General features: G+C 51.0%; 1 protein-coding gene and 1 long non-coding RNA gene across 2 annotated transcripts; both read right to left on the minus strand.

Moving 5' to 3' along the window:
• Nucleotides 1-4,447: 4,447 nt before the first annotated feature.
• LOC119108713 (uncharacterized) lies at nt 4,448-20,648 on the minus strand. The gene is made up of 3 exons (XR_005095340.1): nt 20,512-20,648; nt 8,693-8,815; nt 4,448-4,475 (listed from the first exon to the last, which is right to left on the minus strand). It is a non-coding gene; the product is annotated as an uncharacterized LOC119108713 (long non-coding RNA).
• Nucleotides 20,649-20,799: 151 nt separating this feature from the next.
• Nucleotides 20,800-59,545, minus strand: LOC119107466 (protein sidekick-2). Its single transcript, XM_037230910.1, has 10 exons — nt 59,523-59,545; nt 58,808-58,911; nt 47,896-48,077; nt 45,141-45,255; nt 31,115-31,312; nt 26,203-26,477; nt 23,521-23,659; nt 23,055-23,125; nt 21,082-21,271; nt 20,800-20,888 (listed from the first exon to the last, which is right to left on the minus strand). Exons 1-10 carry the CDS (start codon nt 59,543-59,545, stop codon nt 20,800-20,802), a joined length of 1,386 nt encoding a protein of 461 aa, XP_037086805.1.
• Between the last annotated feature and the right edge of the window lie 10,660 nt (nt 59,546-70,205).

The raw sequence follows: 70,205 nt of genomic DNA on the forward strand, positions 1-70,205 counted from the left end.
GTCATGGTGACATGTCAAGGTTCAAATATACGATTTCACGGTCACGGTAACAGTTCCCGACGCTACCCGCGAAATCCAAGGCACCACATTTTTTTCAGAAAATGAGATTAAAGGTTAAAGTAGGTCAATATATGCACCCAGATGACCTTGAATTTTAAATCGAGCCGTGTTTCGGTCAGATACATGTATTCAGGTTTTCGATTCATCTTACATTTTATTTTACCCCGCAAACAGTTCGCTAGGGCAAGTTGAAAATAGATTTCGTGACGTCATTTCGCATTTCAATTTTCCCTAGTTCCTTATTGGTACGTCATACCCCTCTAAAACTTGCAGAATCGTGCTTTCGGGTTAAGCTAAAGAGGCGTTATTCGTTAATTTTGAAGGGGGGGGGGCATGCTATCCCCCGGTCGAATTGTCGTGGAACAACCCCACTGTTGGACGCTTTGCTGAAGTCGAGCGTCACTAGCGGCGCAACCTCACCTCCGATATTTTTCAAATCCAGTCGACAACGAGGAGCATATCGTACTCCGTCAAATGACACGGTCGACAGGCATATCAGAAAGGAAAAACCATGTCATTTTAGATGAGATAAAGCACACGTTGAACCGACATAAGTTTTTCAGCGACTTTTGAGAACACCAGCAAGTTCAAAATAGGCCGTCCCAGCATCCGACCATAGACCATTCGAGCGAACATCCGAGCGATCACCCAATTTGTGAACTGGCGCTACACGAGATATTTTCCAGGCCGTGGGAAAGACGAAGGTGATGATGGAGTGGCTGATGAGATGAAGAAAATTGGGACAGATGATAGGAAAGCACTCAAGTACAGCATGCAGACGCCGACCACACCAACCGCTCACGGGGAGCTGATCCGTCCGACAGCATTGATTGGGTGCATTTGGCCTAACGGAAGATATCAGGTTCAGCTTGATGTGCTCCTCGTTGTAAACATCTCCATTTATATTGATCACGCGTCTAGGAAAACGGGCTCGCCTGGTCCTCATGGGAAGTTGGCCGGGCGGATCATCGCTTTGCGGGATATTAGCCTTCTGGTTGGAGACACAATAGCCTGGCATGTTACCATTTCTCCGGCACGAACGACACATTTCTGTTTCCCGCATATGTACGGCAACTGTGAAAACCATGCCGACATGCAAACTAATTCATGCACGGATCTTAGAAAGAGCGAGTTTCCTTTTGCTACCCATGCGGGAGGTTTTCTTTAACTTCTATGGCTCAGTAGCCAATGCTTCGCTTGCTTTTTTCGTTTTTTTTTTCTCTGAGGAATATTCCAATCATGTGGAATGGATGAATTTCTGGGATCTGAACTCACAAAAAGCAGCATCTGTTGCGTGACCTCTGACCCTTCTATCGTGGAATTCCAGGCCAACGGCAAAATTATGTGGGGCAAGTTTAAGATATTGAAATGCTCAATGCAATGCTAACCTTTCGTCCTAGCCTCTGACGTCATCTGACATTTAGAGCGGTCGCTGCCACTGACCGTAGGCTATCCCAGTCAGAGACAAATAGCAAACGCTTAAATCGACTCCAGCCCATCCCGACATGGGTGGATGAACTCAAATGCAGGCGCTGTAACTAACTGAGCTACCGGGACAGGCCCCGACAATATGTTTTTGTGCGCCGGAATCTACTTGATAACACACTTGGCCTACGGAAGCGTAGCCAAAGCCAAAACACCTTAAACAACTGGTTGAGAAACCCTCACTATTTCGTTGCACCTTTTACCGAGACGTTCCTCCTTGACTGGCTCACTTTTGAACATGCTGTTCTTGTTCGCCATTGGAACCAGATAAGTCACATCGCTGCTCGGAATGGTTTCATTGTATGTGGCAGTTCTTACCGACCTCAAACTTTAAAAAGAGGCCATGAAGGCAGATTTGACCTTTCAGGTTTTCTTTTCACATCTGCAATCAGTTCACAACCTTGGTACCAGTCGAGCATGTCTATTTTGGAAGACGGCTTTGCAGTTATAGTTAACACCAATTTTGCACCATCATGGTAGTTAATGCATTCTCCAAAAGATCCTTAAATAAATACGGCGTTTCAGATTTCGACGAATCGATCGTACGATCGACGATAGGAACGATCCCTTAGGCTGTTTGACAACATGAGGTGACCACTCACGACCTACCGCTAGAAACAATACTTTCTCTAGCTTCCTATCTAGCGGCAGCAAACCAACCTTTCTCGCTAACGAATTCCTGGATATAACAATAGATACCGCGTCCCCTGTTCCTCAGGAGGCGTCAACGTTATTTAGCCGTGCTCGTGGTGGACTGCTAATGGTCAAGCTCTCCATAAACCCCAGACTCTGACAGCTTCAGCTTCCGCCCAGCTGAATATGGCACACCGCCGCCCAGCCACCCCGCCGCGGAGCCGCCCCATGCATTCCGACCTGCCATGTTGCAATTTCCAGACACATTCATCATGCATCGGCACGACATTGGCCATGCTCCCGGACTCGCGGGTGGCGACCGGCAGCTCGGATGGGCGGCGCGGAGCTCTCCCGGAGTTCTCGGGAGCCGCCGCGGGGCTCTCCCAGAGTTCTCGGGGGCCGCCGCGGGGCTCTCCCGGAGTTCTCGGGGGCCGCCGCGGAGCTCCCGCAGAGTTCCCAGATAGCCGCCGCAGAGCTCTCCCAGAGTTCTCGGGAGCCACCGCGGAGCTCTCACGGAGTTCTCGGGGGCCACCGCGGAACTCCCCCGAGTTCTCAGGGAGCCACCGCGGAGCTCTCACGGAGTTCTCGGGGGCCGCCGCCGCCGTTTGATCTGTGAGCCGGCCGAAGCACGGCAGCGGTACGTTATGGGGCTGCGTCGAGCCTGGATGGCGAACGGGTAATACTATCAGTCTCAGTCAAGAGATCCTGGCCAATGCGCGGGAGAACTTCCATGGATTTGAATAAATCGATTGCAGTACCGCCGAGACACGGCATAACTTGGGTCTGGCATCATCTCCGACCGTTCAGTGAAAGTCCCGCTGGATGGCTGTGATCAGTTCCTGGTGGAATGTAAGCGTCCGCAATCATTGCCGGATTCGCGGGTTTGAATCTATAAATTCTTCCGAGTTCTCTCCCAAGATACTGATCACAATTTGGCAGGAGGCGGGAAATGGTCATGTAAACGGTTATATCGGAGCGGTGCATTGACAAGAGCCGTAGTGGCATGGCTTGCCTTTTTATGTTGTCGCCATAACACTACGGTGTCATACCCAGGACCGTCCTGTTACTTTAGCAGCGATCCTCTCGACGCGCGCGCTGGGCGGCGCCCCAAGGTGACCTACCCGAGGCGGCCTGAGCCCCCCCCCCCCCCCCCCCCAGTGCTCCACTGAGCCTCCCCAATGCATATGGAAAGAAGAAATATTGGGCCAAGTAAATACAGAACATTTGTCTTAACTATTGGTGCTTTAAGTAGAAGGTGCCTAAAAAACGTATCTACTAGTATCAGTTAACTTTTTACCAAATTGTATTATTTTTAGGGCAACCCATTCTTTTGTCACGCTAACTCTTTCATCTGTTAAACTAGTCAGCAAATGTTTTGCAAGACTTTTCAATGACAACACCCAAATTGGAATTAAGAACGATAGACTGCAATATGCTGCAACGTTTAAAAGTACAGGGTGGCCTGGTTAAAAGTCAAATGCGTTTTCCCAACAGTGGCCAGTGTATCTGTACAGTGTAGAGTGTATTTGTCGTATAATCGTGGCTGTGGTTGAACAACACGATCAGCGACAGCGGTAGCGACCAACGATTCCTCATTAAGATTAAGTAGGATAATTTTTCTTTTAATCATAACTCATTCTAAGCTATTCAGAAAAGGCAGCTCACAAAAACTTCAAATGGAAAGTGATTTCTTCGCATAATTTTTTTTGAATCTACCAAATAACAATATTTTAAAAACTTAAGCGTCGAAAACGCAAATTCGAGTGGCCAAAATCCGGGATGAAACCAGGTCTTGAGATAGGTTTGATCAACCTTTTCAGCTTAGCACCCAACCGATTTTAAAAAGTGGTACACCTGCGCCCCACTCCATCCGACGCCGTCCCTGTGACCCTGTGGTGCCATGACTCAGTCTCATCTGCAGCGCCATGACTCTGACTCACCTTAGGGGTCAAAGCTGCACTCATCTGCACTGCCATGACTCCGTGTCACATGCAGTGCGATGAATCCATCTCCGTCGTATCCCTTGCCATGCTGTGATTGCGTCTTACCTGCAGTGTTCGACTCCACCTCACTAGCAGTTTATGACTTCGTCTCGCCTACAGTGTCATGACCCCCGTTCACCTACAGCGAGATCGCCGCGCTCACCTGGTTACGACAAGCAAAGTGGTGTGCTTGTCGGCGGGTGCGCGCCGCTGTCGCCGAAGGTACTCCCTGGTGCTGGTCAGCGGGTCAGAGGCGTCCAGCCTGACGCACCGCACCGCTCGGCGGCCGCGGGCGCAGCGGCGGCAGCACGGCATCTGGCGAGACACGGCGCTGTCAGAGGACGTACTGGGGCAGCTGTTCTGGACTTACCAGCACCATGGCTCGGGTCGTAAGGGGACATCAGATCAGGACATGATGAAAGAATAGCACAGATCTAAACCGACACAGCGACACAGGACATACCTAGGCTACAACACGAGACGTATCGAGTCAATCGAGGAAACGACACAAGACATACATATTTAGATAATGACACGAGGCGTATCGAGATAACGATACAAGACCTACGGAGAAGCCAACACTGGGCATGGCCAGATACACAAGCACATGGAGAAATAGATGCGGTTATTCCTAGATAGCGACGCAGGGCAGATCGAGACAGCATTGCAAGGCATGCCGAGACGATGTCACATGGCACACCGAGACAGCGGCAGTGGGTACGCTGAGATAGCGCCACAGGGTACGCCAAGACAGCGTTACAGGGCATGTCGGAACAGCACCACAGAGTACGCCGAGACAGCGCCACCTGATACGCCGAGACAGCGGCAGCTGGTACTTCTAGACGACGCAAACCAATCAAGACAGCGGCACAAGGCCCATGAAGGAAACAACCCTTGGTACGCCAAGACAGCGCCACATGATACGCCGAGACAGCGGCAGCTAGTACTTCTAGACGACGCAAACCAATCAAGACAGCGGCACAAGGCCCATGAAGGAAACGACCCTTGGTACGCCGAGACAGATACACATGATACGCCGAGACAGCGGCAGCTGGTACTTCTAGACGACGCAAACCAATCAAGACAGCGGCACAAGGCCCATGAAGGAAACAACCCTTGGTACGCCGAGACAGATACACATGGCATTCAAAGCAGGCGACAAAGAGCCCTTTGAGGGAACGGCACGAGGCATACACGCCTAGTTTTGACATATCATGCCTAGCAAAAAGTCAAGGATCGTTCTGCAACGGTGTCATAATTATGGTACGCCACCGCGCACTGGTGCAGGGAAGCGATAAAAGATATCTCCATGCCGAGCTATGCGTAACGAGGAAATGCGTTCACGCTTGTAATCCACACCTTGCGAGCCCCCAGACGTCAACATGTACGTCGCCCGGGGCCGCCTCCCTCATTCGTTTGGTTACGTCTGCCACGCTGCGGGGAGGCCCCTGGGGCGTGTCGCGCAATTAGCGCGCTCACAACTCCCACCTCGCCTGCGGCGGCCGGCGCCCGGGATCACACGGCGCCGGATCGGAGGCGTCGCCGGAGGCAGGAGGTCTGTGCCCCGGGGCCGGCCGGCGGCGGCGGGCCGCCAGCTCGCGCGCCGGCCGGCCGCCGCCCGCACAGGAAGTGCAGAGCGACACAGGGATCGCTCACCGACCATCGGGAAATGACTTGATTTTCTGCGCGATCGACGATCTGGGCGCTTTGATGTGGCGGGTGCGTTCTTCCGCGGTCTGAGCGGTGACAGCAGTGGGCTGATGCTGACGCTGCTGGTGTCACGGTGTCAGGGGGGATGACGTTTTGATTGATGATTGCATGTGTAGTTCAAAGTATGGAAATGTCAGCACCATGTGAAATGCCAATCAGAGATGCAGATGAGGTGAGGCAAGATGCCTTTCCAGGTTTTTTTCGACTGCACTGGCTCATGACCGGCCTGCTCCTGAGAGATCTTTTATTAAAAAATGCAATAGAAAATTATGCCATCTAGCTCCAGATATGCTGGACTGTGGTTCTGTCGTACCATGTTTGTCGAAGCAAAAGCTGGGTTTTAGCCCCCGACACCTGACAGTTTCAAATGGCATATTTCATGCGGGATCCAACGCCATCGTGGCCACTGTCCAGCCCAGCTGCCAGGTGAGGCACAGGTCAGTGACGTTACTCTCACCAAATGAGTGCCGGTGCCCAGTTTCTGATGAAGAGCCGTGTGAGGTCACAACCACTACCAGAACTGGTGCGGTCGTCTGCAGACACCGACGCGGCCCAGAGGCGCAGTCAGTTTGCCAGTCAGCCAACTGTGACGTCACTGGTACTCCGTGCCGATGCCGGCCTGAACAGCGAGGCCCCGGTGCACTGCTTGTGTGCGACCATTTGCGCTTGGGCCTCATCTGTGGTATGCCACCGCTGTCAGGATCATCAGGGTCAAGTCAGATCACCGGCAGAAACAAATAGCGGCTGCGAGTCTCCTGCCAGCTCTTCGGTAGTTCTAGCAATAGTATCCTGAGAGGTGATTGGTCCTCCCTCTGTCAGTCTTTCCGTCCGAGTGGATAAGCCCAAGGCGCCACACCTTCTCCAAAACAAGGCAGCAGCTGAGCTTGGGGGCTGACATCGATCACTGTCGGAATGAGAGCCCTGTTCGAACCGGCTCGACAAGCACAAATTAACCAATGAAAAGACCATGACGCAACCAATTCTGCTTCCGATCAGTTCATTCCATGCGTAATAAAACTACGATAGGCCAATCTTTCTCCGACACAGGGCATGGAAGACTGTCTGAAATACTGAGCATCGCAGCGACATCCCAGAGGGACACCGCGGATGGATAGGTCTGGCTGTCATTGACGAACGTCTGCTGAAACCTATTCCGACCGCCGCAAAACGTGTCCACCCGTCTCAGAATTGCCAGGCGCGACGTCAGGGGCTCATTTCGGGCACGCCCTGTCTCGCGACACGCCCCTCGACGGCCACGCCCCCTCCCGCTGACAGGCCGGCAAGCCGCGTGGCGGGCGGCGTCGTTAGCATCATTCCCGAGCGGCGCCGATCCCAGCCATCGTTCAGAACGACGCGCCTAAGCCGGCTGGCCGCGACCGCCGCCCTCCATCCAGTGAGCGATGGTCGATAAAAACGCGATCAGCAGCGCGGCGGCCCGCGGCGCGCGGCGGAAGGAACTGGCCGCCAGCAGCCGATCTCAGCCGGACGGAGACGGACGGAGCGCGGTGCGGGGCTCACGACGATCCCCGACACTCTCGGGGGCCGGCGATGGATGGGGTGGGCGTGGCGCGGCAAAGGTCATGACGACTCCGCTCACCCATGGGGGTAGGATCGGGCTCAACAGATGGTGCGGGGAGATGGGTGGTAGATGGCGTTCTCGGGGAATGATGTCGGGCGTGACCTTCGCAGATCTAGAGTGCACTGGAGTTTTCATAGGCGCTCTTAAACATGCGCCCGACGTATGCACGCATATGAATAACTGTAGCATACATTTTTAGTGGCCATTTGACCGGTTAATTGGTGTTCGGAGCTCCACACACCTTTTCTTTGGACCCAAACTGCACACAAAATGGTCCGATGATGGTCCTGCCAAGAGTTTACCGGTAAATGGCTTGGGGAAGACTACAGATGGTTTTAATTGCAACCAAAGCGCACGTGAGTCAATCTAGAAACTTCGCATACATTTGCCAGCAACGCTTATAATATAACGCACTGTAAACAGTGGGTGGAATCAAATCCAAATATTCCGACGTACGACCAAAATAGTCAACCTTCATTTTTATCGAAGCCCTAGAAGAGCAACAACACTGAAGGTCTGGGGTCGAGCTATCAAGTGGATCAAGTGGTGGGTTGCTTCGCATTGACACTTACTCCTTCGGTGTACTTGAGACATGCTTTGAGTGGGCACGGACCGCCACACGAATTTATCGCGCTCTGAAAGTCACGTATCACTTGGGAAATAGCTCCTCCGAAGGCCCGTATCACTCGGAGAACACCTCCTCCGACGGCCCGTATCACTCGGAGAACAGCTCCCCCGAAGGCCGGTATCACTTGGAGAGCAACTCCTCCGAAGACCTGTATCACTTGAGAACAGCTCCTCCGAAGGGCTGCATCACTCGGAGAACAGCTCCTCCGAAGGCTCGTGTCACTCGGAGAACATCTCCTCCAAAGGCCCGTATCACTCGGAGAACAGCTCCTCCAAAGGCCCGCATCACTCGGAGGACAGCTCCCCCAAAGGCCTGTATCACTTGAGAACAGCTCCTCCGAAGACCCGTATCACTCGGAGAACAGCTCCTCCGAAGGCCCGTATCACTCGGAGAACAGCTCTTCCGAACGCCCGTATCATTCGGAGAACAGCTCCTCCGGAGATCTGTATCGACCACTTCGGGTCCGCGCCTGTTTGCAGGCACAGCAGGCCGTAATGCTTCCCAAGCACGGCAATGCCGCCGGCAGCCACACAGGTGTGCCCACGATCAGCGCCCCAAGCACGTACACAACGGCGGGAGCAAGACAAAGCCACCGGCAGGACGCCCGGGACCTACCCAGAACCAAGACGTGCGCGGTGGACGGAACAGGAGCACAGAGTCCGCGGAGTCCGGCGTTCGCTGGACTTCGCAGCCGTCGGAGGGAGAGGGCCAGTCGCCCCCAGGGTCACCGGCAGCGTCCTGAAAGAGGCGAATCGGGTCACGCCCGGTTCGGCATCGAAAGCAGGTGAGTCGGTGAGAGACTGCAGAGTGTTGGACCCGTGGGAGGACGCAGGGAGATGTGTGATGGGGCTTCATCAGGTCACACGGTCATAAGGTCGTCATGAGGTCAGTCCAACAGCGCCGATAGACAAGTCAGTGAGACATTACAGAGAGACGGACCAATCAGTCACTACGGAGACAAGTCGGAGAGTTGTCTGAAAGGGGGAAGGCCTCGTCAAAATGAAGGCCGCAGACATACGCATTAGTGGAGCATCGCGGAACAATGCAGCCATGCTCATTCACAGTTACAGATCAGTCGAACATCAAAGGGAACGTTTTCGGTGCGTGATCAAGATGCAAGGCAGCTGGACATGGCAGATGGACTGGTGGGCGTGTCATCATCAACAAAAGGTGCACTACTGGACGTGACCCCCCCTAGTACCACCGGCCAGTTAATTCACACCATCCCACATTTTACCCAGCCCCAGCCTGCGGGGGACGTGGCACTTTCAACATGGCTGCACCGTTCGCAAAGCGCAATAAACTGACATTGCCACTGTCAAAACATGTGCTTTGCTCGTCAGAGGGGCGGGACGAGCGGCAGCAAGGCGGAGTGAAGTCCCAGTGGCGGGCGACGCTCGCTGCTTGCGGCTCGCGACTTCGGCGCTCTTTGTGCTCGAATTAGGCACGCGTCGGTGCAAGCACGACTGGATTCAAAACAACAGCCACAGCATTTTTAACAAACGGCAAGTGTTATTCAAGCCCCTTGCAGCCCCGGACGGCGGTTCATTATAATGTTGTCTCTGCTGAAAGAGAGTGCCAGCTATGGAAGCCATCTCAAACGCCCTACGCAAAGAAAACAATGATCTTGGTTTCTTTACATACCACTGCAATCCCCTGGGCTGCGGTGTGCTGCACAGAGGTCTAAAATATGCACGAAGTGCATGCACATCTAATAAGTTAGTCGCAACGTCCAATATTGGTGTTTTTGTTCTCGTTACACTACATTAGTGCATAGTGTCCTACATACACAATACACTATGGTGTATAATGTTTTCTATAATTCAGTCGTAGTGTTTTCGTCGAAGTGCTCAACATCGAGTTCTGAGCTGGATAAAACAGTTCGATTAAATCTGGAGTGTAAAACAGACAGTCATGTTCGCAAAGACCGCAAGCTCACTTCAAGCAGACCTTTCTCTGGCAGCCATACTTGAAATCCACCTTGTCTTCATGGTCGATAGTCAATCACAGTATAGTTATTTGGAAGTCCCCGGCCATTTGGCTCGGGGCAGCGCGGCCAGGCTTCGGAGCTGCTAGCGGAATGGAATTCATCTCCAGGCAGTGGCGCAGGCAGGGGGGAGGGGGGGGGGGCACAGGGAGCGCGTGCCCTCCACCTCTAGGTTCTGAAAGGGGCGAAGGTCTCCTTGGTACCCACTATTAAGGGCCCGATTTGAGGGCCCGGAGGGCCCATAAGACCGGCCGGAGGTCATATTCAGGGGCCCTGGCCCACAGGGTTGGGTACTCCAATGCCAGACAGAGGGCCCTAAGCGCTGATTAGGGGCCCCTGGGTTGATAAGGGCCTAGATGTCGATCAGGGATCATCAGTACCGCGCAGTAGGCTTCGCGGCGGTGTGGGTCTGGGGGCCCAATGCCCAATCAGCTACAAAGCCGGGGACAGTAATTTTCACTGGTCGGAGCCCCTTGTATCTGTCAGGGGCCCCAGCCCCTGTATCTGTCAGGGGCCCCAGCCCCTGACAGAGGATTCTGCGCTTGCAAGGGGCCCCGAGCCGATAAAAGGCAGTGTTTGATAAGGCGCGAAAAGGGGCTCGGGCAGACTACCAGAACCGACGATCAAAGGTCCTGTTGAAGGCCATAAGGGCCCAAGGGGTTGGATGTAGGTCACATGAAGAAGCTCAGCTCGTAGGGTCGTGACCTGAAATATCAGTCAGAAGTCATTTTGTACCGTTTGGAACCCCTGGGACAATGCGGCTGCATATGTGGACCAGCCACCACAAACACCCGAACAGTTGACTTCCTGTCAGTCTGAGCCCTGAGGGCCCACTTCCCAAGCAGGAGCAAGACCAAGAGCCACGATTCGTGTAGGCCTGGGTCCATGAAACAACGGCTGAGGCCCTTGCATCCGTCAGGAGTCCACAGCGCCTAACAGGGGGATCGTGTGGCGGCTAGTGGCCCCAAATCGGCCACCGGCTTTGATTGAGGTCCGAAGAGGACCGAAGGGCTTCTCGGTGCCAAAGACCAAGGGCCCAATTGGCCTCGGGCCCGGCCTCACCCGTGGTGCCGCGAACTAAAATGTCAGACAGAAGGCTTCTTTTAGGGCCCTCTTATTAGGGTTCACTGTCCCCATCATAAAGGGCATCGACTCGGAGCCAAACAGTCGGCTCCATGTCTTCCTGAGCCCTTAGGACCTATTTCTCAAGCAAGTGCGAGGTCAGGCCCTCAATTTGTAATGTTTGGAGTCCCTGACACAATAACGGGGCCTTGTATCAGTCAAGGGCCTCAGTGACTAACAGAGATCCTACGACGGCAAATGGCTCCGAGTCGGCCAGTAGCAGTGTTTGTAGGAGCCCGAATAGGGGCCGAAGGGTCTCGAGAGACCAAAGATCAAAGGGCCGATTGGAAGGCTGTAGTGGCTGGCTGGCTGTAGGTCCCATTGAGAGCCCTCGCCCGTGGGGTCATAATCTAAAATGGCAGTCAGAGCCTCCTGCACCGAGGGACCATCAACATCGAACAATCGACTCCGTGTCGGTCTGAGTGCCAGGGAACCCATTTCCCAAGCCGGGACAAGGCCGATTCTGCGATTTACATTGGTCGAGCCCCTGCAACAATGTGGGGCTCCTATCGTTCAGGGGCTCAGAGTACCAAGCAGGGTATTCTATGTCTACAAGGGGCCTCGAGCCGGTCGGCGGAATATTCCCTTAACAAAGCCGGGGACGAGGCCCTGAATGACAGAGGGTCTCTTCCTTCGATCGGGGCCTTCTGACAATGAGAGGAAACATGAAAACTCGAGAGTGTTCAAGTTGAGGCAATGGAAGGCTCTCGAGCCAGTCAGGGACCCACGGTACTGAGCGTTGGGCCCTCCAACCCAATTCCAGAATGGGCGCGATAAGCCGGCGTCGAGTCTATGTGATAATTATTGGACCACCTGCGGCGTTCAGGGACGTTGTTGCGTCAGTGAGGGTTCCTGCTCCGATCCGGGATCAACTGCTGGGGTCAGAAGACCTTCCGCGTCAGGGGGGGGGACCACTGTGATATGATGCATCCTTCTAAGGTCCCCCGGGTCGACCAGGGGATCTCACCCCGTGTTGCCAGAGTGACAGCCGGAAAACACCACGAGGTGGGACGGATTGGCCCTCAGCCCTTGACTGGCAACAATAAGGTGCCCAGAAGTGTTCTACTTAAGATAGTCTTTCCTAGAAAGAAGCAAGGGGTCTCATTAGTATTGAATCGCGTGGGTCAACATAAGCTCAAAAACGAACAAGGCCATCCCATGTTTCCTGGGGACGTTCGTTCTTTTGCAGGATCGACTAGTGAAACAAATGGCATCCATAGGTTTGAGCCTGCGCACCCGCAATCTCAGGAACAAGGAAAGCGACGGCCTGGGTTGTAGCTTATTGAAAAACCGAAGGACATTGGCCACTTCAAGTAACACAAGGCGACGGGTGCCGTGAGCTAGGGAACGGCGGTCGTAAAAATGATCCTGAATCTCTTTCAAAATTAATTCGTACCGTCCAGAGATTTGACTGAGCGTACTTTTTTTACAAGTTTGAGGTTGTCCTGTGGGCAGATTAACGGTTACAGCAATACAAAAATAGGGATCCTGCATGTACTGTTCCAGTGCTGCCATCATATTTCAGCGCCACTTTGCGGTGCTGTGAAGGCTAATCCGTTCCTATCATCAAACTAAAAACTGCACATGTGAAATATACGCCTGGACTGCCTTCTAAATGTACGATTTGGCATCCTAAGTGTCCAGAACTTCTTCAGATGCGTCGTCATTTTCGTCCACATGCTGGCCACGGCTAAGTATTGGCCGCTGGGCCGACGCCGCGCAGCCTGCGGAAACTGCAACGTCTAGCGTCAAGGTTTTTGCTGCAAAAATTTCCGAGCCCGCATGCGCAAAACTAAGTTACATAATTTACACCACTAATCAATTCGGTCTTAAATGTTGATTATTTCCAGAGAAGCATAGCTTGGCAGGCTAATGCAACTTGTTGACCCATTTCTATCTACAACCTACTTTTGCAGGGTCCTTAATGTCTTTGTATGACCCAGATAACAATTCTGACAAAGCTTCTGAGCTTCTTTGGTTTAGAAAGAGACAATGGGCCGTTTTCAAATAAAGAACGCCGGCGATCTATCTCATGTAGTCGTTTAACGCACGCTTTCTTCAGTTTTGGACAATACAACTCACGCAGCATTGGTCTCGCCGTAGCTGCTGACTTCTTCTCCAGTTTACGGCGATAGAAATAGAGAAAACATCTCAGAAAAGCATTCCCTGATTAACAAATGGGCCACATCCGGCGATTATGGGGGTGCCTTTTTTCATAAGGGGGTCTTTGTTAAGCCTGTGCCACTCCCTTGCCAGGGCTCTGGTTGTGCGCCTGCATCCAGCTCACCAGCCCGGCTCTACGGGATCTCGCCAGATTGCTGTCACGTAAATCACGTGTTTATATCGACTTTCGAAATGACAAGACACATACAGGTTTAACTCAACAGGTAATTAAGCCATCACGTCCACCAGATAAATATGTTGACCACAGGTTGATAAATTCAAGGCAAATCTTCGCCGGAAAATTAACTGACTGTGTTTAGCAATAACCTCAGTGGAGCAATTTAGAATAGAAAATTCGAACTCCCTGAGAGCGAATCAGAAATAACAGGTCTAGCAATCTAAAATTTGATTGTGCGCGCATGCCCACATCCATATTTCGACCTGAAATGTGGCCTCTCCCTTTGAAGGGAGTTTCCCACCTTTGGGACATACTTCAAAAAATATACTCTGGTGATACGCCAGGACCAGTTAGGCCTAATAACAACACTTGGTAGTGCCACTGCAGCACCAAGTAGACATGAAAATGATACAGATTTTGTTGTTTTCATTTTCGAGTCGAAACCAAAGCTTAGGTCCAAAAAAAGCTTAGATGCTGTCAACGTGCTGCAACAACACTATGTTTCTTCCCTGCAGTTGTCGCGATCGCCGTCGTAAATTGGACCAGCGGGCAGCAAAGGCCTGTTACCGAGAAGCGCATTGGTTCAAGGTTGAGCCAGTGCGTCACTATGGACCATGTGATACATTCCCAAAGCCGATGTGCGCATCGAAAGGAACCGCCGTGGTAAATGCACAGGGGAGAAATCAAAGCCACAGTACAATGTAAACCGCGAGATAAAAGCTTCATGCGCGCGTGTCGTTTTGTTTCAACAGCACGTTTCAATTTTTTGTGGCATTCCTGGCGCAAACGTTTCGATAAGTTAGTGTCTTGCAAACATAACAGAACATACGATGGGAAAATCACGGTAAATAAAGTGCATTATCTCTCTAGTGGTGAGGAGGTAGCCCATTGAGGTTTCTCCCGAAGGAGCGGCTACTTAAGATCGAAATTATGAGCTATTCAGAAGGATTTTGAGAAAACTGGCTACAATTACTCGTGGGATCAGACGCCTCTGATCTCATAACAACTGAAAATTTCAAAAAGGTGGCGTGCTCCCTTCATCTGTTCCATTGCAGCGCTTCATCCACCAGGGCGAACTCGACGCCATCAAACGAGCCGTCTCGGACGCTGGATTACGGCGGCGGTGGTCTCCGGTCGGCCGCCGGCCACGTGGTGCGCCGTGGCCGCCGCCGGCGGCACCTGCCCGGTCTCCGGTGCCGTGTCGCATGCCCCGCGGCTGAACGGCGTCGCTCGTTACCAGCCGAATGGCACGTGACCGGGTTAAAGGTGAGCGTTGCTCCGGGCGGGTGCGGACCGCCCGGGGCGGCCGGCCAGCGCGTCCGCCAATGAGCTCGCGGTAGACGGCGTGAGCGCCGAAACGCAGACGCGGAGCAAGGCCCTGGGAGGCGTGGGGGAGGGGAGGGGCCTGGGGAGGTGCCGGGGTTCATGGGCGGTAGACTGCTGGCGAATGCGTCAAATTATTTATCTGGGCGATTTGGAATATTGGAAAGGAGCACATTCGGTGACCGGTTTAATTTCGGGTGCGTAGCGACGGCAGCTTCCAAGAATTAATAAACACGGCTCCAGGCGCTACGGCCCGGGCATTCTAAATAAAGAAAGCTATGGCGAGCACCAGCTTCGTCTCAGGCCGCGTAAAATTGATCAGAAAATCCCGCATTTCTGTGAATTAGACTTGTGTGCTGATCAGCTCATCTCTGAAAAGTCTAGTTTGCTCCTACTCTGATGCAACTGACCCAAGGGTCCCAAACGTTAGGAGGACGCCGGCATGAACAATGCAGGCATTACATAAGTGTTTCCCTCGGGAACATCCTCGGGGCAACCACTGTTCATGGAGCTGCTCGCCACTTCTACCCCGTACAATTCGTGACGCTGTTCAAGGTGATCGCTGCAATAAAGCGAGCAGCTGAAAAATATAAGGGTGAAAAAGAAGGCCAAATACCAAACGGACTTCAATGAAACAACAGGTCATTTTTGAACACAACCAATGCGCAACTCCATAACCGCTGGCCACGAAGTCGTCACCTCAGCAGCAAAGCCCAACAACAAACCACAAACCACTCGAACTAGTTCCCCTCACCCGTTTTCGCCGTCCGTCGTGGCGCGTCGGCGGCCCATTACCAGCCTGGGGGAAAATCGTCGGCACAGGCCGGGCTGTAAACAGCAACCTCGACCCGGGCACATTTGCCCGTCGGAGCGCGAGACAAACTGGCCGGCCGGCCGTGCAAACGGCTCGTTAATCGCCGTCGAATTTCCGGCGTTGTCTGCCCGGCTGACAGATTAGCCCGTGTCGGCAGATTGAAGCATCAAGATGAGCAATTTACGCTAACTTCGACTGCAGCTGCGAGTTAGATGCGGGCTAATTCCACAATCGGGCGCGGTGAGGGGGGCCGCGGAACTTGTTCTTCGGTTTCGGCTTGAGGGACACTACCGTCGAACACGTCCGAGACAGGAGGGGGCGGGGGGGGGGGGGGGGGCACCAGATGGCAGTGCTCCGATGTGACCTGAGACCCTGCTCGGCGCTCTTCTGAGTAAGAGTATCAGGGGGATATCGTCTTGGAGGTAACTGCGCCGCAAGAGGCGCAGTTACCGCAGTAACTGCAGTAACTGCGCAGTAACTGCGCCGCAAGAGGCCGGGTACACTGAAAGACGAACTGTGATTGTCAGACCAGATACACGACACTGGCTTTCAGTGCTACGATAATGATGTGCAGTTGCTATGCAATGTGATTGCTGGCTTTCGTCAGCAGCTAGAAACGAATCACTAAACCACTGCATGTAATATGAACCGTGATTGGGTTACTTGCAGGGATAGAAGGCTAAAATTGCAGGATTGCGGAGTCCGGACAGTAGCACTATACAGATTGTGCATGGATTTACATTCCATTTGAGAATTAGGAACTTTTTGCCTTATTTTCCTGTCAAGTTGGACATCCAGCAAATAGCGTGCGGGCATTTCCTACCAAATTCAGTGAATCAAAATGATCGTCGAAGTGTAATGCGCAAATATCTGAAACGGTTGCCACCTTCATGGTATCGCAGCGCTTAGTGTTGTGTTGAGAATCTATAAGATCATTTCATCCCAAATTTAATTTTAAGATTTAGCCCAAGCATTTGATTGCTGGGAATGGTGCGATGACACTCCATGCTAGACCAGCGTTTGTTGTCTGAGTCTTAACCCTCGCATCCGATTATGAAATAATGGGTAAATGGCACAGTTTTGCGGTAAAAGCTCAACGTCCTGCAATGCTTGACATGGTCGGCCCTGCTCTCGAGACATAACATGACCTTTACTTGGCGCGGCCGCTGCCACCACCCAGTCAGGGGCAGATAGTGAGCACCTTTTGCCTTAAGCGACCCGAGCTAATCCAGCCAAGGGAGGCGCTCTAACCTTCTTAACTATCGGAATAAAATGATGCTGTTTTTTCCAGACAGCTTTGATAGACATCAGACACATCCGGACATTTCTGAAGAAAAAGACAGATGACAAGCCGTCAGATGCGCCAGACAGTACACGCTTTGTGGTGCATGCACACAATCTATCACTAGCAAGAAAATGTCAAAGCGTATCAACTTATTAAATGGTACTACGGCTAAAATAAAAAGACAACAAATAGGACTGATTAAAACGGTTACATAAATCCTTTTGTTCATCGTCCCGGTAGGAATAACTGAATAGCTGCCCAGCTCGTTGCAAACCCATTTACACGAAATGGTTGATTGCCATGTTTTAAAAGAGAGTAAGGTTGTATGGTTTTGGGTTTTTAGAGTTTAAGGTTTTAAGGTTGTCCTGCCTTAAGGATAGCTTTTTAAAAACGTACTCCAATAAAAGCTACGGACCCATGAGTCTGGTAATCGCATTGGAGAGTGCCACTGCAGCAGCATCAAGGTATAATGCAGATACTTATTATAACCCTTATCAAGTCCAAATTACGCTGCGAACGTTTCGTCACAGCACTACACTCCTTTTTTGAAACCCCACAGTGTAGGCCTAGTCTGAGAAAACTACAGTTGTGACCGTCGTCGTCATGGCGACGACATCAACTGACCGCCGTCGTCGGCTGTTACAGACTAAAGGTACCGCTTGACCCGTTTTAACGCGCACATCCAAGGCTTGCGCGCTTACAATGGCACCTCTGCTGGTATTCATGACGTCAGTACAACTGAACGTTTATGATTGGCACAGCGGGCGGCGAGGGCTGTTTATAGAGAAGCATGCTGCTTTAAATATGAGCCAGTGCGTTGTTATAGACCACGTGATACTCTGCTTTCCAAAGCCAAAAAACCGTTCTGCAAAGATACTCTTAGCTTAACGCCGTTGGGTATAAACAAAGGTCATAGCATGCCGTATAGTTGAATTTGCATGATATTGCGCTCATTTTTGTATATCTTTTCCCTAAATGGGGTATTTCAAGCTCTCGTAGCAGTCATAACAAAGACATTTTGACCAAAAAGTGCATTGCAAACATTACGGAATGCACACCTTGGCAAGGCAAGACAAATGCAATTACTTCCAAAATGATGGCGGGGGTCCAATGAGATTTCACGTGCCGGGCGGGTCGTTCAGATCTAAATTTTGAGCTATTTAGAAGGATTTCGAGAAAACTTGTATTACTGCTGAAATCTGGCGCGTCTGATGTAACAACAAGTGAAAAGTACAAAATAGCGGCATAAAGTCAATCGGCAACAAAAAAAAAACACGCCATTGTCTGCAAAAAAGTGCGGCACTGAGTAAAAGAACAGTTCTATCCTCACTATCGTAAAAAGAATACATAACGACCATACTGTCTCTTTTCTCATGCCGGCGTGTTTTCTTTTTCTACTGACGTTTTTTGAAAGACAGCTGGGTTGGCGAGTTGTGCATCGGAGCATGGAACCGTTCATGGGTTTGAAGAAAAGCTCTACAGCGCCCCGGCTTGAAATTCACAGCATTACAATTATGCATCCGATACGTCTCTGATTGACCAATTAGGACCACTGTAGTTAGCGCAAAAGTCAGAAAATTCACGTCGTACCGCGCACAAAAACTTTTGACCCGGTGTGCCGTGAAAGTCTGGCTTTTCTATACAAAAAAATGTGCGATGATCGACTCAAGATAATAAAACAACATTTTCCTTGTTGCCGGGTTCATCAAAATCGGCCTGAGTCCGATGCACGGCCATGTAAATAGCGGGCTTTAAAGACGTGAACCCTATGAGCTAGGAGAAAAAGTCCGCCGTGAAGCGGTCGTGCTACCAGCGTACTTCGGCGGGGGCTGAGAGCCCCCGGCTGGTTTCGGTACAGAAACTGTGAGAAAACTTGCAGCTTGATAGCCCTGCGGGCTGTGCAAGTACAGGGCTCCATCAATATGCACGTGTGTATGAAGAGCAGGTGCTTAAAATGGGTGTGACCGCTGGTAGTACGTGTGAACGACTTCGAATTCTAACCTGGCATCATATGTTTCCGTACAAGCATGACCTTTCTTCCTTCTTAGAACCAGCAAACCGCAACCTTATCAACACATACGTGTTTATAGACATGTTCTTACATCTCTGCAACGCATTTCTAGGAGAAAATCCCTCAACAAAGCCATGTCGTTTGAAAATAAAGGCTGAGACCCTTTAAAAGTTCCGAAAAATTTCGCACTGCAATCCTTTGTGAAAAATACTTACATGATCCATATTGCAATACGGAACCAAGGCAAGTCACATCTACGACCTTCTCTCACATACATCCGCCTCAAACACAGGTCGTCCTGTGCACAGGGCCGCGCTAGGAAACCTCGCCATCCAAATCGGCGCGAGTCGATCGTCTGTGCCCACTGACCCGTTTCTTCATCTATCCGGCACTGCCCGCAGGGAGGACGTTCCAATCGGACGGCGCCTTGACCATCGACGGGGCAGCTGAATATTTCACATTTCGCTCTGCACGGCGACTCCAGTGCGCAGGTCCGGTTCAATAATGGACCAGGATGGTGGACACTGCTGGTCGCTGCAGCCGGGCCTTCCGGGATAGCCGGTGATTCCGAGCTCAGCTGGGATCGGTCGGAATCGGCCGAGATCGACCGGGATCGGCCGGGATCGCATCGGGTCGAGGTGAGGTCACTGAGAGTATCTCAAGCGGCGATAACAGGACATCACCGCGTAGGGGTGGCTGGGATCATTTGGGCTCGGTTGAGACCGGGGTAGTACTCAAGCCACGTAGATCATTTTGAACAAGTTCATCGAGTCGGTATACAGATGGCATAGCTATTCATCGGGTCAAGTTGACTTTCGTAAAAACATTGAGAGTCACACATACCCACAGTGGACCTGGACTTGATCATCTGCTTTTCTGAGCTTTCCTTCCTTGTTATGATAGGTTTCGTACGAAACATCAAGCGTTAAGAGGTTGGTGTTGTATTTCCGCTCACGATCTCAGTGTGGCAGCTGATAGCTTCAAAAATACATACTCAGCTGATTCAATGATCCATGCTGTAATATCGTGACTTGACATCCGCTACCAATATTGACCAGAACAAAAAAGGGCATGCATGACTCGTAGGTAATCGCTGTACACTTGACTCTTCAAGCTTACTAAGCGGCGGAGTTGTTCGTACTACTAACGAAGGCATTTACAAACGTGTGCCTCTACTTCCCTTCACGATGGAATCACCATCCGTAGGGCGCTATTCCAGGTGCGCCTACAATTCACACTGTCAATACGATTTCAGTAACCTCTGTTTACTCCCGTAATGACCCTTAACTTCTCAAGTGGTGCAACTGTTTCTCATCGCGTCGATAGAAAGCGATTTCCAATGCAGCAGCACCCTTGGGTCATTTTCGGAAGGAAGACGGATTATACTAACAGCATCCATAAATCAGTACAAATGGTCTCTTGCGGAAACAAACACCGCAGAAGGGTAATAGGGCAGACTGGGGGTTGGTGTGAATACCAAGGCGTTGCCTTATGGAAATGATGCGTTGATGAAATGGACTGTTATGCACCGATGTGGGACAACTGGCGTACCTGGTCTTTTGACTTGGAGAACCGTATTATGGTGTCCGCCTTGTGCCTTTTGACGACTTCCCAGAAGTGGGGTGACGTGTCGTCGTCTTCCAGGACGTACGTGACGTCATAACCTGGCACCAGCACAGCGTCGGCGCTGTCTGACAGCCCTGCCGAACATCAGCAGTGTCAGGCTCAGCTGACCGCATGACAGCTAGCTGCTGTCACAGGTGTCAGTGGCGTACCACAGCGACCATATCGCGAAACCGTGCACCATAATGACCATATTTGAAGCTGGTTCCACTGGGATCAGCGACCGTCTTTAAGCACGTTCAGCATCAGTCCATCATATTCACCCCAGCGTCCACAACATGCATCACAACGACGTGCCACGAAGCCTGGTGGCATCAGCCATCAACAATTCATGGCCATTTCCCGCACACAAAGCCTGAATGCCTGAATCATGACTCCACTGGGGGACCGCCCCTCTGAGCTCCCTCCCCGCCTCCCCGATGGCCCTGCCGCCGCCACCAGCCTGCCGTCAGGCTGCCGCCTAGTGCCCCCCCCCCCCCCGCCTTCCCCTCCACTCACCGACAGGCTTTGTGCAGCCATTGGTGCCGTTGGTGCCGTTGGCACCGACGTGATGACCGTTGGCGGGCGGCGCGGCTGCGCCGTCGATCGCCGCCATCTCCTTCCAGAAGCCGGCGTCGGCGCCGCGCCGCAGGTCGCGCACATACCCGGCGAACATGTGCGCCGGGATCGCCTCCTGGCGCCAGTCTGGCTGCGGCGCGTCCGCCGCCAGCGGCGGCCGGCCGCGTCGCGCTCGCCTCCTGCGGCCGGTGACGAGTGAGGTGAGGTGAGAGCCCTCGCGGCCGTCAGACCGGCAGCCAGCCGTCATTCTGGCCACGTACGGGCATCGCGCGTCTCGACGTATTTACATAGCGCCGCGCGGCCTCCGTCAATACGGTGCTTCGACGGCGCCCGCCGCCGGCGAAAAACAACGCTGAATGAAGGGTAATCTGGTGGCGGCGCGTGCCGCGCTGGACCGGGGTGCGATTGAAGGCTGGGGCGGAGCGGGAGGCCGGCAGGAGCCGGTCCTGGTGTACGGGCGCCGCCGGCGGCCCGCACCAGCGCCCCGAGGCCATTCTGTGCCACGAGTGCGCTCGGTGTGGCGGGGTAAGGGCACCAGTGAGAGGGTTAGCTCGGTAGGGACCGCGTTGCGGCCTGCATGGGCGGTGGTTGCTGCCCAGTCCCGCACCGGGCACTGGTGTGTAGCTCAGGCCCGTACCGGACGCTGATGTGTAGCCCAGGCCCGCACCGGGGGGTGGTGTGTAGTCCAGTCCCGCACCGGGCACTGGTGTGCAGCCCAGGCCCGCACCGGACGCTGGTGTGTAGCCCAGGCCCGCACCGGGGGGTGGTATGCGGCCCAGGCCCGCACCGGGCACTGGTGTGTAGTCCAGACCCGCACCGGGCAGTGGTGTGCAGCACAGGCCCTCACCGGACGCTGGTGGGCAGCCCAGGCCCGCACAGGGCGCTGGTGCACAGCCCAGGCCCGGCACCGGACGCTGGTGTGCAACCCAGGTCCGCACCGGGCACTGGTGTGTAGTCCAGGCCCGCACCGGGCACTGGTGTGTAGCCCAGGCCCGCGCATGGCGCTGATGGGCAGCCCAGGCCGGCACAGGGCGCTGGTGTGCAGCCCAGACCCGCGGCCGGCGGCCGCACCTGGTCCGCGTGACCAGGTGTCGGGCTCGGCGCTTCCGGCACGTTGCGTGGCATGACCTTTCACGCAGGATGGATAACATTTAGTGTAGTGCGACACTTCCACGGATATATCGAGCTTGGCAGGCGGATCTTGGCATTACCTGGGATGTTGGAAATGACGGCTTTATGCTTAAAGACATTGCAATGATGAACACAGCCATTCCGCAAGCGAGCTACTGAGTACATACAAAAGATGCTGTGGTTGACATGCACTGCAATCGAAATGCATGCATAATGTCGCAATGGGATTTCTTACCTAACGCTGGATTGCGTTTTATGACTGTCATACTTAGAGCGTATTTATGCTAAGTAACCCTACCAAAATATAAATTTACGTTGAAGGTCGTGGGTCATGCTCGCGTCGGACGTAAATCACGAACAAAAATAAATCTTGCATGACATCTGAAATGATAATGCATGGTGGAGGGTTACCTCTTTGTTTAACTGAAGCAGCCCATAAGCCCGTCTGATACATTCCCAGTGCGCACCTACATCTCTTCACAACACGTTATCCGCCTTCTGAACCTGACGACATTCCAAACTAAAGACTTTGACATTCCAAACTGAAGACTTTGACATTCCAAACTGACGACATCTCGGTCCCGGCACGCTGCAGCCACGATGCTGGAGCACGCCGGGAGATTTCGTCGATCGAGGCTGCAGATCACCGCGGCCCCGCCATGAGGCGACACCCTCAGACCGGGCTGGGGGGTGACGGTGACGGCCGGACTGCCTGGGACCGCGCCCCGTCCTCACCTGCAGAGCGCGACCATGACGAGCAGCGCGACGGCGCCGACGCCGACCAGCACGCCGACGCCGACGGCCAGCGTCGAGTCCTCCGGTCGCGGGTGGATCAGGCGGAACCGCTCACAGCCTGCGGCGGACGGAGGGCGCTCACGGGCCGCCGGTCCTCACGCACGCACGCACGCACGCACGCACGCACGTGCGCACGCACGCACGCATGCACGCATGCACGCACGCACACAAGCACACACACGCACGCACGCACGCACACACGCACGTACACACGCACGCACGCACGCACGCACGCACGCACACGCGCACGCACGCACGAAGTGAGGGCAGCTCGGCTGCGATCCGGGCTACGGTTCATTTATGTCTCGTCTGCAGCATGTTTGCGCACCTGGCCAATCAAAGTAATGAGCTACAAAACAATCAGATAAGTTTAGCTCAGCATATACTTTACCACATGCATGAGAATTGGGATGTTGTGCGAAGCCCTGAGCAGGTCTGAGACAGCTTACAGACCTGCGCGCGGTCTTGGCAGCAACGCGCTCCACGGCTCTGTGAAAACTCCCCGGTACACAGTCGATCTGCTATACCGGCTTCTTCTCACTGCCTGTATCTTAAAGTAGGTCATGCCCTCATCCAGATTATGCATGATTATCTGGAAATAAATAGGATACAGGTCAGGATGAAAGCGGAAACACAACAGATTGCATAAAAACAACGATAACTTTTGATATCATATTTTTTTAAAGATATCGGGAGCACTTTTTAACGGACTAGTTGCCGGCTTACGTCGCTCCTGACAGCCATTTGTAGTATCATGTGCTCACTGTAGCCGTCAGGCGAACCGTAAACAGCTCTTGTCACTTGTGTGATAGCATCTCAGAAAATCAGCTCTGGGAACGTTGCACTCATATCAAAGTGAATCTGGTAATGCTTTGAGTTCGGCACTACGCCTAGCGGACTGCTCCACGGCCGTCAGATAGATGCGGCGCACTTCCAAAGCACCGCGGCGCTCTGAAAAACGACTCACGATTGACACACAAACACCTTCGCCGCCGGCAGATGCGCGGCGCGTCTCCCGCTTTCGCGTCCCATTCCCGGAAAACTGCGTCATCGCTCCAGTGCTGGCGGCGGCGCCAGCAGTCCCAGGAGGCCGAACCCAACGTCCGGGCGCAGCGTGTCTGGAAGTCGCCGTCAGCCGTCGCAGACCGGCCCACCGCCGACGAGGCGGTCCCCGTCGGCGGCGGCGGAGACGCCCGCGGCAGCCCGCCGGAGACGGCCACGGCGGAGACGGCCACGGCGGCCAGCGGAGACGGCCACGACGGCCAGCATAGACGGCCACGGCGGAGACGGCCACGGCGGCCAGCGGAGACGGCCACCGCGGAGACGGCCACGGCGGCCAGCGGAGACGGCCACGGTGGAGATGGCCACAGCGGCCCGGCGGAGACGGCCACAGCGGCCAGCGGAGACGGCCACGGCGGAGACGGCGGAGACGACCACAGCGGCCCGGTGGGGTGCACACGACGACACGCGAACTGTGGGTTCCTAGAGACCCGACCTTCCACGATCTCAGGTATGAGAGTTCGTAATGCACGTTACGCGCTTACTATTTTTCCTCTTAAGCACTGTGACGAAGACACAAACAAGTGTTGACACTTTCTGAGCTTTCAAAGTAATTGTGGCCGAATTTCCGGTGAAAAATTTAGTATTCGGTATACCTCAAGCTGTTTCCCCATGCTTGATGCCCACACTCAATGAAATCCCACTCCTGCGGGCGAAGACATGCGCAAAAACGCTCGCGGGGACTGACTGACGCCTGCCGGCGATGAAGCCTTTGAGCTTCCGGCCAGACAGTGATCCCCACAAAACGTGTCGGGATCTGAGAGCGGCAGCGCACGCACGATATTCTCCCCAGAGTGCTATCAGTGACGGTCGGATCGAGTTTCCGACAACAGACGAATTAGGCTCGTCGCCGTGAGCCGCCGAATTTTCCGCCGGGCGGCCGCGTCTAAAGCGGCGAGTTTTCGACGCTCGCGGCCTGCGAGGCGCCGCTCCTCGACGCCAGCCGGGCGCGGCCGCTCTTGAATCGCGGAGAGCATCCACCGAACCCCAGATCCCGATATAGAGGAAATAACGAGCGGCGCGTCGCGTATTTCACTAGCGAAACGGCCCGAAGTTGCGCGTCGCAACTTGTTGAAAACGCCATCGGCCGGATGTTGGGTCGACGGTGAAACGGCGCCGTCCGCCGCGCCAGTGTTTAACAGCCTAGTCGGCCGTTTACGTCGTCTCTGGCGGCCATTTTTTGCGATATCGCCCGCTCATCGCAGCCGTCAGAAGAATAGGAAGCCGTCTTTATGAGGCATATGACGTGCTGGACAGCTGCGGCTGCTCTGGCAATGGTAGCCGCGGCTGGGGCAGCTCCTCGTAATGGATTTCGTTGCGAGCAAGCCGACCGGTAGAGAAACGCAAAGCCGGCTTAAACCTCGTGGTTGTTTCATCCCCGTCAAGGTGAAAACTTCCGTCCATACTATTCATTGCAGGTTTCTAGTTAATGTCTATCTAAAGAGCGTCCCCCTTTGGCTCCCCGCGGACAGATCCTCCCAGTAGTCAGAATCCATACCCATGTAGCGCGGGTGTTGAATTGTTTGAACAGGCTGACAGCAAAAATAAGGAGCCTTGTGTGACTGTCCGCGTGTGCCTCCGGAATACCGTGGACACCGTCAGCAAACACACAGATTTACTGTCGTGAGACCTGCGACAGCCTGTCGAGCCCCCCCCCCCCCCCCCTGACGCTGCCACTCAGGAAGGAGTGCGGATCGCGTGCTCCGTCGTGGTTAGACGCTGTTTACTCGGCCTTTAAAAGTTTCGCGGCAGAGTGAGTCTCGACACAAAACGTTGTGCGTGCAAGCCATATAAATTCGATACGACGAACAGAAACAGCACTGCTGTTCACGAAGAGAGCGTGGCCAGATACTGTCGTCTGGCGTTCCTAGCAACACGTCATTTCTTTTGTAAAGCACGAGGTCAAAAGTCAACTGACACCTGCGACAACAAAGAAAATCAAACCAACAACCCTCGCGAGCTACAAAGCAACTCACCAGCTGGCAGAAGGACCCAAGCCCAGCCAAATGTCAGAGACCACCAGCTGGCGGAAGGGCCCAAACCCAGCCAGATATCAGAGACCAACAGAAGCCGTACCGTGTGTTCGCCGAGTCCAGCCGGCGTGCGCGTCAGCTGGTACTTCCGGTCGCGCTCGTTGCGGTAGCCGATGGTGAAGAAGCTGACGGCCGGCTGGCTGTCGGGCGGCGGGCCGAGCCAGCGCACCTGCGTGGCACCGTCCTTGACGCAGCTGATGTCGAGCACGAGAGGCAAGCCCGGCGACGAGGTGTCCGTGCGGAGGCGCACGTGGCGAGCCGGGCCCCGCCCCACCGACGTCTCCGCCAACACGCCGACGTTGTAGAAGGTGAATGGGTCTGGAAGGCGGCACGTTGGCTGTCAGGTTATCACGATCGAAGGTGAGTCTGTGTGGAGACAGGCGGGGTGGGTCTGTGTGGAAACAGACGGAGTGGGTCTGAGTGGAGACAGGCGGGGTGGGTCTGTGTGGAGACAGGCGGGGTGGGTACGGGTAGAAACAGGCAGGGTGGGTCTGAGTGGAGACAGACAGGGTGGGTCTGAGTGGAGACAGGCGGGGTGGGTCTGAGTGGAGACAGGTGGGCTGGTTCTGAGTGGAGACAGACAGGGTGGGTCTGAGTGGAGACAGGCGGGCTGGGTCTGGGTGGAGACAGGCGGGGTGGGTTTGAGTGGAGACACGCGGGATGGATCTAGGTGGTAACAGGCGGGGTAGGTCCGAGTGGAAACAGGCGGGGTGGGTCTGTGTGGAAACAGGCGGGGTGAGTCTGAGTGGAAACGGACAGGGTGGGTTTGAGTGGAGACGGGTGGGGTTGTTCAATTCATGCTGTATGAGTTAACTGTTGCCTTATCTGGTTATCCAAGCAACTTTCTTATGTTTTATGTGCAATAACCCACGTTGTTCATGTGCCTTTACAACCAAAATGACATGTATCCAAGGTATATGTTATGATTGGCATTAAAACCGCGGTTGAGATTAAGGCAATGACAATACACCGTAGCATATGCTCTTCCTAATGCGGCAAGCAGATGCATTAGGAAGTGTATCTTGACGCCGATGTGGAAATGAAATGGAATTTTTGAACGCTCTTGACGCAAAATTGTATCAATACCTCATCTCTACTCTCCACGCTTTCAGTATTTTGAAAGTACTCTACCATACATACCATACATACATACATACATACGGAACGGCAAACGAAAAGTCGCAGGCGCCGGTTAGCATGTGAAACCACGGCACGAAAGCCAAGCAATAACTACCCGCCCAAGCCCATTAAAATTAACGGCAGGTTCTGAGGTGCTCGCCCTCGCTGGACACAAGCCAAGCATAATGGCCGGACTATACGCTAACTCGGAAGCCGCTAATAAGAGCCGCCTCTTCCGCGCTCGGCGATGGATGACAGCCTAATGAAATGCAGCGGCGACAATACCATGGCGTGCCTGACTGTGGCTCCGCTTGATTCATTTGGCAAGTCCGTCGGCGAAGGCTTAATTGATGTGGACGGGCAAAATCCAGAGCTGGCAGGCGCAGTTTTGCGGAGCGCTCCGCTCAGCAGAATGAGCAATAAAATCAGCTAATGGGTGAAGCGGGGATGGACCACCTCGTACGAGGCCCATACCCGGCCGCAGTTGTGCCGATGGTGGGTCTGGCGGCGACAGGACATGTCCGGTGCTGACTGGGTTACGCAGGTCGATCCGGCCACCCCTAACCCACGTGAATCGGGCGTGTCACTAGACGGGAGGCTCATCGCTGCATGTCAAACACTCTGAAACACATCACTGTACGCCCAGCACTCCGGCAAACCTCACTCACGTCCAACACCCTGACAAACATCATTGCATGTCCAACACTCCGAAACACATCATTGCACGCCCAACACTCCGACAAACATCACTCACGCCCAACACTCCGACAAACATCACTCATGTCCAACAATTCGACAAACATCACTCACGTCCAAAACCCCGACAAACATCACTCACGTGCAACACCCAGACAAACATCACTCACGTCCAACACTCCGGCAGACATCACCCATAGCCAACAAAGTGACAAACACCATTCACAGTCAACACATGACTCACGTCGAACACTCCGACATGCATCACTCACGTCCAACCCATCGACACACATCACTTGTATCCAACATTCCTACATACGTCACTCACATCCACCACCGTGACAAACATTACGCAAGTCCAACACTCCGACAAACATCACCCACGTCCAACACTCCAACACATGTCACTTACATCCAACACTGTGCCAACATCACTCACGTCCAACATTCCGACAAACATCACTCACGTCGAACACTCCGACAAACATCACTCATGTCCAGCACTCCGACAAACACCACCAACGTCCAGCACTCACTCACGTCCAACACGGAAACGCACCACACACTCCGAGGTCAGCTCAGTGAAGTCTTTTCCGTTCCCGTGGCCTCAGTTCGGGTCGCGGGTGACTGGACGAGCCCGGTCGGCGGCGCTGCCGGCGGTCGGCGGGCTGCTGGCGTGTCTAATGTCCATTACGTGCCGGGCGGGCGCCGTGTACTCGCCTTGTCTATTACCTGGGCCGGAGCGACCCCCGTGTCGCCGGCGGCGGAGCGTTGTCGCCAGACTGATCACTGCCGGACGACGGCTCTCCGGAGAGGGTTACGCCGGAGGAGCCACAGACAGGATGGCGTACAGGAGTTTGCTCAACGTTTTGCTGTCCGAAAGAGGAAAAGTAGCGGCTGTGGTTTAGGAAATGGGAGTTCGTTATATTTTCGGATCGATTCAGAAAAAGGAATCTGCTATGTGCGGCCGGCAACGAAGTACACGTTGACATATCTGGCGCGATTTTCATCATCCTTTTGACCACAATGGTCTGCATTTTAGAACAAAAATCCCACGGTTTCTGTTATTGTGCCCGTTGACTAGTTCCAGAAACAGGACTGCCTCCTGTTTGACTTTGGAAGTCAATGCCTCCTGTGGCTTGGCTGCACTAGGGGTGATCTTTCTAGAAACCCCAGCATTTTTCACGCTACCTTCCTGAACCTCTGGCATCATACCGGACAAGACTCCAGTTTGCTTTGTGCTGGGTCTGCTGCTCTTGCTCCATAAAGGCACCACACCGTGTACGGCGCATTATACTGATGGTGATGGCGTCACCAAACCAGTATACGGGTCCATATGCAGCCGGCAGGGAAGCCTGGCGGTTTGCCTTTGAAGAAAGCTTATTGTGTGTGCCGTCTGAACAGCTTACCGATCAATTCGCGTACATGCCATCCCTGAGACAATGCGGCGCTTTCGAAATAGTCCCAGGCTGAGAACGGCATTCCCTGCTTTCCCTGCAGCATTATCTTTTTTACATGTCAGTAATATGCTAGAAGAGCACGCTAAGCCCTATTCAGCGAGCTGACCATTATCATCGGGTAATAACGAGAGCACCGTGAACGTCCACATGAAATGCCTAATGTTGCCAGGATCTTGACGCATTTCTTCCTAGGAATGTAGCACGACCTGTCATCAAGCGTCTTTGGCCGGACAACCTAAAACCCCGCATATCTGGCTCATCAAGTCTGTAGAGGGGCAGTTGAAACGCCCCACAAGACTGGCATGCAAGCCCAGCCCCCACCGTAGAACCCTGGCACCACAACCGCTCTACGCCGTACTTGTTCTACTAACGTAAAAAGGCCTGCTTTTTACAGAGCCGTGAATCGGATATGATCAAACAAATTTGGATGAGCCCAGCACGAAACGAATGATTGTTTAATTCTCTTGAGTCGATCTATTGTCCAAGTTTTGTCTAGAGAGGCCAAATTCCCACGGTCTATGGGGTTAATGCTTTCAGGGATCCTGCGCCGTGAATTTTTTGACTTTCGTGGCATGTCCAGTGATCCCAGTAGCTGAATCAGCAACATGCCGGATCCGTGATCGAAAGGTTTTTAATTTGAGATCGGAGCGTTTAGAACTTTTTTCCAGTTTCCTATGGAGTATGCTTCATTGTTTGCTGTCAGTCAATACATGATGTCAATTTAATGTAGTGTACAGCTGCTTGAAAGCTTCTTGCCAAAGTCAGGGCACAACATTGACTAAAATGATAAATGCTTCAATTACCGGTTGCCAGACGCGTAGTAAAAACAGAAAACAGCCTTAATTGCATGCCTAGTGTATTTCTAGTTTAATACTGCGACGTTTTGTGCATCGAACTTTGCTCTACCAGGTATCTTTTACCCTGACGTAAGCCAAGATCCACCGTCTGTGGCGGTACAGCCATCACCCAGAGTGTTCAGCGGGTTGGCCTGACAACCCGCGCGTCTGGTGGTACCCACACCAGCATCTTGGCTGGAGCTCGTGGTACGTTTGACGGTGCGCCCCGACGCTCGGAATGTGTGGCAGAACCAGGGGCGCAGCTAGAGTTCCCGTGAGGGGAGCTGAGTGAGAAAGGATTACGTTGTTTTTAGCTTTCTCTCAGAAGTAAAATGGTGCAAAATAAAATATAAAAAATAAAATGGTGCAAATGCTGGCCTAAAGGAGAGCTGGGGTTCCAGCCGCTACCTTGAGGAAGGAGCTGGGGTGTGTATGTGTGTGTGTGCTGTAGGGGGAGGTGCGCTGTCCCACCTGCGAGCGACGTGGCGTAGCGTCCAGTGCGTACGGCGGGACAGCCTAACCTCATCCAGGGTGTCTGGCGGGACAGTCTAACATCCAGCGTGCGTGCGGAAACTTACCGGCCAGGTGGTCTCGCCACTTGACGCACCTTGTTACTTCCTCAACATTTAACTGCAGCTATACTGACAGAGACGGACGACTCAAACTGCAGCCCGACTTCCCAAGGCGTTCGACTCTGAACTGCACGTGGATATCCTAGAGCGCGCAGCCTTGAAGTGCAGCTCGGGTTGAGTCGGTTGCCCTTGGACCACATCCCAGCACACTGACGCGTTCGATCTTGTCTTAGAGCTTAGCATTCTAAAACGAGCACTGCAGCTTGACTTACTGAGACGGTCGACCTTGTGCTGCAGCCAGCGGTCCTCGGAGGCGGGCAGCCAGCGCAGCTCAGCCGGCAGGCCCACGCCGCTGATGTTGATGCAGTAGCGCAGCAGCATGCCGTTGCGCTGGGCGGGCGGCGTCCACATGAGCAGCACCCAGCTGCTACCCACGTCCGTGTAGCGCACGGAAGCCGGCGCCCCCGGCACTGTAGCAGGTGCCACAGACAGTGTTAGGCAGTGTGACGCACGTAAGCCGGCGCCCCTGGCACTGCAGCAGACACTATTAGGCCGTGTAGCGCACGGAAGCCGGCGCCCCTAGCACTGCAGCAGACACTGTTAGGCCGTGTAGCGCACGGCAGCCGGCGCCCCTGGCACTGCAGCAGACGCTGTTAGGCCGTGTAGCGCACAAAAGCCGGCGCCCCTGGCACTGCAGCAGGCGCTGTTGGGACGTGTAGCGCACGGAAGCCCGCGCCCCTGGTACCGCAGCAGACACTGTCAGGCTGTGAGCGGAGATGACAGATTCAGCGAGTCGCACGGAGACGCTGCTGAGCCGACTGGTATCGCCAGATATGCGGTGAGACGACAGCGCGTTATTGATAACGCGACATGACATCAATGACTGTATGCCTGGAAGCAGACTGGAATACAGGAAAATCGAAATCCCGGCATAAGAAAACACATACGACAAAGATCACAAGAGGGTCATAAAAATCACACACAAGCGAGATCCAATAAGAAAGCAATTCAGGGGCGCTCCTGACCCGCGGTAAGCATGGTCGTTAGAGCTGCGGCCTCGTCTCGAAGTAAGCGACAGATACAGTGAAGTCAAGGCACGTCGCCACTTAGATTCAACTCGCGCTTGAGGCTTCGTGTTGCCACGGGAAACGTAAAAAGCTAATTCACGGCCGAGCCGTATCATGAACTTGCCAGGCGCGGTACAAATCCTCGGTGCTAATTGGCTGACAAGCTGGGGCAAATCGTTTCAAAATTAGAACCGTTTGCGTGTCGGGATTCGAAATCGGGCCGCGGCTATCGGAGACTCCGAGCAAACGACGCCCGGGGACCCGGGTTTGACTGAGATGATAATGTATACATTTCAAGCTCATTTGGCGGATAAATCCTCGTCAACGGAACTCCTTTTACTGGCGTTAGAGGCAGGAGGGCAATCCCACGTCATTTAGCTCAAGATTGAGCTTAAGCTACAAAACAAAACAGTGGGTTGGTCCGGTGCCTAATGAACCCAATGGTGTTAAGTTCGATGTCATATAACTATCTCTTGATCGTCCGGGTTTCATGGAAAACATGAAGTTGAAAATGTAGCACTTCGACAACGTAGAACAATAATTTCTCAAAACGGTCCATTACATAATGTTCCGAACCGTTTGCAGTTGCATAGAATAGATCCAAGAGCAAATAAGGTTGCCGCAAGCCAGAGATCTCGCCTGATCTCGGAAAGGTCATTTAACCGTTGGAAGATACACGCTTGATTTAGAACCGTCGTTCTATGCAGGTCTGGTCTAATATGTTCCAGGCACTCCAAAAACAACAGCACAACATAGCTAAGACGTAGTTTAGACGGTCCCCAAGGCTTTCGAATCACAACCTGACCTTACTTGGGCTGGATATTCGACCAAGGATATGCAATGAAAGTGTCATAGCAATACCAAATTTTGAATGCGCTGCAATATATCTGTCCCGTATCACGGAATTGGAGCCTGACAATAACAATCACCCGTTGCCCGGCCAAAGTCAATGTATATGATATATCGTATGTGAGATATAATTGACGATGGAGTACTTACGAAATGACACGAATAAGAAGACGCCAAGATCCTTCGTAAAGATGCCTACTTGGAGTGCAGTTTCGACAAAAAGCCTTGCGCAAAAAAGCGCCAAATGATTTACAGTGGTATTATTCAACGGTGACAAAATCCAGGATTTACACGTTTTTGCTCCAAGTGCAATTTGTTTAGCCGGTTCCATTTAGCACAAAAGGGATGCCTGATGGGATTAACGTGGCTTGAATCGCATTTAATTAACAAAACCTGGTGCCGAACGAAAGGATCTCAGCGCCTACGCCGGATGTTGCAAGATAAATAATCTCCTTTTCAAACGTCTTCCATCACGGACTGCTCCGGCTGCCTACCTCTCTGCGGCGATTAAACACAGGGCTGTAAGAACGACTCAGGAAAGCATAACTCAAACTGTTGTTAAAAGCTTCATTACCTCATAATGATACATATAAAATCAAACCTGAAAAATTTTTGATGTCCCCTGTACGCCCGCTGTGCTGCGTCAATTAGTTCTCAATCTCGCAAGTGCCACGCAATACCGCACGACTTATTATTGCTTTGCAACAAACGCTAAGATCGACCGCGGCCCCTAACAGCTAACGCCGCGCGGCTGAAACAAAGATTACGATGGCTTCAGTGGCATGACGTTCTTCTAGGAACTCCTTTTGCGTTGATGTCCATGAATGGATATATCAATAAAAATGAGTTCCTAACGTCCTCCATCCAATCAGCGACACAGTTCAGAGCATGGCAACCCTCAACAAATGTGCTGTCTTTCCTCAAATAAGTGGAATAATATGTGACTAACACATATTTGGTATTTCTTGCAACAAGCGGAGGAATGTGTGACTGAGATGGCTCACTAAAGGAGACGTATCACACAAATAGCCTCAAAAACTCTTCATCTGCAGCTGTCTCGACTCCCGTCACATCAAAAGTCTGACGCAAACTCTGTCCAACGGTTACACGGTCGTGTCCGTTGGCGGCAACCTCTAAAGCACGGTATCGCGACACCACTAAGTACTGTAAGTACACCGCACCACCGCTTTCAGCATATGGGTAACAGACTGGGGAAACCTTCGTCCTCAGTTATCGGCATTGTCGATCAGTTTAGAATGACCGTCTGGTCCGACTTTCAGCGAATGAAAGAGCACGGTGTAAGCGCACACATGTCAACTGCCTTGGAGTTGAGAGCCTCTGGATGCTGCTCCGTAGACATCAAGCAGACCGAATCCTAGAAGTTACCGTCTACTACATTTGTTTGTCTTGTGATTTACGAGAGACCATGGTGGTAGCATGCGCGCAGCCATAATTAACTCAAGTGAACAATTAACAGCCCTTTAAAGGGAATGTTCCACATTTGTATGGCGTTTTGGACTGAAGTAGCCATCTTGCGGACATTTTGATGCAGTTCACTGATATGCCCTTTTTAAGACCCAAAACGCTCTGGTTCCTGAGCTACACGCCCGCAAAGTACGAAAAGGCTTATTTACAGCCAACTTTAAAATCGCCTTCTGAATAATGACGCTATAGAAACGTCATCAGATTCCAGTGATATTACAGGCTGCTTTTTGTTTATGGTCAAAGCAGCATAGCCACTACTACATTCGCAAAGGCGATGATGCTGCACATGTGGTACAGTCCGCGGAAGATGATTGACGGTCAGTAAGATTTTACTGCTGAATGCGTGTCGCGAACACAAGCGTGAGCAATTTCGGGTTGTGCGACACCCGTCGTGAAACGGGTAATTTTTCCTTATTTTTAGGTCACAGGTCAATGTTATAAAAAAGAGCGTCACTCTCTGCAAAAAAGTACGGCACCCAAAAAGTGGGTGCTCTCCCAAAGTTATAAAAAAGAAGACGCGACAGCAATTTTTTTCTCCTCCTGACGTTTTTTTCTTCTTCTGCTAACATATCTCTTAATGACAGCTTGGTTGGCGCCTTGTGTACCGGAGCACAGAACCTTGCACGGGTTTATGGGTTAGCAAGGTATTATGAAGCTAGGGAAACATTACAGCAATACAAATATATATATATATATATATATATATATATATATATATATATACAAATATATATACAAGTATATATTATATTGCATATATATATATATATGTATATATATATATATACATATATATATATATATATATATATATTTCTCTAAGCATTTCACATATATGGTACGATAAATTTAAATCTTGAACACAAAATTATGTTTTACAAGCAGAAGCTCTTGAGCCGCGTTACCATGAATCCCCCATTGGGACTTTGTTTCGAAGGGAGGCCACGGTGAAGTCCGGTGTTGTGACTGAAGATCTATGCGGAAATTGTGAGAAAACCTGCAATTTGATGGCCCCGCGAGCTGTGTAAATGTAAGATTACACTTATTTGAAAAAAGAGTGTGAATCGGGGGCTCGAAATGCGTGTGATCGGTGGTGGTATGTGCCAGTGGCTTGCATTGGTATTGATGTGATGGGGAGTGTGCTTGCGAGGTTCGCTCTTCTGAGAGAGAACATTGTTTTGGTATTCTTCAGTCCACTAGCTCGCAATAAGATGTGATATATTCATGCCTATTGATATTGATGCCTGCCCCTACCTTTATGTTTGCGTTTGAAGATGACAAAGAAATGCTGGCAAACTGAGAGAAACACTAGCCCTTATATTGCAGGAGTATATTGTACAAAGCAAAGTACTGGTACTGGTACCTCATTATGATCTTGCCAACATTGTGAGCCTATTGAGGCATACAGCATGTAATTAATCCATTGCATGCCATTATATCAGCGATTCATTTTGGCAGTAGGGGCTGGTGTGAGCAGCTCATTAATGGACATGCTCAGTATAGGCTCACATTATATGACTTTGCAAAACTGTCTTTCCCTAAAAATATCTGAAAATGTAGCTTTATTATTGCTGATGCAAATTGTACCGTCTTCACAAATCTTGTATGCAGGCAAGCACTGCTCCTGAGTAATCAGTGTCATAGTCACTGCAGTTTGCCTGGGATGTTGGGTGCTGAGAAAGGTGGAAAAGCATTGCTGTTGGTGCCTTGGACAGCACTTAATAATATGTTTATCATGAGCCTGGTATGCACTGGCAGCTTTATCACTTACCTTGCATTTTGCCCATCCAACCATAACTACATGCACTTGTCATGTCTCCAGCCCTGTGCAAAGTCAGCATGTTTGCAGTGTCATTTCAATACATGTAAAATTTTCCTGTTATTTTTTAGTAAAGCAGCCTGATGGCTGCGGAATGTTGCATGACCATGAAAGTGAAAGATGTGTTTGCACCCTTCTCACCTGCGTTTTCTGGATTCCCAAAGCAGGCTGAGCAAGTGATGCCAATTATTTGGTTGTCTGATTTACTGAAAGTGATTTGTATGTTGTATCATGTATGTTTGGTCAGTCATATGTCATATGGGAAGTCATTATAACAGTGCATGCTTGACACATCTTTTCATGCTGGAATTCATTGTAAAAGTGGCATGGATTGCAGTCGAAGAACCATACTGTTGTTCATTATGTCATGCCACAGGACAGCACCGAGACAGTGCCAAAATAAAGCTATTGACCAGTGCCATTACACAATGCGCCACATTGGTTGAGTACCCTTTGTCAAGCCTATGAGATAGCAGCTTATAATTTATGAATGACTAGTAAATATTTATTTAGCAATGCCAAAGGTCTGTCTGCGGCAAGTATGTCGTTGCACCACAATGGTTACATCAGGGTTAACTATTATTTGAATGAGGAATCCTGAGCAAAAAGCAAATATGATTGGTAGCCAAGCCTTACCATCTTTACCCTAGCAATAGCAATGTTTTGACAATCAGTGCATGGCAACGTTGCAAATTTATGTTTTCGCATGACAGCACATTTCCAGTCAAAAACAATAAAGACAATGTTACAAAGCTTATTGATTTTGACACCACACCCCATTTCCAGTTACAAACGATAAGGGCAGTGACTACGGTACACATCACATGGTATCAATGTCAGGACTCAAGCACTGCGCGCAACGATGGGTTGACGATAAAGTAATGACAAAATCATCAACAGCAAAGCAGCAACAGCAGCAGCACAGCATATCGTGCTTTGATATCAATAATCTGCCATAAAAGCTGGCGATCGCTACGTTGCGTACTTTAAACAGTCCACGAAAGCTATTCTTATGGCCAGCACCAAAACAAAAAATCCACAAACAACCCACCCACCAATCCGGCCCCGACACGGCCCCCGCCACGAGAATGGCCGGTTGGCGTCGGCCTTCGTGTGTTTCGAGGTATTCTTTCTGGTCTGGCTGTCAGATGCTGCCAGGTCTTGCTGTCGTCACAAACCCATTTCATGACGCCATCAAACAATGACGTAATGGGGTCCATTTTTTAAAACTTTGAAATTTTGCTACTTAGCGTCGTTCTTGAACTTTGAAAGCTTACCAATAGTTGGAAGGAAGCATTTCCCATCATGTCTGATACCTAACTCAATATCTTCAACTGGGGAGCATTCCCTTTAAGGATAACGACAATTTTATCACGCATTAAGATCAACTTAATTTCATCGGAAAGCCGCTGAACAGGCACGTGTTATCAGTCTGTATGCGAGAAGTTAGGAAGTTAGAACGCGACAGATATTACGGATGGCACTATTGTTCGGATTGCAAGGACAAGACCTTCCCATTTGGCACAGTTGGTAAATAATTCAACTCGCTTTCAAAAGACCCTGGTTCGGGTGTCAGCAAAGCCAAGAAAAAAATAGGGGTGTGGCGCATACATGGCTGAAAGTCGAAGCTCAGTTCATCTCAGAACTCCCGAACCCCTGACAACGGCCGGAGAAACAACTGGCCGAAACGTTGTGACCATTCCAACGCACCAGACGAGGACAATACCCCCAATAATTGTTCCATCCGTTTTACGACTACATCGTCTCTGACCTTCCATAAGACTATGCAACGGATCTCCTTTAACAAAGAGCACGAACCAAAGTCTGTAAGTCTGCAAAGTCTGTAAAGTCTGTAAAAATAGGCACTTCAGTCGTCAGCTACAGACCGTTTCACACCGGAACGAGGGATCGGGCGACCTCGGAAAGATGGATTCAGTTTATCCTCTTGAACGGAGAGTAAGCGGAGCGTAAACGTAACCTCGGAAGTGAAACAATTTCAGACCGTCGAATTAATGAAAACAGGGCGATGAAGGTCTCGTTTGAAGTGGTTTATGTGTTGGTTATGTATTCTGTGCACTGTCCCAGCAATATTCAACATGTCTATGTTGAAGGGAGAAATACATTTTGCTCTGAAAAAGCATTGTCTTTTTTAAAGGTCTGATCTGGCTGATTACGCTTCACTTTACTTTTTAGTCAGTTGTGTGCGGTATATTCGTTGTTTCTTCACGTGAGTTGGTGTGTCAGGGAGCAGTGATTCAGTCCATGTGACACCATGACCTTTGAGTGCCAGTGACATTGCAGTTGTTCAGGGGACATGGGCTTGGCATGGGGGTCACGTTTATCATAGTTTGCTCATTTGTAACAGGGAAGGTTTTTATTGCATCTGATTAGTAAATTTGCTTTGTTTGTCGTCAGCTGCACTCAATTTCAAATAAAGTTAACTAGGCACCATAGTTCTGAACACTTACATATATCAAATTTGCACGGCATCCATAATGTAGCCAATGCTGGTGCACTTAATCTGCAATAGCATTATAAGTTTGGTATTAAGATATGCTCATAATTTATGTACCCACTAAAGGTCCTTACAGCCTACCTGATTAAAACTTCCGTTTAAGAAGTAGAGCATTAGGGTGCGTTGAAACTTTAGAATCAAGCATTAATGTGTAGAAACTTTGGAGTCACTATGTGCTAGCAGAAATCTGAACCCATACTAACGCTGGACAATTCATGCTACTGGTGTTACCTTACGCTCGCATTGGCAGTCGGTTAGCATGAGTTTGGCTCTGGAATCTGAGAATGTGGGCCAACCACATGTATTTCTTCTGCATATTAAAGTCATATATTCACCGCCACATTCTGCATTGTAGAACTTGGCTCTGAATAACTTGTCCAAGTTTTGTCAATGACGTATATACGGTTTCCATCTATTATCATATGTTGGAACAAAATCTGTTCCCTAACCCAATGCCTCCAGGATTATTAATATTGTAAGTTTTGAAGTATTTGATAGGGACATGATACACGAGCATATCTTATGCTGGGGTTTCCTTTCCCCATGTATTGACATACATCCGTGATCATTAACGATGTCACTTTGGAATGCAGCAAAAAGATAAGTAGCTTCTCTAAATCATCATGTTATCAAAAATATATCTACTTATAGGCGGCTGTATGGTGTAACACATACCCCACATCAAGACAACACAAAAAAGAACTCATGGTCAGAAATCACAGCAAACTTAGGAGGTGATGTCACAGGTGAGCAGCCTACATTCACTTGTGTTGGTTGACACACGTGAGTAGCATGCATTCGTTTCCAGCTGTGTCCTATATTTCTTTGGCACTCAAAAAGGAACGTTAGGTAAACATTTCTTATTATTGGCCCTGCCGAACCTTTACCACCAGTATCATTTCAATCACGCTTACTTTGCAGCTTTTGAAACCCAAAATTGAAATTGGCAATGCATCCCATTCATGAATTTTATCTTTATTTTTAGTGGTCGAGTATCTGGTTTTCACACCTTCGGTGCATGAAAAGAACGTTTGTGATCACCAATGATGCCCAAGCCACGAAAACTTACCCGCTCCTCCTCCGCGACAGACAATATTGTGGTTTACCAGTTCTACAACTGGCTCCTAAATGTTTGGCTTTGCTAATAGATAGACATACCTAGACTTGCATTCTTTTCACTCAACTTCAAGTCAGTCAGCAACTTAACTCATACCTCTTCATCCTTGCAGAAGTTCTGAAAATACAATGAGGAACAAACATTGCACATTTCACAGTTGGTTTACTTTGTTGTGCCATTAGTATGCTATGCCTTTGTTGACACAAGACACAATTTCGCAAAGCGCCTCATTGTTTGCCAACAGCGGATGGGGCCATGACTGGCTGGCCAAGTGTGCGGTCATGAGCGCACGCCCGCTGTCACCAGACTTTATCGATGATGCCAGATCGGCCAGCCGGTTTTAGCAGGAGCTATTCTCTTAAGGGTTCGCTCTGTTACCGCTCCGCTCGCCCGATCCGTCCCAGCGTGCACCGGTCTTAAGCCGGTGCTGCGATTATCTGGATGAAGTGTGGCGACTCAGGCAATCGTTACGCAACTCGAACCCGACAGTTGCGGTTGCGTTACAGATCATACGGGTCAATTCGTTTCAATGGAACGGTTGTAGCATCCACACAGTCTCTTTTCTCGAAAAAATAACTGATAACCACTGTGCGTAATGTAACTGAGCAGCGGTAGAAAGGTGTCCCTGAAACGTGTTCAGCCCCGGCGCATCGTGTAGGTCGCTTACACTTCCCCTCTTCCTTCTCCTGAAGAGCATGACAGGGACGGTAGATGGGACTTATTTGCAATTTTCCACAATCTGAAGCAGTCTCCCAATCTTATCTCTGTTTGTCTGCCGATCTCATGTTTCTGTTTTCTTTCCTTCCCTTTTTGCTTTCCTTCCGCGTACAGGCAGTCGCTCTCTTCGATGGCAGCGACTAAAAACGGACTGCTCGGGCTCTCAAGCTGAGAGACCACGCACTTTCAAGATCATTTGTTGTCCAAATAAACTCGAGGCGTTCGTTCAAACCTGAGACCCAGTGACATCTTGGTCGTTTTCAGTAAGAACAATAAATGCTTACCATTTTGTATCCTGTGTTTCCGCATTATGGTTAAAACATGGTGAGATATATTGAGTGTAGCTGCGACTAAACACGCATGAATGAATGACTGCATCTCACGACTTAGAATTCAAGTCTTAACAGAGACCTGAAAATAAAACTGCAGTGCATTTCCAGTTATATAACGTTTTCCTTACGTTCCCACAAATCGAAAAACATGGCCCGTCACTGCATTCTAACTCCGCAGCTCACAAACATGCCTAGCATTAATATATAACCGAGTCTTCTCCGTTAATGAGAACACCGCATAAGCGAGTGTCCTTATTTGTCAAGAGGATGAAGCATCAAAGTTACGGCTGAGAAGTTTTGATCTGGTCGCGGCAACCGCACCCGAGGTTGTTGTGCACGTGAATTACGTGCTATATGAACAAAGAAAAATGACACCATTGGTAATGACAATGGATTAAATAAAGAACCAGGTAACACGTAGCAGTGTTAATGCAAGCCAGAGAAATATACCATACAAAAGCCTAAAGCCTAAAAAACGACGATGCCATTATGGCTTGACAATGTTGTTTGCGTTATGACGCACCAGCTCCACTCATAACAGTCTGCCGCGCCCATATGTCATCTTAAACAATCTTTAAAAACTGAAAACACAGCCCCATTTGAGCAGATTGAAAATACTAAGCTACATCTCAACCATGATTCGCTTAATATGCTGCACACTCCTGGCAAATCGCAGCCAATCATAGTCACACTTCCCATTAATCCACCAATCACGCCTTCCGGTTATAACAAGCCACGACTAATGTCGTGCAGCCGAGTGGATTGCAGCGGCACTTTATGAAACATTCACCAGCTTATTCAAGACGGCCAAGGTTTTATCAAATGAGCTGGCGAGACGTTCACTGCAGCCGCTGCCGTCGTGTGAATAATTCAGGGCGGGGCCATTGACGAGGGCACGGGCAGCTCGCCGGTGATGTCACGACCTGAGCCGCTCGCGCTCCGCACCGGTCTGGCGTCGCTGGCCGTGACGGGCGCCGTGACGGCGACGTCACCGACTCGCCCCACCCACTCCCGCCTGACACCGGTGACACGGCCCGCTGAGAACAGGGGATCTCGGTCTCGTTCGAAGCACGCTGCCACGGTGTTGCTGGGTTTGGAAGCGATCCAAACGAGGGCGTAAAATGTCTTGCGCATAAAGTGACGATACAAGGCAACTGCCGCGTGCGGGCACCACCCATATGCTGGTGGACACAGGGAGGGTGATCCGCCCATGCCACGTCAAACTAGTTCGGCGGAGCTCTTCATCGAACCACCTAAGCACAGCGTCACTCGAAACCAGACAGAACTTATTCAGAGCCCTCATTGATCGATGATTTCTTTGTAACTTGTTATAGTCTGCAATCAAGTGTTTCTGGTCGTTTTCGTCATTGTGTCCTGCATTGTGCATAAGCTGGCAGAATTCGGATTCATAAGCGGACGTAGCCCCGAAGTTGTAAGTGTATCAGGCACCGCACAGCAGAGGGGAACTTTACGGTAGGTTCGCACAAACAGTGCACGCACTCAAGTGCATTCAGCCCGCTTTTGCGTGCAAAGGGAGTGCTAGTTACTTCGTAAAACACGGCAGCCTCACTGAATGCAGTGTTGCTAGCGCTTATGCAGTTCACCAACGCACTGTGCTTGCCAGAGTTAGGTTACAAAGTGCGGACTACCTCAGAATTATGCTGATCATTCATTTTTAGCAAGACATTATAGCATCAGGCTAAATCGCATCACCTCAGAAAAATAATAGGAACGCAATATAAACTAAATCAAACCAACGTACCTTATGGCCAGGCCACGGTGCTCGAACATCTTGAGCAATGCAATTTCGATCCTAAGTTGGGCATTAGGGCGAACAGCACGGGAGGAAGTTGGTCCATTTTGCGGTCTGTCAAACATAATAGCTCTAGCGCATCCATGTATTTCAGATTTAGAAAATTCATCGACGAAGTTGTCAAACTGCGTAACACAGGGCGCGAACAACTTTCATTATCGTAGAGACTTAGACTGACGTGTGCAAATGCAGAATGAGTAAAGTTGGGAGCGGCCTGACATAAGTGGCCTCGAGCAGAGGCATACGCTGCCCATTTTGCTCAAGGCCAACAGCTGCGCACGTATTTTTATACCGCCCTGTTTCAGTTGCACTCTTGTTATCGGATCATCGCGATAATTTCATTTCTAGCAGAATTAGGCCGGACCTTTTCAACAGATCGATTGCAGGGATTTCTAGGAGAGCCAGCACTTATGAGTGCTTGTTACGTGGGCCCGCACCCATCATCCGATCGTAAAATTGCAGGTCTACGGCAGCATTTTGTGGCGAAAGTTTAAGGTGCCCAAATTCTCAGCACGGTCCGTTCTGCCCTCTGACGTCACTTGACCTTTCACCAGGCCGCTGCCACCGGCCGTGGGTAATCCTAATCAGAGGCAAATAAGCTATTTCAACCCACCCCATCCTGGAAGGGGTATCGAAATACAGGCGCTCCAATCAACTGAGCTATTGGTTTGGACTACATAGGCATGTACTGTGTATGCATGTACCTAATGAGCGTGTTTTGAGGAGAATTATGAAGGGGGTCAAATGATGCATCATGCCGCGACCCGTCGCATAGCGTACCTGAATAATAGACAGAGCCGGTACCAGGAGCAGGACGTCAGGTATGAAGCTCAGACCGAAGTGAAAACTTATTTGCTTTTTTACTCGAAAGCTTGCTGAATGATGTGGTTTCTGGTGCCTATTTCGAATCTATTAATAACAGGGGCCGCAACAGACATCTTCCGTGAACCTTTTAGCGGTAAGAGTAGTTCATTTAACTAGAATCACCCAGGTCAGTTTCTTAGAAGCACAGTGCTTGACGTAATCTTTGACTCTCATTCAAATGCAAAAGCGAATTGGACTCGTAAGGATTTTGGTCACCATGACCTTCTCAAAGTTAAACACGGTCATTGGCATTAAATGCAAACCAGTAACATTTTGCTTAGGACAGGCATCAAGGCTCATGGCGGTTGCATGAGGAGGTCTGGGGCACATTGCACACGAATCTGTAGTTTGACCTTGTCTGACCTTATCTGACCGAAGGTCATGAGCTAGGAACTTCGTATATTACCACATGTAATTCCATCTACAGACCAATCTACCTTCCGAATATCTTGCCTCTAATTCTCTTAGTTATCGAGATCGCAGGGGGTTAAGTGGACCTCCCTCATCCAAGCAAAGGGTATTTAGCCGGCCACCCGAGCGCATGTTTAGTGGATATGCCACCTTTTTTGTACTTTCCTGTTCAGCACAACAAAAGTATTGACTTTTCATTCACTTCGCCCCCTCCGATACGCTTTTTCGATAATTCTTGCAAAACACTAGTTGGTTAAAACGCTTGAGGGATTAATGCCACGAACGCGTGGAACACTTTATTTAGAGGAAAATATATGCCAATCTGAGGACGTTATCATTCGAATTTAATGACACGAGACGCAGCACATGATCTAAGGTGACGAACCGGTTAAAGCTTTAAACGACAGTTTTTTGGTATGTGACCTTAGCCGCCCGCTGTGCCAATCACAAACGTTTATTCTGTACCGACGTCATTCACTTTAGAAGAGGTGCAAATTTTATGCAAACAGACCCGCAATGTGCACGTTAAAACAGCGTATAAGTGGTGCTTCTGGTCCGGAACAGCTGACAACGGTGCTCAGCAAATTCTGCCGTCGTCAATTACCGCGGACTAGCGCTACATTCTGATGCTGCAAAGAAATAATTAAGTTCCTTGTTGTGGCAAAACGTTGGCAGCGTACCTCGGACTCGGAAATAATCAATCTCATTTCATCTTGATCCTTCTGCAGTGGCAATGACCAGTATCATTGTTAGACTAACTGGTCCTGAGGTTTCGCCAGACCATAATTTGAAATATGACCCAAGGGGGGGGGGGGGGAGGCACTGCCTTTAACGGCGTATTTAAAGAGGGACACCGTGATACGTGCCCTTGTATCAAATTCATGGATGCACTCATGTATATTTGAATAAATGCCGATGATGAAAACAATCAAGACAGACAAAAGCAAGTAAATTGAAAACACGTTATGTTTTTATGTGTCATGTTGGACATTTCGTGCGAATGTGTGCCAGTTTTCTTCACTGGGCATTTTGAGACTCCAGCTCCACCGCAAATCCCTGCATACGCCCTTGACGAGACTCACCTCTATCCTTGGCGGCCAAGTTCGTGAACCACTTATCTGCGAGGTGTGAAACGTGACTTACCTCGATTCTGGTTCCGACCTTTTCCTTTCTCTCTAGCAAGCCTTTTCCTAGATCCGACCAACCGCCGGGGAGTCTCCATGACCTGATCCTTGACACACTTAACTGGTGGGTGCATCCGTGACCGTGGTGGCGGGCCCCTGTCTCCTTGACCTGACCCCTGACCCACCTGACTGGCGGGTGCGTCCCGTGGCCATGGCGGCAGGTCCAAGTCCGCGAGGATTCCGGATGGCCAGGCTGAACAGGTACTCCGTGTAAGCCTCCAGGCCGGATACCACGAGCGCCTGCAATCGCCCCGCGTCAAGACGAGTCATATAAAAAGGAGAAAGAGGATTGACAGCGGTAACTGGGTAGAGCCGATAGGAATGGACTGCTGGCATTGTGAAGCATCTACGCACTATATTTGTAAATGACAGACGACACAGACATTGTGATATTCGAACAGGTATATGGTTATCGGCGACTGTCACATTCAATAAAAACCCACAATCCCACAAATTGAATGACTCACACGAAATCAAGAAATTCCGGTTGCTCAGCTCAGTGCGAGTGGCCACCATCATTTTCCAACTGCCTTCAGGTTGTTTTTTAAGTCAAAGGAATTCCAGGATCTTATCTCTCGTCTTTTCAGCAGTTATCAGGATTAATGATATGGTTTTCTACGCCTGTATTCTGAAAGATACTGCTCCTCTTTGATATGCAAATTCACGATCCTCCGCCGAATCGTTCTGATGAAGACAATTAAGTAGTTATATATTGTAATTTAGGGCTTTTTCAACAGCTCTTAACATACCCGTTGGCTGTACCGTTTCAAGGGGTCTGGTTCAAACGAATGTTATTCTAAATTTTGCAGAACGGAAGCACGTGCATAACAGACTTACCAGCAGACATGAATTTATTTACCACGGAGGAGCTTGTCCCTTTATCAGTGACGTCATAATTACTCACGTGAGGTTCTCATTTGCTTCACATTTGATGAGGGTGTGTAGCTGTATACACTTTAAATAAAAAGAGGTGTACTAGATCACGGTGTTGAAATAAATGACGATTGAAAAACTATCGGAACAGAAACTCCTTGAAAGTGTTGAATGGATGTCAATGATCATGCAGCCAGGGCAGACACTCCCTGCATGCCAACTGGCCTTTGCTGTTAATTAAAATTGCCTGTTACGGTTAATTAATTAAAGCGATTAATTAAAAGCGTCTGATATTTATTACGTCCAAACGGAATGGGCACTGACAGCCAAATACTCTGTCTCAACTCGCATGACCAGGAGGGTTAGAAAAACGCTCATGTTGGCTCGGCGATATCTTTCCTGCCATTCCTAGTTACAAACTGAAACTAAAAATATTGCATACGTTTGTCCGCATTCGTAAGTTCTTACCGCTCCAGTGCTCAGTCCAGAGCAGGGCATATCACATAGGCTGGGAACAACTTGCCTAGACGCTACTGGGGCCTATCTCACAGGGCCCAGGTGAAATTGGATGTCCAGACATTAATTACGTCGGACTCTGTTCCTCCAAGACTGCGCCTAAGGAGCCCGCGACCTTCTCCGGAGTAATATCCTATGGGCCAACCAAGGTATCAAACTCCGGTCTCACCGGACGCTGTCAGATTCAGACGTCCATTCCTGGGCTGCCCAGGATGGTGCTGATTAAGTTCCTTTGTTCTGAGTTTTCGCCTCGGGCGCCGGAGCAGACGCACACATATTTTGGTCCACCCATTCATTTCGACAGCCGAGCAATACGCGCGCAAAATACCGACACACGTGAGATGATAAGGAGGATGTTCTGTATACTGGGTTGATCGGGTTGGGTGGGTTAAGGTCGTTTCGATTGGTTTCAGATGGGTTCGCTTGGGTCTAGTTAAGCCGATTCAGTTGGGGCTAGGCTGTGCAAGATTCAGCATTGGCTTCTAGAGCTTTGTGAAAGCTTTCAGAGCATGCCTACAACTTCATAGCCTTTCAAAAATTGGCAAGGCTGCACGTGAAGTGAGGCTTTGGGCGGGTGAGGTGCGGTGACGTAGACGTTTACCTTTGACAACATCTCCCTCTGAAAGTCTGCTACGAGGCTGTCTTTGCCTGGTACGTAAGATCCCTCAAGAAAACGATAAATTTTGACGCAACACTATTTATCCGACCAGACTTAAGCTGCACTTGGGTCAAGACTCAAACTCTGACCCATCAGCCGCAAAAACGAATGAATCCAGACTCGAGACTCCTCGTATCTGAAGTGGATGGACTCGGGACCAGGAGACAAACTTGTGACGCCTGTGCTAAGACTCAAATATGTGAACTTCGAGCTATCCCTGCCCACCGCGCAACATCTTGACCGGGATGGCAGCCCTGGCCATCTGTTTGGGTCAGCGGTGCCCGTGATCGGTGCTCACATCAGATGCATTCGAATGTTTCAGATCAGGTGATCAATTCAAACGATGGGATGCACTTGCATAGGGTGGGCAGGTGAATCTGTGTTACATGTTTAACACAACCGTTCACACCAGAGCTCTGCTTAAAGGGTCCACGCCGGCTGTTCAAGTTAGCTACATGTCACCAATGCATGTCAGGCCGAAGGCTCACCGATACATTTCACATAAGAGGCAATAGCTGAAGCAACTTGGTAAATGGATTCCCTCTAAAAATCCCGATCATAGCTTAAAAAACAACCAGGTCACCTTCATACCCCACCATTACTCGTCACAGGTTTATTCATTCTGTACGCCGTATCTGTTTACTTCAACAGCTATTCCCACACGTTCAACCCAAACCGTTCGAGTCACAAATACATCCCAGATACCAAGTCATAGGTCCACCCCTCCTGATCAGGGCGTGACCCCTCGCCAAAGGGTGGCTCCATCAGGCGGCCAGTGACCGTCACATTCGTGACCCCTCGCCAGAGGGTGGCTCCGCCCGCCGTCCACTGACCGTCACGTTCTGTTCGGTGATGACCAGGCTGCGGTTAGTGCCGGTGGCCGGGGACCGGTAGGTCAGCTGGTAGCCGAGGAACTCTCCGTGCAGCGTGCTGGGTGGCGCTGGTCGCCAGGTCAGCTGCACAGCCGTGGCACCCCGGCTGACGGCCCTCAGGTCAGCCACCTGTCCGCTGGGCGCTGCAACGGCCAACAAGCTGCCACCAACCGCGGTAGGTGCGCGGGAAAGGGATTGACACGGCATGCTGTCAAGGTGTTTGTTAAACAAAAACTTTAGGGTACACAGTTGTAACAGGCACAGCACAACCAATAAAAGAATATAAATAAACTACAGTAGATTGGCCTTGTGTGGACGAAAACACGTTTGGTGAGTAACGACCATTTCCGGACATGTTATTAGGAAGAGGCGAGTGACGGAGCAAAAACTGCAGCCATCAACGGCTACTTACGTTAATGCGCGTCACCCCGCACAGGGGCATTCCTGTGCGGTTTATGCGGACGCTCGGTCGGGCGCCGCCGTCAGGGTAGCCCTGACGGCACCTCATGACTGAGGGCCGCAGCTTGTCGCGGTGAGACGGGCTTCGCGATTATTTAGGATCAAGCATTGAATGAAGACAACAGGGCGGACGATTTTGAAGCGGACACATCCTCACGCTCTATGTAACTGCACGTCGATTCTGTTTCGTACTCCCAGACGGAACGTGCAGCTTAAAGGCCGCTGGAAGGCCAGGGGCTCGACTGGGTGGTGGCACTACCCATGCGGGTGCCACTGGGTTCGTGGGGTTTCGTTAGGGCGACGGAAGTTTGATCTTCACTTGATGAATTTTCAATGATGTTGTTGAAGTGTGCTCGACATTGACCTGATGCAGTTCTCAACGGGATAAATGCAGCTCTCGACGGGGCCAAAACGCCGTACTCAGTGGTGGTCGACGGCACTAAAGCGGATGGCTGCATTAATATTGGTTAGCGCGTCGGAACGCGTTGTGTTTTTGTTATTTCGTTGACTGCCGTGCCTTCTCGGAGCCATCGCAAAAACATAGATGATGAACACGTCCGGCTTTTTTTCTATTCGCCCTGGGCGGGGGAGAGAAAGACAAGTAGGCGGGGCGCAACATCTCCCCGTCTTTAATCTCGCATCCCATCCGACACGTGGCGTAGCCGGATCGCACGGTCGGGGACGTCGGGCTCACTCGGCGCTCCGCTCTCGGTGTCAGATTTGCGTCAGATCGCGAACGCAGGCGCCCCGAAAACAGGAGCAGGAGTGTGGCAAAGCTTCCTTCAAGTCAAGGCCAGCAGCGGGAGGGATTTTGTGGAGATGTTCTGTTGTACACCTGCGCCGCTGTCCCCTCAACCCGTTGCGTGAGTCGAGCTGCTGGCGTTTGCCTGTTTACATGACGACGTCTGTGTGACGTGCTTGAGGCTATTTCATGCACAAGTTTGGAAAACCTTTCATGTGGTTTGATGCTCCAAGAAATTCGCGCCAAATTTTTAAATCGTGGGCAACCGTGATGGGTTCGAGAAAAAAGCATCCTGGTTGAATGGATAGAAATAATTCACATTGCTGTATTAGGTGCAATTTTCGAAAATTGTACAACGCTTTAAACTGATTGATCCAATAAGTCATCGTGCAAATGGTCATTGTGTTTGGGTGGCTTATGGCTGTGGCTCACTGGCCCATCACAACAGTCAATAAGAAAGCGTGAACTGTGGTATGTCCTAACTTAACGCGGTGCTCAACATCTGAGCATGGGACGTCAAATATATCGGAGAAAGCTAACACGAGGGTGGGAGCGTGTGGTGTTTGTGTGAATGTGTGTGTTTGTTTAGGTTGGGAAAGGGAAGCACTTGTGGATGCGGAACTAGCATAGCGCGCTCATTCTCACATATCATACTGTCATCAGATCGACGAAACTGTCAACAGACCGACAACTCACTCCCTCTCCTTGGCGCCATGAAATCTGAGGACAGACATTGCACAGCATCGCATTCTCATATGATGCCCAGTCCGACACATCGCCCGTTGCCCGTCCCACGTCACCTGCACTGCAGGGTGAACAAGCCGTGCACAGCCATCACGTGCGTCCCGTGACCGGGCCAAGTCGAACGGCCTGTCGCGAAGTGGCCGCGCCGCCTGCGCAGAGCTACGACACTGTGCGGCGGGGGCCTTTGTCGGGGGCGATTGATTCCCGGCTCAAAGAGCCGTGCCATGGCTGTTTGCCAGCTGTTGTGATGGATGGGACACGCCCCCCGCTGTGCGGACAGCCGTCGACAGTGCATTCGCTTTGGACCGCTTGCTGTGTGCTTTGAACGGTTGTGAATGGCTTGCGTGGGTGGCGCGTTGTTGGTTCTCCGTTATCGGAGTTATGTTATACGCAGATGTTTGAAGTGTTGCACAACGTCATAGCCGATATACTATGGCGTCTGAAATGAGTCACGTGCGAACTTGTCGATATTTTGGTAATAATTCATCGATGCTGGCGTTCTGTGCAGCAATTCAGCCGACCAATCATTTTCCCATCACCGCCAGGAGGAATGCGAACAATGGAGGGCACGTTCACCAGGTGCGTTTCTGACAGCAAAACTATTGTGTGACAGTGCGAGACTGGAGAGGTCATCTCCAGCCCCATTCTGGAGCGCGTTAAGGCATGCTCTGTTTCGCAGACTTTAGAGGGGATCGAGCTGGTGCTGTCAAGGAACAGGTGCGGCAGAACCTACTTCTAACTGCTTTCGCTAGGGATAATATATCGAAAGCTCCCGGCCAGTGCCCATGCTCGCAGGGATCTGACGTACCTACCATACTGTCACGTTTCGTGACGTGCGAGCTTGTTTCCTCGCCACAAAACGCTTGGTTTAAAAATTGGCATAGGATGGGGTAAAAAATGCTCTTGTCCTTTTCATTGTGGAAAAGAAGGCGACGCAGTGCGCACTTCCGTAGAATATTAGAATATGCCTGCGAATGGCTTATATATCAATTCCATATAGTGTCCATATTCAATAGTTTCATTGTTGCGCATGTGGAGGGCAGACGTCCACATTAAGCAATCTCAGCCTTTTAATGGGCAGTCAAATGCGCCAGAGTGGACTAAGCTCAGCTATAAATGGAATCAAAGCATATGAGTGGGTTATGCGGGCCGGCCTCACGTGCCAACTGACATGCCTTTCGCAATCATGCTCATAAAGGCCTCCTACATGTGACAGATGGAGTAAGGCAGCAATGCAGGCAGTCATTCGGCATGTTTTGCTACGTTACATGCTTCCCAGATAGAAAAGAAGACTGCAGTCAGGCCAGACGACCCGACCCATGAAACGAGCGGTCCTAGTCCACTACAAATACGGCACTCGAGGAATGTTTGCCCATGTCCTCAGACAGCTGGTGTGAAAACGTCAGCTGCCTTGCAATCATCATAATCGCACACGCTGACGGCGAAGGACGTGGCCGAGCCGGACTGCTCGCTTCAGGCAAGCCTAATCCAACGTTACAACGCCCAAACAATGTCACGATGACCAGGCGAAAGTCAGCGCTAGCGGAGCGACGACTGCGCCTCGGGCGCTCGTCGATACCTGCACGACAATGTCATCGATCGGCTCCGATTTGTGAACTCGATTATAAGAGGCCGAAAGATGTTCCCTTTGTGCCCTAGATGTGCCCTAGACAGCGAAACCAGACAATTGACTGCGTGTGGATTTGGTTGGATGATGTACATTGCAGCGTGGCACGAACTTCAGGTTCTGAGACTTAAATTCGAGTCATCTACATCGCTGAAAAGTATTTAGCTCGCAACACAGTTATAACAGGCGCGCACCATCACAGACCATAGCATCGTTTTCATTAATCTAGTTTTACTAATGACCGTTTTATGATTACATATGGCTGGATACATACATAAAAATGTTTCGCAGCTGTTCATGATATATTATTATGGAAACATCGGAAATCGACCCATAAATGGCTAGGAACACATTTGCTTGGAGCTGATCTTAGAGGCGACTGGCTGGATTACAGACCACCACCGAGTCTATGACACGATCTTCGTGGAGGGGCTGCCACCCTCAAACTAACAACACAGGCATTTGAGTTGACATGCATCACCGTGCATACTTTCAGTTCACGTTTGGTGCTGAAGACACGCATTCTGAGCTGAATGCTCTCCACGGGGGCTGGAGGCACGGATGCTGGATCTGGGAGTGCTCTGTGATGGATCCTCAAAAACAGATACGATTCGCGCAATTCGATGCAGAAACGTTTCAACGTTCACAAATGGGGCATTTGTTTCCTTCGACTTTGCAATGACCTTTGACCTTTCATGTAAAATAAAGCGTTTCAGGGTTGTCTCCGTTCCATCCCTCCCCACTTCGGACTATCCACTTATATTTAGCCCGACTCATCGCTGTAATTTCATCGGTTGTTCTCACATAATTCAAGTTGAACTACAGACAACCTTTTGAAGAGGGTGCACTGGCCTTGTAATAAAGGGGACGAAAGATGCACTTCACAGTTTTTTTAACCGGTTCTCATTTGAGCGCACCATAGCTATCAAATTCATGCCACATTCTATAAAGAATGACGCAATTTTTGAGAACCTTGACATTTACCAAAAACCTAGCTATTTTAGCTCCCAGTTTACTCTGCTTAACGAATAGCTGGTGTGCTTTTAGCGCGCAAATCGTCCGGAGAGACAGCTTAATTGAATTCGTTGAGCAGCATAGACTGAACACCAACTGTTAAAAAGGCATGCATCAGAGTGTTTCGGTGAGCGCAGTTATGGTTGCACGTTCACAGGTTTCCTCGCCGAATGTCACCTTCATTACAAGAGTGACAACCCAGAGGCGTGCATTCGAGGAAGAGTTGCCCCGTACATGATTCGTAGTCGAGTCGAGCCGCGTAAGTATAAAACTGAACTCAGAGCTGCATCCGATCTGGTTACCGAAATTTCTCAAGAAATCTTCAGCACCGCTCTACATCAGCAAATCCATGGTTCGGGCCAGCGTGCGATGGATCTGCCGCACACAAACGCGATCACTGACACACGTGCGACGTGGCGGCCTGCCCTAGAGACATTGTGTTATCCCCGTGCCAAGGCCACCTGGATTTCCGGGCTATGGGCATCTTGAAGCACCGTGAAAGTGCTCTAGTGCCAGGTGTTTAAAGTAGCTGCGCATTTTTATCTACCTTAACATTAGATGCAGCGCGCATGCCACCGTTAAAATAACGTGTTGTCGGAAAAAGCGCATGTTCTGATCACCCAAATACTTACAAGAAGTCGCGCTCTCTTACAACTGCTTCGTAAAAATCAACGTCAATGAAAATCCACACCAAGAGACATTTACTAAACTACATCCAATCTCAGGCCACAGCATGCTGAATGTGTACGTCTCTTCCACGATGTCCCATATGCATTCATTTTTATAGATGTGCTTCCATGTTTCATTTTCAAGCTAATTGTCGAGCGATAATGCCTTTAAACAGGAGAGGTTCTTTGAGATACCATGCTGTCTGTTTTACGCTTCAGTACCTTGTTTCTAATCACACCAATTATACCTGATATCTATTTGTCATCAGCAGGCTATCTCTTGCTATGTGAAAGGAATGAAAAAAAAACAGCTGATAATGTTCCCAGGCTGCATTTCGTCGTGAGCTACGTTATGTTGGCTAACCGACCATCACTTTAGCCACGTTTCTGAGATCCAAGGCCAGACTTGGTGAGCCCAACCTATCCAGGACCAAACTTAGTGAGTCCAACCTAAGTCGAGAAGGACTGGCCATGAGCATACAATTTTTGCGCGAGACGATGCAAAAGGCATCGTCCGCAAAAATGTAGGGAGTGGATGTTTGCTGGCTAGCTCGAAAAAAAAACATGTCTCCTAACCTCCTGCTGATCAACATTTTTGTTTTGTTTTACAAACGTGACATCTTGAACTTTCCGTTCCAAATGTATGAGCCTTAAAGGTAAAAGTGACATAATCGGTTTTGGCAATGGTGTTCCTCCCAACACCCTTTTCATGACTTCTCCTATGAGGATTAGGGAAAATTTGCCACTGTTATTATACCTGTCTTAGAGCAGTAAGGTCAAGAAAGGAACGGGACGGAGAGGCAGCATCCAGCTTGCTTTGCTGCGCATAAACTCGCGCCCTGATTCGCCCTTTTTTATAACGTGGCCTGACGGGGGCGGGGGGGGGATAGGTGGGTGGGGATGGTCGATGCGACCTGCCTGACGTTTGCAAGCTAATATAGATATAGTCCAGCGGAAAACGGCAATCGATTAGTCTTAACGTGGTCTCACGATTGGTACCAAGTTGCGTGTTGCTGGGTCACTAAATGGCCCCAACATTCCAGGTCAAATGCCAAATTTTCCTGTAAATCACACTTTTTCAGCTTTACGCGCTCATATGTACAGATTATGCCTCGAGAAGGAGCGAAACTCACACAGGCGGGATCATTGTTTACTTCTAAGTAAGTACAGGGACATTTAGTTCCATGCATCTGGGCATGCATGCATGATATGTGGCCCGATAGTATATGTTTTAATAATAAAGTCGAGCCCCCCGCGCGCGGTCCGCGACATCGATGGTTACCAGCCGCCGCCCGCGCCGGTCGTAGGTCGCCGTGCAGGGTTCCGCAAAAACCGTCGCTTCTCCGAAAGTAGAAACGCTAGGGACGCGTTTCATGTGTCACAACACGCGTAATGGATTCCCTCCACAGGCTATTGAAATTTTGATTGCGATTACTAGACATGCCTGGGGGGCATACTCGAAAAAGTTTAAAGAGGAGCAAAGGGAGGGCGTATCTTGACCATCCCTCCCTCTATCAGGAAGAGGGTTAATGGATCACTAACAAAGGATGCATGTCATACAGCTAGTTCTATCACACTATGCTGAGCGTTAATGTTGCACAGATAAGAACTCATGAAACACCAAGTATTCATGAGATAAGACTTAATTGCCAATAAGGCTATGGATGTTTATTAGAGGGAAAGATTGATATTCGTCATCATTTTAACTAGCAATGCTTCAATTTTGGGATCAAATGAAGAAAAAACAACCCAGCCAAGTTAATCTGACTATTACACCTATCTAAAACATTTCACAGGGCTGCGCAATCGGGTCCTAGAAGATTTTTTGACAAAACCTAAAGTTAACTCTCAAATCTCGGGAGATCATCCGGGAAAACCATTAAAAGGTAAGGTCCCATAAGATCCTTCAGCCAGCTTATCAAAGATCCAGGGTCTCAGAAGATTCTTCGGTAAAATTTCAAAAATATCTCGGATCCCAGATAATCCTTTACCAACTTAAAAAATCTAGCATCTCAAATGATTCTTCGAAAATAATTTCTTCAAAAAAGATCCAAAATCCTAAAAGATTCCGGATCCACGGCTCAGAGATCTAAGCCCGAGATCTTTTTTGGACTTTGATACATGTCTATTTGCAAAGAATGCTTGCAATGAAAATTTGCAAAATGCTGCTCACCTCAGCAACACCAATCATCTGTGGGCATTATCTCTGAAGCGCACGTGCCAGGCGCAACACTAAAAAACAAGGAATCGTGCTTGGAAAAGTCACGTACGGCCGGTGCTTGATAACCCGTGTCAAATACGAGGGTTCACAGATCCGAAATGGTGACAAAACATCAGTCCAGCAGGTCTTACCGCCTAGGGGTCATGTATTTTGAGGCCAAACGGATAATATCGTGCAAACCTCATCCCATTTGTAATAAAGGGAATATAAACTAGAATCATTTCCGCTCTTCCCGCCAGTCGCCAAGATTACAGCGGGAGAAGGAAAGGAGAGGGGGAGGGCGACCAGGGATCACTAGCGCGTGATGAGTTGTGACCTAGGAGTCAGCAGAGCTTTGCCGGTGTCTCGTGGATACCCAGCGGACGGCGCGGGCCGACGACACATGCCCTCATCAACGCACATACGTCTGCTGTCATCAGCAGACATCTTAGCCAGCAGGAGAACCCTCTGACGGGCCGCGGGCACCGCAGTCGCGAATGGGAATATCTGGAATCATCTCGCCCGTCTGCCATCTGCCGGTGTGAGAACATTTTGTAAATCGACCACAACATTGGTCAGTCAGCAAACCATTCTGGGTGCCTTTAAAAACAACTTTAATCAACATAAATATCCCATTTAGCACAAAAATGGGGGGGGGGGGCGCCTGTTAGTGAACGCACACCACGGCGCTCCTCCGTGTTGCTGAAGCCACCAGTGCATTTCCAGTGACGTTACCTAGGCACTGATAAGATTTTGCGGACAAAAACTCACGTTGGACATGAGAAAACCGGCAAAATAATGACAAAGAAATAAAGATCAGGAAATAGTTGATCAATTCTGCGAGGAACAATAGGGGACTTTAACTAAGCCAGGAGAAAAGATCAAGGAGAAAAGATGAAGACGTAATTGCCTGCTGCTTCACAGCAAGGCTCACGCGGAGTAAATTGCTCCATTTGCAATCGATTAACGTAACCACCATTGAGACATCCTTCATAACGTCCCTCGTATTTACTGCAACAAGTTCGCGGCGTCGGAAATTGTCCGCCATGCCCGCTTTCCGTCGTTGTTTAAGGACATAAACTGCGGACTCAGCGACGGTGCATGCTAAGTTATTAAAACCTATATTGCACACCCATCTCACTGTTTACATTATGCAAATTAATTGACGCATGACCAACAATATATGAGAACTGCATGACCATTGAAACGCCCTTCGTGATGGCATGCTCAGTAATGACTCATATATAAACGGAGGGTGGGCCATGCGTGTAAGCATATAACAGGCGCCGGGTAAGCACGAGAGAACTACCATCGAGAGAATCAGGAGAGAACTACCACCTCTGATGCTGCGTATATGCGCCTCATTAATGGAGATCATCTCCCTACATGTGTTGGCATCTTCTCCGGAAATTACCATGTTTTTGACTGCACAACCAAGTGAAGACCCGGACATACGCCAGTCTTGAATACACTAGGAAATCCTTGTCAAAATATAAATACCAAAAGTTTTGCTGGCAGGCGAGTGCCCAGTACACAAAGCAGGCGCTGACTTCATCGACTTCCTGTGTCGTCTTTCAGTTAACATTGAAACGGTGCCTACTGAGTGAGACCTCAGACACTTGATTAGGATGTGTGTGTGGGTGTGGGTGGGTGTGGATTTCCATGTGTGCATCTTCCTTTGACACCCCGCGACATGACGAATTTATTTCTTGACGATGGAAGGTAAGGTCATGAGTTCACTGTACATGGGCCAACCGTATGCCATTTTCTACGTCTATTTTTACGTCTACGTTTAAAAGTATACATCGAAGGCATTGTGCGACACTACAATTTTTACAAGTAAAATCAGATCGTCCACGCCACATGTTTTAATATGCTCATGTTCACGCGTTAACCCACAAGCACAGTGCATACCGAAATATTTTGCAAATATTTCACACAATATGCATTTTCGCAAGAAATTGCAAGCTTAGCAGGTTAGCCACGAATACACAAATAGAAAGGAAGATGGCAATGTACCAAAGCCCGCATTGTGAAGTCACGGATCCTGAGCATATACATATACACAAAGCATGTGGACTTCAGTGCATTGTTAAACAAGCCCTTCACACCACGTGTTACACATTCTCTTTGCACTACAACAGCTTCCCTTACGCTTAACTTTTTTCTCACCATGGGGTCATATCATTCTTTCCGAATTCACGCTTGCTCATTAAACATCAACAACCGCTTTCAAGACATACGGCATGCTCTGTTATTATATTTCAGCTCGGGATTCGCCAGAGCTCCTTTTTGTTCACGGAGCTTCTCAAAACGAGCCATGACGTGGCAAATATAGATAAAGGCATGCCATCATAAACGCAGACCCGGAGATAGAAACCCCGAGCCACACCCAGGGATAGAGACCCCGAGTCGCACCTGGAGATAGAAACCTCGAGACAACACTCAGAGATAGAAACCCCGAGCCAGCGTCCTAAAGCAACAGCAAATGCACATCGCCTGAGTGTGCCTGTTCGACGCAAATTTGTCCTTACTTAACGGTGGGTTGTGTACCTTGCACGGCATTGGCGTGCTCGCAGTTAACGTAAATTACACTCCGGCCCCGACGTGCGGGGCCGCAGTATCGAGCAAGTATCGCCCGCTCGTTTGAAGCGCGCTGGGCGGCGCAGTTGGCCGACCGTAACCACCACCGTGAGTAATGTGCGACTGGGAGTGGCACGCCCCAGGGCCCTGGGCGCTCCGTTTCACGCAGGACGTCCAACGATGGTGTCCGCCAATTGACGGACCGTTATAGCTGGAAATCGTGCTCACGAACGCCAGATATGAACGACTCGGAGGTTATATTTGCTTGACCTTGAACGCCGCATGGATAGTGAATGACAGAAATTGAATGACGTTATTATGGCGTCATAGATATCGGGTGAAAAGCTGCGCAAAAAGTCCGCACATCTTGGTGGGCATGTAGCTCAGAAACTAGATATTTTTAGGTTGTAAGAAAGACAGGGCTGTGAACTGCACCGAATAATAATCGACATAGTTATTTCATTTCAAAACCTCATACAAATGTGGAACGTTCTCTTGAAGAATTGTAAAACTAAGCACATTCTTAAGCTCTTATACTTCTAAGACGCAATTTAAAGTGCGCAAATTCGTAGTTCCACTAGATGAAACTAGACCCAGACACGCATGAAGTTCACCATATAAAATACGACCAGTTATATATTCACCGCATAAAACGCGAGCATGCCGACTGTGCCGACTGTCACAACTGCTCACCAGGTGTCTCCGGGGGCCACTCACATGCGCGGTACCAGAGCGGACGCCAGGGCGTGCTCTGACGCCACTCACACATCGAACGAGCAATCCCAGAGCCACACCTCCTGCCCACGCCCCTGCGACGGCCGCTGCAGGCTACTGACCTTCTCTCAGCGTCTGCACGGGGAAAGACGGCTGGCCGGGCGGGCCGGCGCCCACCGCGTTCACGGCCGTCACCCGGAAGCTGTAGACCGGTGTAAGGCCGCAGCTCGGTCACCTGGTAGCGGGTGCCGTTTACCGACGGTGCGCAGCGAGCGGTCCCAAGGTCCTCGCTCCGTCTCCCTGCCACGACCATGCAAACAGCGCTCATCAGTACGGTAATCAGCCGACGGGCGCGGGACACAGAGACCAACTCGGCCGAAGAATGCTCGCTCGGGTTCAATCTGTCTTTGCCGGCCGCTGCTGCGGGTGAAGCAGCCTGGACGGGATTGGATGCGGGTGTAGAGGGCGGGCAGGGGAAGGGGGGGGGGGGGGGGGCACATGACGAGTGACGCTCGGGTTGTGGGCAACCGATTCACTATGTTGTTGCGTGATCGAGCCGGCCCTGCGGTCTCGCCGCCGAGTTATTCGGGCGGCCTACAACAGCCTGATGGGTACGATGGCTGTAATGACGATCTCTGACTCATTCTCGGTTTTGTTTGCATTATGCTGATGGCCCGTACGCACTTGCAAATCGGTTAGTTACCCAGGAAAAACCGTTTGGACAGCACACACTGCGCCTGTTTTAAAGGCTGCATGCTCATAGTCAAATTACACAACAGATACGCAACGACATGGCGAAGGCAAGCAAAACAAAACTAGTACCCCTAGTGGTCGCACCGCAGGCCGTATAAAGCGTTCATATTAGCACAATAGAAGATATACACGCAACTTTGAACTTCCGCTTTATCATAATACTCCGAAAGAGTATGCAGACAATCTTCTCATATTGGTAGGTTCTTCCGTCCCACACGCCAGAAGGCTCAGTGAGAACACAGTGTCGAGTCACATTTTAGCCATTGAGGGCTTCACTGAACTTTCGAATACGAAGAAGAACATCGTTCTCTCTACTTAAATGACGTCAAACGTCAAAACCTTCACAGGACTGAGATGACGGCATGGACGGTAACCACCACTATGGTCGGTGGGGTTCGAACCACGATAACGTTTGGGCAGACTGCGCTTTTTCGTGTTTTGATCATGTAAATAGCACCAAAGCAGAGATGAATCCCAGCATCATATCAGGCGCAGTTCACACATGCAGAACAGTAGCGCACAACTTTGTCTTCCTGCCATACCACAATGTGTGATTAGGGCTCAAGCTGTGCAGGCATACGTAACACTGGCCGTCCCCGTGCGCCAGGCAGATCGCAGGTCGATCCTCTCTCCCGACCCCCCGTCCAATCCAACAACACCGCCGCCGTCCCAGGTCACGCTAACTCGCTGGACGTCAGGCATGGGGCGCCGTTGTGACGGCGGTCGGGTGGGGCTCGGCGGTTCGCGCCGACCGGTGCTGGCTGGACCGGTGAGGCACCGGCGACGCGCCCGCGCCGGGGCTGGGCTAGACCGGGTGAGGCACCGGCGACGCGCCCGCGCCAGGGCTGGGCTAGACCGGGTGAGGCAACCGGGCACGCGCCCGACCCGGGGGCTGGGATGGAGCGGGTGAGGCACCGGCGGCGCGCCCGCGCCGGGCTTGGGCTAGACCGGGTGAGGCACCGGCGACGCGCCCGCGCCAGGGCTGGGCTAGACCGGGTGAGGCACCGGCGACGCGCCCGACCCGGGGCTGGGATGGAGCGGGTGAGGCACCGGCGGCGCGCCCGCGCCGGGGCTGGGCTGGACCGGGTGAGGCACCGGCGACACGCCCGACCCTTGGCTGGGTTAGACCGGGTGGGGCACCGGCGACGCGCCCGACCCGGTGCTGGGCTGGAGCGGGTGAGGCACCGGTGACGCGCCCGCGCCTCGGTCCTCGGCGCTTCATTTCCGGCCCCGGCGACCGCCTGGGGCAACGCTGTGACGCCGAGGATGAGCCTACGAGCCGCGTCCGACGTCGACCAAAGCCACAGCCGGCGCCGGCAAAAGCCGCCAAAGGCCCGCTTCATAACGTTCGCGCCGCCCTGCCAAGTGGTCGTATAATTAAAGTGTTAGGGATATAATAAGGCAGCGATATGAGTGCCGGCGGGTGATGGCCGACATGAATATTCCGGCGACGACGGACGGCGCGCCACGTTCGCCGCTGACAGACGGGCGCGCGCCGCATTCACTGCAGCGGCGTGGGGGTGGCGTGGGGTAATTCGGGCGGTGGAGACAAATGTGGTGCGGCGGACCTGTTGTCCTGAGGCTCGCGTGTGTGAGGCCACGGACAATAACAAGGGAAATTTCATTTATGTGGATAATCCTTTTGTTTGGCGTTTGTGTCAGAACAACGGCAAAATGGGACAAGAGAATGCCATTTTTGGGTCACCCATCTCGTTAGGATAAGAAAAAATGGATGTGTTCAAGTGATCTCAACGGTCTCATAACCACTGTGAGATGAAAAAATGTTTTTGCTCAAAAAACGCTGTAGCCAAAATATGCGCTTCACAAGAAATTCTCATTAAATGGAAGTTGGCAACACGATGAGGATTCCAGAAACTAAGTGATATTAAAACAATAAACGTGGCATTCTGAGCCAGAGCATTTTGCTTTAACATCGCGCAAATAAATCTGTCGACGGGAAACCCGCTAATTGAAATAAAAGCCCACGCATTCGCTGCTAGCGAGCGGTCCATCTTCGTGAGGAACGACCTAATTCTGTTTGTGCGAGTCACTCCCTTGCTGCCAGCGTGGGGGTTCACCTACGAGGGAATCAAATCAATAGCAGAACGTGTGTGCATTTAATAACGGCAAGCTCATAACTCAGGAGCTTTGTGCGCCGTCGGCGACAGAAGCAGAAAACGTGGGGCGATTAACCATGAGGTGGCTACGTTGACCGTCCATGGCCGAACCACGATAGAGACCGACGTCTGACATTGATTACCGACTGGGCCTCATCCAGAGTTGGGGACCCACGACCAGCCCATGAAAATCACGCCGCGATGTGAGATGTGAGATCACAGGACGGTTTACAACCGGATTACGCCACGAGTCAGGGTCCCTAGACTGCGTCTGGCTGTCCGCCGCCAACCTACAACCCCACCAGGCCCACAACTCAGACCACATGGCACGGCCGCCACCGCCCTCGCTCAAAATGCAGCTCCGTCGGGCGGTCACGACAAACGGCCGTGAAATCCTCCTCAGAGACGGGCAGCGGGGGCGACACGCCTGCCACCCAGCTTCCCTTGCGCCGCCGACATCGATTTTTAATTTCAGCCACCGCCGCTGGCGGCTAAATACAATCGGGTGGCGGGCGGCGGCCGGGGCCGGCTCCGGTGTCACGACCGGGTCGGTGTCGGGCGGGCTCCGATGTCACGACCGGGTTTCGTACCTCACGTGGATCACGTAGTGGGCCACTGGTGAGAAGTTCGTGCGCCGCGGGTGCGTCCACGAGATGTTGGCCGTGCGCGAGGAGAAGGCGAGCACCAGAGGTCGGCCCGGTGACCCCGGCGCATCTGCAAATAACGTCATGTTCAGGGCGTTGCATCCGGAGAGAGGCGAACGGAGATGGTGACAGTTTTGAGTACGGAGGTGTTAAGGGTTATGAGAATGGAGACGATGATAATTTTGAGCAGCAATAAGAGGCCAGACGTGATGCAGCTAACTGGGTATTCATATTTTCTACTACGATATGTCCAGAGAACAAAGCATGTTAGTTTCATCCCGAACGTCAACAGCAAATATACACATTTTGGCTCAAACAGGTTGTTGCTGCTGCTCATTTTCTTCCATACCAGCCGGCTGTATCTTGAACATGAGCATGAACGCGTAACAATAGTTGAGTATCGTTCTGCTTTTGAGTTTGCTTCAGTGACTGATCAGACATTTGGAATCAACCAACAGGTACGGACCAGATGATAAAAATCTGCGCTAAAACGTGCCACATTGGAGTTCGCGTACAATCTTGTTCTTGCGTACAATCTTGTTTAAGCCTCTGTTTTGCTCATAAAACTTGCATGCTGCGTTGAAAAATAACAAAGTCGCGCGAACGACCATCAGGGCTTTCCTCATCGCAGGAGGAAAGTTGGTACCACACGTATTCCAATAAATTTGATGCATAATTTGTATGAAATAGCTGCCATGTTACGGCTTCAGAGTTGCAATTAATGCTAGGCAAATGTCATTGAACTGTCCTTCAAGTAAGATTGTTGACATCCGTGTCTGACATTCATGCCTTAATAAATGGAGACCAGTGGAAGCGTACACACAGCGACCAAGGGCCTGATAACTGCATCTAGCTTTCAGTTTTTGTTAGATCCTTCCAGCTTGATTTCTTTTGAATTTGACTCTGCTCCCAAGAAGTTTCACGCAGTCGCGCAAAGACAGGCGTTATCGATACACTGGAAGAAAGTCTGACACCACATCTTCCATCGTTCGCTTTTTAGCATACGAAATGCGCGCGGCGAAGCATTAGCAGTGCGTCGACGCATCGTTCTCCTCACGGAAGAAACACGATGCCCTCCTGTTCGGTCCAGGTGCCATTACAAGCCGCCTCCACGCAAACGCCATAGGCCAGCGGCGGAGCGCCCGGGGCGCGTGACCTCTCACCTCTGACCTCCAGCCGCACAGCACCCTTGGGCTGTTGGCGGCTGTTCACCAGGCAGAAGTACATCCCCGTGTCGGTGGCGCGCGCGCGACGGATGAGCAGCGCGAACGAGGCCTCGTCCAGCTGCAGCCGCGGCGGATGAGCCTCGTCGGCGTCTGGCGCGTGCGCGCGGCCGTCGCGGTACTCGAGCAGCGTGCGCGGGCCGTTGCCGGCGCCGTCCGGGCCACAGAGGTCGCACAGCCAGCTGAGCGACACGACGAACGGCGTCTGGCCCAGGCCCGGACAGGGCAGGGTAGCCGGCGCGCCGGCCATTGTGCGGACGGTGCTGCTCTCCAGGTTCACGCCGTCTGCCGGGGGAGGGGTCACGCTGAATGTGACCACCCCGGTACGGGGGCTGAGTTGGCATCACAAGTTGTGGTGGGTGCTCAGCGGGTCTCGCCTTGACCTCGATGCTAGGCGTGGTTAGAATGCGTGTCTCTGGTCGGTCGGATCGGGCAAAACCGAGTCGCTTCAGCGTGCATGTCGCCACAATTAGTTTCCGCTAAACTTTTGGTGAGTTAAGGGAATGTCTACATTTGCAGAGATTGAGGCAGGCAACATGATGTCATGAAATAGGCTCACTTGTATATCGGTATGTTTTTTAAGTCCAAAAGACTGCTGAATACAACACAATTTCATTCTCGATATCATTGCACTGTCATCATTTGTTTGCGTCATGGAACGTTTGCATGACGTCAAGTGGTACCAAACATGCCGTGCGAACTTACCACCCTAGCGGACGGGATAGCTCACTTGCAACGCATCAATTTGTCGAGAGGTGTGGCGCTAATCGGTGCATTGTTTGCGGGAACCAAAAATCGCTGTGTGCGCGTGCTTTGACCCTTTCTCGCGGTGTCTTACATATTTTGGATTATTTCATATAATTCACTTGCGCTCATATACTTGGTTATGGCGCTATTTGTAGCTGTCCTGTTCTCAGTCTTATTTCCGCCATAACTCGTACCCTTGCCCAACTTCCCGTATAATATAGGACAAAACGTGAGACGTTCGACCCTCTTCTACTCTCCCTTGCTTCAGCCCACACTCGCGACGCTTCCTTCCTTCCTTCCGGAGTAGGCTGCAAGCGGGTGGAACATTCCCTTTAAGTACTAAGGCACAGGCCGTCGCCTGGTGGCACGCACCCGCGGTGCAAACGTGGCTGATGTCACAGGCGGCGCACAAGATCTAGGTCACGACGGCCCAGAGGCGTTCTATGCTAAAAATTCACTGCAGCCATTCCAGCACAATGTTTCGACGCAATGGGTGCTCTTCTTTGTCATCCCACGTTTTATATCACGAATATATTTAATGACTAGTGTGACTAAATATTCATTTTATCTTAAACAAACAACAACATTTCGTTAAGGCACGGCCGGAAGGCTCTGAGGTCAGTCCTGACGCGCATGGCGAGTGTTTTTCCATCTGGGCCGTCTATGCCTTAAGTTTAACCATCAGATACCCCGCCAAGACAACGAGACGGGACACCTGAGGCCTTTGAGAGGTTTAATTAGGCTGGCCTGCGCTTCTGACTCCACGCCCTTTGTCGGGGACCCGGGCAAACAGGCGACAATTGTGCATACCGGACCGGAAGAGGCACGTAAGGCGTTTCTTTCATTTTCGGACTAACGCTGCTAACGGCTGGTGTTAAGCACTGCCTCGGCCCCGCCGGCTCCGGTCTTATTGGCTCTAGTCGGAGAAACCTTTTCATATATCTGAGAGAAAGAATTGTCAGAAAGCCAGAGCAGGTGTTAATTTGGTCGGTCTGTGGTCATCTTGAGAATCATGTAAAACTTGAAGGCACGCTGCATCAAGGCCACCTGTGGTAACGGTGGACAGGGGTACCATCTGGGATGGACAGCCCGTCTGGGGAACCAGAGGTACAACGTCCAACTCTCAGCGGGGTTCACCGTTCAAGCAAGGGTACGGGGAAGGCGACGCCATCTAGCATTAGCAGCTGAATGGGTCGTAAAGCCCAATGACGACAAAGCCAGGCTCAAGCGAAACCCGGTCAGATTTTCAATGGGTAGCCCGAATCGAATTACAGTTGATAGATATGGCGTCGTTATCTGCTAAATGTATCATCCGTCGAAACAACCTGTCTAGCCATCATAAGCACAACATGGTCAGCAGACCCGTCTCCGTTAACCGTGCCAAATTTGTCGGTCCCCAATCACGCCCTCAAACCTAGGGTCGAATGAAAAAGCGCTGTCGTCGGCCGCGATGGTTCCGATAATGCGTATCAACCCGCAGCTTGGGAACGAAACGAAGCGCCTCTGAGTGCGGCCTCTGTTGACGCTGGGTGTGAGCGGTGCAGGTGCCGGACCGGAGTCGGGCCGGCCACCGCTCTCGCGTCATGACGAGCCCAGTCCAGGGGAATGCCCGCCGCCTGCGACACCATCGCGAGCCGACGGCTGACGGCGGATGTGGCTGCCGTGGACTCGTGAACTTTGCATTGCGCAAACGCCCGCTGTGCAAACTCGTCGGCGGGACATTCACGGCTTGGAAGCGGTTGTTTGCCGGGGTTATCGATGTGTGCTGATAAACGAATGGACATAACCAATGCACTCACGTCATTACCCGCGCAATGATAATTCATTCAGTGGGTTGATTTATGGGCCAAAGGACAGGCACGATGGGAGTCAGCCATTGGTAAAAATGTGATGTTCAACACATGCGCTACGTCAACAGCGGCATGCCCAGGGAACATCCAATGTTTCTATCCCACTCTCCTACACTCCCGATGTCTTCCCCAGAGGGTAAAGGTTTTGGGTTGGAAGCGTACTAGAAGGCTTTAAAGGCTGAAAATGTTCAGAAAAGCGGTAGCCACCACGCATGCGAAAAAAAACGCTCTGCTAAAAAATTATGCAAAAAACGGTCTTATCAACGCGGATGTCGTTTTTAAAAGCTTTCCAGAGAATATCATAATGCCATGCGATGTCGTGAGAGCCTTTGATGTCAAAGGAGACTGCTCCCACATGACAACGCTGTTGAAATGCACGAACAACTGGATCCAAAATTACAAGATGGTTCAGCACGCTACGGTGTTTCCTAAAACCACCCTACGATTGAGTACAAATGTACTTCCTCTTAAAAAACAAAGACGGAAGACGATCGTTAACGACCCTTTCCACAAGCTCGCAAAGTTAAGATGTGAGACATGGCCCTGCGGTAAAACGGGTCTTTGCCGCTCTTCACCGGTTTTAAAAGAGGCACCACGACAGATTCTCGCCAAGCAACTGAAAACTCGCCTATATCCCAATAGCAACGGAAAATCTCCAAAAGCACGTCAAGTTCACAGATGTGGAAAATGTTGGATTATGCTGTTGTATATTTCTTCGGTACCCTCTGAAACACCCCGAAGACGTCTTACAGCTGACCTCAACTGAGCCGTCGGAAATGGTTGGCCATAGGCCAGCTGCACGGAGGTGGAGCAGACAAAACTGCCAGAACTGGCCTCACGACGAGTCTCATGGCGCGAGAATGGGGATCAATATTGGCCATCCACACCGGTCTGCCAGCGCACGGCTTCTCTCGTTGGCCAGGTCAGCAGGGTGTAAAATGTCCTGCCCCACCGACCTCGAGAGCCCGTAGGGGACCGCGGAATACTGGTCTGAGCTCTGTTTCATCTGTAGCCATGCTTGCGACATAGGAATCAAACGATTAAACGCCCGACGTACTCCTGTCAGGAGACGCGCTTTGAATTTCTGGATACTGCCCCGAGCCAATGCCCCGGGCTGGCTAAATGCTATACGATTGTTGGTGGTGGCGTGACGGTCGAAAGCCTGGGAGCCCCACCTACATGCCCGGATGGCATCTTGGCACTCGCCCGTTCCCCACGAGATCGGGGTGCGACGTTAAGCTGCAGATGTCTTAGGAATGATCGCGTTTCCAATACGTAAGCCACGGGCATTAAGTGCTTGACCGAGTCGTCAGTACCAACCGCGGAATCGGCAGCAAATTTTATATTACAGGCGCTCAGAATTCCGGTCGCGCTCAAGGACCGGGAACCGGCCCGTCGCGGGCTGCAGCCACAACTCGCCGCGAACGTCGAACTCCAGCCCCCTGGGAAATGATCGTTTCCATGGGGTCTTCGGCTACAGTGTTCGCGAGCAGCGCGAGCAGACGGCTCGCTCGGTTAAGGTCAAAACGAGCGTCTGAGCTGAAGGTTAAATGAGATTCGTCCGTTTACCCACATTTAGCACATAGGGACTCCTTGCAAACATATTTCTTTTAGTCCCGTGAGTTGCTATCATCACACAATCATATGGCATGGTGCGAGTCAAAATATCTCAATATTCCAAGAGTGCCAACCAAGGAGGAAGTTCCACCGATGGAAAATGATTCCGGGTAGCAAATACACGGATAATTACAAGGTTAGACGACAAAGGCTTAAAGGAATATGTACAGCAAGAGCTTGGAGCGAGGTTCGTGGCCTTGGGTGCTGCGCAGGTACGCTGCAATATACCACTACCACTGCATCACCGTGTGCCACGGTGTCTGTCGGCACATCCTATGTAAATACCAGACAGCCTTTAATGATGTGGTGTGGGTCCGGTGTAAGTTTCCTCCCCTGGAGAGATACATCAACCGGACAACGTCAACCTACACGCAGCGTATACATCCTGGACACTGGTTCGTGAGTCCATATAATTCCATTTTCAAAGATAAATAAATATATTACATAATATGTACCTAAGCTTCCTCGAGATGTTCGCGGGGCCCATATAGTGGAATATACGATTCCACTATATGGGCCCCGCTAGCCCACATAGTGGAATCGTATATATATATAATATATATATATATATATATGTAAATACATATATATATATATATAACATGTACCTAAACTTCCTCGAGATGTTCGTGGGGCCCATAGTGGAATATACGATTCCACTATATGGCCCCCGCTAGCCCACATAGTGGAATCGTATATATATATATATATATATATATATATATATATATATATATATATATACACGATCCCAACATAAACTGGACTGTATGCAAGCTGGTTTAAAGATGTGGATTAAAACCATAAGGTTAAGAGAGCATTGGCTGTGCATAAATGGTAGAAAGGCATTCTTTAAAAGAATATAGTTATGACCAGGATGGATAAAGTGTTCCGCTGCAGCAGAGGCGGGGCCCAACTCCCTTAAGTGCACGCGGGGTCCACACATCCACTTCGGCGCAGCCTCCCGTCTGCAGAGCTCGAGCCACGTCATTCCGAACCAGGCTGAAAGTTTAGCCCCGATCGCCGACTTCCTTCTTCAGTGGGCGAGCCCATCCACGGCAAACCGTGCGCCTCTCCCCACTGAGGAGGCACCGCGAGGAGGGGGCTTAACGCTCCTCCCAGAAGCGGATGCGTTCGCTCCCGACCGGCGCCGCACCAGCCCCCTGGAGGAGGACGTCCCGCCAACCTCCGCAGGGGCCGACGTCTCGAGAGTCCCCGAGGGAGGTGGTGCCTCGTCGGTCCACGCGGGGTCGGCAGTTTGGCAGCCCCCAGTGACTGCCTGGCCGTCCTCGCCCGCTCGACCCAGCGCGTCCGCCTGACTCTCTCGCCGTGCCGCGATGTCTCCATCACTGCCTCGTCGGGAGAAATTCGGCTCGTCGTTGTTGGGAAAGGCCGTAATTGGCGCCTCTTCCCGAACGCTAGTTTTGTTTACTCGGGAGGGGCGGCCCTCATGATGACGGACCAGAGTTCACCCCTTATCCTTGCCCTGCTCACCCTATGGCGTCTCTCTGGCCGAGAGGGGGGGGGGGGGGACGGCGGCGGTCGGCGCGGTCGGTGCGGCGGTCGGCGCGGGGACCGCCGGCGTCACAGCCACCGGCACTGCGACAGATGCCACAAACGCTGACGCCGCGCCCAGACCTGCCGCCGGTCTGCAAGTCAACCCGCATGACCGGAGCAGTGCGATACACGGCGCTAGGTGCATCCGGTCCGAGCCGTTCTGCCGATGAATGGAACAGTACGATAACTGGTGCCTCTACGTCAGGTGCATCCAGTCCGAGCCGTTCTCCCGATGAATGGAACAGTACGATAACTGACGCCTCTACGTCAGGTGTATCTGGTCCGAGCCGTTCTGTCGATGAATGGAGCAGTACGATAAGTGACGCCTCTACGTCAGGTGTATCCGGTCCGAGCCGTTCTCCCGATGAATGGAACAGTACGATAAGTGACGCCTCTACGTCAGGTGTATCCGGTCCGAGCTGCTTTCGCGATGAACAGCCTTGGGTGGCACTGAGCCACCGCACTTGCGCAAGACATTTCCGGATGCGGGGTGCTATAGATCTTTCGGGCCCCTCGGTAAGACGCGCCGGGACCACTCACTAGAAATAATGCCTTTGTTCCAAGAGTTAACCGAAGAAGTAGGGTTAACAGCCCTGTATGGATCTCGTTTCTGCCAGCAGTTTAAACATGTCGGGACCAGAGCGGCGTAACTCTCGCATGTGTGATCAGTGTCACCACATTTTCCACAGGATAGTGTTGCTACAGTAGTATTTTGTGTGGCTTAATCGAATGCATCGAAAACAGCGCATGGGGTGAGGAGTATAAAGACAACCTCACAATTCCACTCCGGCCACTCCCGTCAGATCCATGTCGCGCCGCTGCCGGCGTGCACGCGCAAGAACATTTTCTAACACGCATTAACTTCAACGAGGAACTGCGCTAACCTTTCCTCAGTGATAGTTATATCCACATAACAATATATATATATATATATATATATATTGTTATATAGATAGATAGATAGATATATATATATATATATATATATATATATATATATATATATATATAT

The sequence above is a fragment of the Pollicipes pollicipes genome, unplaced genomic scaffold, assembly GCF_011947565.3.
Source record: "Pollicipes pollicipes isolate AB1234 unplaced genomic scaffold, Ppol_2.1 Scaffold_6686;HRSCAF=7923_pilon_pilon_pilon, whole genome shotgun sequence".
NCBI lineage: Eukaryota > Metazoa > Arthropoda > Thecostraca > Pollicipedomorpha > Pollicipedidae > Pollicipes > Pollicipes pollicipes.

What these genes read in the sequence shown, in the direction of transcription:
- LOC119107466 (XM_037230910.1), bottom strand. Translation starts at nt 59,545, where the DNA reads ATGAACGCTTTATACGGCCTGCG. An exon ending in CGTGCAGACGCTGAGAGAAG is followed by an intron (nt 48,078 to 58,807) that starts GTCAGTAGCCTG and finishes TGGCCGTTGCAG; the next exon opens with CGCCCAGCGGACAGGTGGCT. An exon ending in GCTGCCAAGACCGCGCGCAG is followed by an intron (nt 23,126 to 23,520) that starts GTCTGTAAGCTG and finishes CGTCCGCCGCAG; the next exon opens with GCTGTGAGCGGTTCCGCCTG.